Source organism: Triticum urartu, chromosome 1A, assembly GCF_056163025.1.
Source record: "Triticum urartu cultivar PI428250 chromosome 1A, HENAU_Tu73, whole genome shotgun sequence".
Classification (NCBI taxonomy): domain Eukaryota; kingdom Viridiplantae; phylum Streptophyta; class Magnoliopsida; order Poales; family Poaceae; genus Triticum; species Triticum urartu.
This window is the reverse complement of record NC_141873.1, coordinates 244,586,541-244,658,629: the sequence shown is the minus strand read 5'-3', so window position 1 is coordinate 244,658,629 and position 72,089 is coordinate 244,586,541. Positions and strand designations below refer to the sequence as shown.

Sequence of the window (72,089 nt, the reverse complement as noted above, 5' to 3'; positions counted from 1 at the left end):
CCCTCAACATGCAACAAAGAGTCACTCCAAAGTCACTAATAGCGAAGAACAAACGAAGAGATTATGGTAGGGTACAAAATCACCTCAAAGTTATTCGTTCCAATCAATCCGTTGGGCTATTCCTATAAGTGTCACAAACAGCCCTAGAGTTTGTAATAGAATAACACCTTAAGACACAAATCAACCAAAACCCTAATGTCACCTAGATACTCCAATGTCACCTCAAGTATTAGTGGGTATGATTATACGATATGCATCACACAATCTCAGATTCATCTAATCAACCAACACATAGAACCTCACAGAGTGCCCCAAAGTTTCTACCGGAGAGTCAAGACGAAAACGTGTGCCAACCCCTATGCATAGGTTCATGGGCGGAACCCGCAAGTTGATTACCAAAACATACATCAAGTGGATCAATAGAATACCCCATTGTCACCACGGGTATCCCACGCAAGACATACATCAAGTGTTCTCAAATCCTTAACGACTCAATCCGATAAGATAACTTCAAATGGAAAACTCAATCCATTACAAGAGAGTAGAGGGGGAGAAACATCATAGGATCCAAATATAATAGCAAAACTCGCGATACATCAAGATCGTACCACCTCAAGAACACGAGAGAGAGAGAGAGATGAAACACATAGCTACTGGTGCATACCCTCATCCCCGAGGGAGAACTACTCCCTCCTCGTCATGGAGAGCACCGGGATGATGAAGATGGCCACCGGAGAGGGATTCCCCCTCCGCCAGGGTGCCAGACCGGGTCTAGATTGGTTTTCGGTGGCTACGGAGGCTTATGGCGGCGGAACTCCCGATCTATTGTGCTCCCCGAAGTTTTTAGGGTATATGGGTATATATGGGAGGAAGAAGTACGTCGGTGGACCTCTGGGCTATCCACGAGGCGGGGGGCGCGCACAGGGTGGGGGGGGGGGGTGGACGCCCCCACCCTCGTGAGCAGCCCGAGACTCTCCTGGTCCAACTCCGATACTCCGTGGGCTTCTTCTGGTCCAAAAATAAGTTCCGCGAAGTTTCAGGTCAATTGGATTCTGTTTGATTTTCCTTTTCTGCGATACTCTAAAACAAGGAAAAAACAAAAACTGGCACTGGGCTCTAGGTTAATAGGTTAGTCCCAAAAATCATATAAAATAGCATATAAATGCATATAAAACATCCAAGGTTGATAATATAATAGCATGGAACAATAAAAAATTATATATACATTGGAGACGTATCAGCATCCCCAAGCTTAATTCCTACTCGTCCTCAAGTAGGTAAATGATAAAAAAACAGAATTTATGATGTGAAATGCTACCTAACATATTTATCCATGTAATTCTTTATTGTGGCAAGAATATTCAGATCCATAAGATTCAAGACAAAAGTTTAATATTGACATAAAAATAATAATACTTCAAGCATACTAACAAAGCAATCATGTCTTCCCAAAATAACATGGCTAAAGAAAGCTATCCCTACAAAATCATATAGTCTGGCTATGCTCTATCTTCACCACACAAAATATTTAAATCATGCACAACCCCAATGACAAGCCAAGCAATTGTTTCATACTTTTGATGTTCTCAAACTTTTTCAATCTTCACGCAATACATGAGTGTGAGCCATGGACATAGCACTATAGGTGTAATAGAATGGTGGTTGTGGAGAAGACAAAAAGGAGAAGATAGTCTCACATCAACTAGGCGTATCAACGGGCTATGGAGATGCCCATCAATAGATATCAATGTGAGTGAGTAGGGATTGCCATGCAACGGATGCACTAGAGCTATAAATGTATGAAAGCTTGATACGTCCATTTTGCATCATGCTTTTATATTGATATTTATTGCATTATGGGCTGTCATTACACATTATGTCACAATACTTATGCCATTCTCTCTTATTTTACAAGGTTTACATAAAGAGGGAGAATGCCGGTAGCTGGGATTCTGGGCTAGAAAAGGAGCAAATATTAGAGACCTATTCTGCACAGCTCCAAAAGTCCTGAAACTTCACGGAAGACGTTTTCAGAATATATAAAAAATACTCAGTGGAAGAAATTCACCAGGGGGCCACACCCTGCCCATGAGGGTAGGGGGCGCGCCCCCCTACCTCGTGGGCCCCCCGGTGGCCCTCTGGTGGCCATCTTCTGCTATATGAAGTCTTTCGATGGGAAAAAAATCATAAGCCATCTTCTCGGACGAAACTCTGCCGCCACGAGGTGGAACCTTGGCAGAACCAATCTAGGGCTCTGGCGGAGCTGTTCTGCCGGGGAAACTTCCCTTCCGGAGGGGTAAATCATCGCTATCGTCATCACCAACGCTCCTCTCATCGGGAGAGGGCAATCTCCATCAACATCTTCATCAGCACCATCTCCTCTCAAAACCCTAGTTCATCTCTTGTATCCAATTCTTGTCTCCAAGTCCGGGATTGGTGCTAGTAGGTTGCTAGTAGTGTTAATTACTCCTTGTAGTTGATGCTAGTTGGTTTATTTGGTGGAAGATCATATGTTCAGATCCTATATGCATATTAATACCCCTCTGATTATGAAAATGTCTGCTTTGAAATTCCTTTGGGTATGATAGAAAAACTGCTAGCTAATCCCTTTTTAGGAGATGGAACAAAGCATCCTGATGAGCCTCTAATATATGTGGATGAAGTTTGTGTATTATTTAAGCTTGCAAGTGTACTCGGAGGTGTTGTTAAGAAGAAGGTCTTCCCTTTATCTTTGAAGGGAGACGCATCGACATGGTATAGGCTATGTGATGATATGGGGTCTTGGAATTACAAACGACTGAAATTGGAATTTCATCAGAAGTTTTATCCTATGCATCTTGTTCATCGTGATCGCAATTATATATATAATTTTTGGCCTCGCGAAGGAGAAAGCATTGCTCAAGCTTGGGGGAGGCTTAAATCAATGTTATATTCATGCCCCAATCATGAGCTCTCAAGAGAAATGATTATTCAAAATTTTTATGCTCGACTTTTTGATAGCAATCGTACCATGCTTGATACTTCTTGTGCTGGCTCTTTTATGATGAAGACTATTGAATTCAAATGGGATTTATTGGAAAGAATTAAACAAAACTCTGAAGATTGGGACCTCGACAAAGGTAAGGAGCCAGGTATGACACCTAGTTTTGATTGTGTTAAATCTTTTATGGATACCGATGTTTTCCGTAAATTTAGCACTAAATATGGACTTGACTCTGAGATAGTAGCTTCTTTCTGTGAATCTTTTGCTACTTATGTTGATCTCCCTAAGGAGAAGTGGTTTAAATATCATCCTCCCATAGAAGTAAAAGTAGTTGCACATATTAAAGTTGAAGAAAAGATTGTCACTTATAATGATCATATTGTTCCTACTGCATATGTTGAAAAACCACCTTTCCCTGTTAGGATAAAGGATCATGCTAAAGCTTCAACTGTAGTTCGTAAAAGCAATATTAAAACATATACACATCCTGAGCAACTTAAAGTTGAACCTAATATTACTATTGTTAAAGATCTCTTGTCTGATAATATTGATGGGCATGTTATTTATTTCTGTGATGAAACTGCTAGAATTGCTAAACCTTGTGCTAAAGATAAACCTAGACCTATGGTAGGCATGCCTGTTATTTCTGTTAAAATAGGAGATCATTGTTATCATGGTTATGTGATATGGGTGCCAGTGCTAGCGCAATACCTCATTCCTTATACAAAGAAATTATGCATGAGATTGCACCTGCGGAAATAGAAGATATTGATGTCACAATTAAACTTGCCAATAGAGATACTATTTCACCGATGTGAATTGTTAGAGATGTTGAAGTCCTGTGTGGGAAAACTAAATATCCTGCTGATTTTCTTGTTCTTGGTTGCACACAAGATAGCTTTTGTCCCATTATATTTGGTAGACCCTTCTTAAACATTGTTAATGCTACCATAGATTGAAAAAGGGATGTTGTTACTATCGGTTTAGATGATATGACTCATGAATTTAATTTCTCTAAATTTAGTAGACAACACCGTGAAGAAGAATTACCTAGTAAGGATGAAATTATTGGCCTTGCTTCTATTGCCGTACCTCCTAGTGATCCCTTAGAACATTATTTGCTAGACCATGAAAATGATATGTTTATGAATGAAAGAAGAGAAATAGATGAAGTATTCTTTAAACAGGAACCTATTCTGAAAAACAATTTACATGTTAAAATCCTAGGGGATCCTCCTCCACCCAAGGGTGATCCCGTGTTTGAGCTTAAACCGTTACCTGATACTCTTAAATATGCTTATCTTGATGAGAAAAAGATATATCCTGTTATTATTAGTGCTAACCTTTCAGAGCATGAGGAAGAGAGATTATTGAAAACTCTGAAGAAGCACCGTGATGCTATTGGGTATACTCTTGATGATCTTAAAGGCATTAGTCCCACTCTATGTCAACATAAAATAAATTTGGAAGAAGATGCTAAACCAGTTCGTGATCATCAACGACGGCTGAATCCTAAGATGAAAGAAGTGGTAACAAAGGAAATACTAAAGCTCCTTGAGACAGGTATAATCTATCCCGTTGCTGATAGTCAGTGGGTAAGTCCTGTCCATTGTGTCCCTAAGAAGGGAGGTATTACTGTCGTTCCTAATGATAAAGATGAATTGATTCCTCAAAGAATTATTACAGGTTATAGGATGGTAATTGATTTCCGTAAATTAAATAAGGCAACTAAAAAGGATCATTACCCCTTACCTTTTATTGATCAAATGCTAGAAAGATTATCCAAACAAACACATGTCTGCTTTCTAGATGGATATTCTGGTTTCTCCCAAATACCCATGTCAGCCAAAGATCAATCCAAGACTACTTTTACTTGCCCTTTTGGTACTTTTGCTTATAGACGTATGCCTTTTGGTCTATGTAATGCACCTGCTACCTTTCAAAGATGCATGATGGCTATATTCTCTGACTTTTGTGAAAAGATTTGTGAGGTTTTCATGGACGATTTCTCCATCTATGGATCTTCTTTTGATGATTGCTTGAGCAACCTTGATCGAGTTTTGCAGAGATGTGAAGAAACTAATCTTGTCTTGAATTGGGAAAAGTGCCACTTTATGGTTAATGAAGGTATTGTCTTGGGGCACAAAGTTTCTGAAAGAGGTATTGAAGTTGATAAAGCCAAGGTTGATGCTATTGAAAAGATGCCATGTCCCAAGGACATCAAAGGTATAAGAAGTTTCCTTGGTCATGCCGGATTTTATAGGAGGTTCATTAAGGACTTCTCAAAAATTTCTCGGCCTCTGACTAATTTATTACAAAAAGATATACCATTTGTTTTTGATGATGATTGTGTAGAAGCATTTGAAATACTTAAGAAAGCATTGATCTCTGCACCTATTGTTCAGCCACCTGATTGGAATTTACCCTTTGAAATTATGTGTGATGCTAGTGATTATGCTGTAGGTGCTGTTCTAGGACAAAGAGTTGATAAAAAATTAAACGTTATTCAATATGCTAGTAAAACCCTAGACAATGCTCACAGAAATTATGCTACTACTGAAAAAGAATTCTTAGTAGTTGTATTTGCTTGTGATAAGTTCAGAGCTTATATTGTTGATTCTAAAGTAACTATTCACACTGATCATGCTGCCATTAAATATCTTATGGAAAAGAAAGATGCTAAACCTAGACTTATTGGATGGGTTCTCTTGCTACAAGAATTTGATTTGCATATTGTTGTTAGAAAGGGAGCTGAGAACCCTGTTGCAGACAACTTTCCTAGGTTAGAAAATGTGCTTGATGACCCACTTCCTATTGATGATAGCTTTCCTGATGATCAATTAAATGTCATAAATGCTTCTCATACTGCTCCATGGTATGCTGATTATGCTAATTACATTGTTGCTAAGTTTATACCACCTAGTTTCACATACCAACAAAAGAAAAAAGTTCTTCTATGATTTGAGACATTACTTTTGGGATGAACCACATCTTTATAAAGAAGGAGTAGATGGTGTTATTAGACGTTGTGTACCTAAGCATGAACAGGAACAGATCCTACGCAAGTTTCACTCCGAAGCTTATGGAGGACACCATGCTGGAGATAGAACTGCACATAAGGTATTGCAATCTGGTTTTTATTGGCCTACCCTCTTGAAGGATGCCCGTAAGTTTGTCTTATCTTGTGATGAATGTCAAAGAATTGGTAATATTAGTAGACGTCAAGAAACGCCTATGAACTATTCACTCGTTATTGAACCATTTGATGTTTGGGGCTTTGACTATATGGGACCCTTTCCTTCCTCTAATGGATATACACATATTTTAGTTGCTGTTGATTACGTTACTAAGTGGGCAGAAGCTATTCCAACTAGTAGTGCTGATCATAACACTTCTATTAAAATGCTTAAAGAAGTTATTTTTCCAAGATTTGGAGTCCCTAGATATTTAATGACTGATGGTGGTTCACATTTTATTCATGGTGCTTTCCGTAAAATGCTAGCTAAACATGATGTTAATCATAGAGTTGCATCTCCTTATCATCCTCAGTCTAGTGGTCTAGTAGTATTGAGTAATAGAGAGCTCAAATTAATTTTGCAAAAGACTGTTAATTGATCTAGAAAAAATTGGTCCAAGAATTTTGATGATGCATTATGGGCCTATAGAACTGCATATAAAAATCCTATGGGTATGTCTCCGTATAAAATGATTTATGGAAAAGCATGTCACTTACCTCACGAACTTGAACACAAAGCATATTGGGCTATTAAAGAACTCAATTATGATTTCAAACTTGCCTATGAGAAGAGGTTATTTGATATTAGCTTACTTGATGAATGGAGAACCCAAGCCTATGAAAATGCGAAGTTGTTTAAAGAAAAAGTTAAAAGATGGCATGAAAAAAGAATGCAAAAGCGTGAGTTTAATGTAGGTGATCATGTATTGCTATACAACTCTCGTTTAAGATTTTTTGGAGGAAAACTTCTCTCTAAATGGGAAGGTCCTTACGTTATCGAGGAGGTCTATCGTTCCGGTGCCATAAAAATCAACAAATTCGAAGGCACAAATCCGATGGTGGTGAACGGTCAAAGAATCAAACATTATATCTCAGGTAATCCCATGAATGTTGAAACCAATATTATTGAAACAGTAACCCCGGAGGAATACATAAGGGACACTTTCCGGAACGTTTCAGACTCCGAAAAGGAATAGGTATGTGGTACGGTAAGTAAACCGACTCCAAAATAGTTTTTAAGGCAATATTTCTCCATTTTGGAATATTTAGAAAAATTGAAAAATAAGTAGTAGTTCGGGAAGGACATGAGGGCTCCATGAGGGTGGAGGGCGCGCCCTACCCTCCTGGGCGCGCCCCTACCTCGTGGGCACCTTGTGTGCTCTCCGAACTCTGTTTTCGTACACGACACATATTTTGGTCAGTAAAAATTCATTATATAATCTCCCGGAGTTTTTGACTCCCGTATCATGCAAAAATCCTCTGTTTTGTGTTTCGAGCTATTGCTGCAGATTAGAGCAAGAGTCAGTCGGGGAGAGCCGGGTGTCTCACCCGGCACCGAGATCAATGACAAACAACCACGTTGACCTCTTTGCGGCAGCAACGGAGGAAGAGATGGAGGCCGAATTGAAGAGGATAGATGCCATGGAAGAGGATCAAGAAGTCACTTCCCGCCTCCAAGCTGGATTCACAATAGGAGAACTATAGAGCTCGGCTATTCCAAACTCGGTTATCCCTTCCAATGTTAGATTTCTTTCTTACGAGAATATGAAAAAGAGTATCACTGGTTCTCCCGCAGCTATGCAGCACCCTTGGGTGCAGGGAGCTTTGGATGTTACAGGAAAACTCCGAAAGGAAATAATGGACCTCAAGCAGTAAGTCAATAAGCTCGAGGAGGAGAATCGTATCCCGAGGGGCATCATCGCCAAGAACATCACATCACCACCCACGAAAAGAGAGACATAATCACATGGGTATGGGCACTCCCCTTGGCAATTGCCAAGCTTGGGGGAGTGCCGCGATATCGTATCACCATCACTTTTATCTTTTCCGTTTTTCTTAGTTCGATCCTTTTGGTAATATCTTGATCTAGTAGAATAAAAGTTCTTAGTATGATCTAGTCGTGAGTTTTGCTTTATAATTCTTATATGTAATTGAGTCTGTGAGCTATATAATAAAGATTAGTGTTGAGTCAAGGGCTTGATTATTTCGCCATGATCTTAAGTGAATAAAAGAAAAGAGAAAGAAATAAAAGAAACAAAGAGATCATGTGAGTCTTATGGAGAGTAATGAGCTCACATAGCAAAAGTATGATGAATAAAAGTTGTTGAGGGTTGACAAACATAGTTTTGGTCATCACTGCAATTAATAGGAAGTAATAAAGAAAGAGAGGTCTTCACATATAGATATACTATCTTGGACATATTTTATGATTGTGAGCACTCATTAAAGTATGACATGTTAAAAGAGTTGACGTTGGACAAGGAAGACAACATAATGGATTATGTTTTCTTATATCTGAGATAAATTATATTGTCATGGATTGTGACGCCCCCGATTTAATCGTACACTAATCGTAACGCAAACGTGTACGATCAAGATCAGGGACTCACGGGAAGATATCACAACACAACTCTACAAATAAAATAAGTCATACAAGCATCATATTACAAGCCAGGGGCCTCGAAGGCTCGAATACAAGAGCTCGATCAAAGACGACTCAGCGGAAGCAAAAAAATCTGAGTACAGACCTAAGTTAAACAAGATTGCCTTAAGAAGGCTAGCACAAACTGGGATACAGATCGAAAGAGGCGCAGGCCTCCTGCCTGGGATCCTCCTAACTACTCCTGGTCGTCGTCAGCGGGCATCACGTAGTAGTAGGCACCTCCGGTGTAGTAGGGGTCGTCGTCGATGGTGGCGTCTGGCTCCTGGGCTCCAACATCTGGTTGCGACAACCAGGTAGAAGGGATAGAGGGAAAGAAGGAGAAAGCAACCGTGAGTACTCATCCAAAGTACTCGCAAGCAAGGAGCTACACTACATATGCATGGGTAAATGTGTAAAGGGCCATATCGGTGGACTGAACTGCAGAAAGCCAGAATAAGAGGGGGGATAGCTAATCCTTTCGAAGACTACGCTTCTGGCAGCCTCCGTCTTGCAGCATGTAGAAGAGAGTAGACTGAAGACCTCCAAGTAGCATCGCATAGCATAACCCTAACTGATGATCCTCCCCTCGTCGCCCTGTAAGAGAGAGACCACCGGTTGTATCTGGCACTTGGAAGGGTGTGTTTTATTAAGTATCCGGTTCTAGTTGTCATAAGGTCAAGGTACAACTCCAAGTCGTCCTGTTACCGAAGATCACGACTATTCGAATAGATTAACTTCCCTGCAGGGGTGCACCACATACCCCAACACGCTCGATCCCATTTGGCCGGACACACTTTTCAGGGTCATGCCCGGCCTCGGAAGATCAACACGTCGCAGCCCCACCTAGGCACAACAGAGAGGTCAGCACGCCGGTCTAAACCTATGCGCACAGGGGTCTGGGCCCATCGCCCTTAGCACACCTGCACGTTGCGTACGCGGCCGAAAGCAGACCTAGCCTAGTGGCGTTCCAGTCCAATCCGGCGCGCGCCACTCAGTCGCTGACGTCAAGAAGGCTTCGGCTGATACCACGACGCCGGGATACCCATAACTACTCCCGCGTAGATGGTTAGTGCGTATAGACCAAATGGCCAGACTCAGATTAAATATCCAGATCTCGTTAAGCGTGTTAAGTATCCGCGAACGTTGACCAGGGCCAGGCCCACCTCTTTCCTAGGTGGTCGGAACCTGCCTTGTCGCTCCGCCTCAAAGATCCACTCGCGGGTGCTCCTCAAGCCGACCCGTCTTTAGTCACCACATGTATCATGTATAAAGTATATAGTATATACCCGTGATCAACTCCCGAGTGATCACGGCCCGATAGTATAGCATGGCAGACGGACAAGGATGTAGCGCCACTGATGATGAACTAGCATCCTATACTAAGCATTAGGATTGCAGGTAAAGGTAACAACAGTAGTAGCAAGGACAGGCTATGCATCAGTATAGGATTAACGAGAAGCAGTAACATGCTATCCTACTCTAATGCAAGCAGTATAGAGAAGAGTAGGCGATATCTGGTGATCAAAGGGGGGGCTTGCCTGGTTGCTCTGGCAAGAGAGAGGGATCGTCAACTCCGTAGTCGTACTGGGTAGCAGCGGCGTCGGTCTTGGTGTCTATCGAGAGAAGAGGGGGGAGAAACAATAAATATATAAGCAAGCATATGCATAGTGATGCATGACATGACAAGTAACGACGTTAGAGGTGCCCTAACGCGGTATTAGGTGATACCGGTGAAGGGGGATATCATCCGGGAAAGTATCCCCGGTGTTTCGCGTTTTCGGACAGATGAACCGGAGGTGAAATATTGCAGGTTCACTATGCTAGGGACGCGTGGCGGGCGAACGGGCTGCGTATCCGGATTCATCTCGTCGTTCTGAGCAACTTTCATGTACAAAGTTTTTCCATCCGGGTTACGGTTTATTTTATATTGATTTTCTAAAGTTCAAATCATTTTAGAATTTATTTAATTAATTTAATTCAACATTATCCAAACAGTGTTTGCTGACGTCATCATGACGTCAGCATGACATCAGCAGTCAACAGAGGTGTTGACTGGGTCGCTGACGTGTGGGTCCCACTGGTCATTGACTGATTAGGCTAATCAGGGTTTAATTAAGTTAACTAGTAATTAGATTAATCTAATCAGGATTAATTAATTTAATTAATTCTTTAATTAATTAATTATCATTTTAATCAATTTTAATTATTATTTATTAATTCCTTTTTTAAATTAATTTAATTAGTATTATTATTAATATTATTATTTTGTTTTCGTTCACAGGGGGTGGGCCCCGTTTGTCTGTGGCACAGAGGCCATACAGGGCGCGGGCGACGGTTAACGGGCGCGCCCCGTTCCGGCGCATGCCCAGGGGCATGCGGGCGTGGGCGGCGGACCTGGCAGGTCGCCAGGCCGGCGTGGGCGAGGCCAGCACGGGCCGGCCGGTGAGCGAGCGGCGGCGAGCACGGCCCCGTGTGGGCGGGCACGCATGAGCGCGCGGCAGGGCTGCGGCAGGGGGGGGCATGAGGCGCGGTGCAGGCGGCGCAAGGCGCGGCGCCAAGGGCGGGCGAGCGGCGCGGAACAGCCTGCAGCGAGCGGCGGAGTAGAGGCCGTGGGCGAGAGGCGGGGCTCACGGCGACGGGCGCGGCAGACGCGAGCCCGTCCGGAGCTCGGGCGCGGGGCGTACGGGGAAAGGGGGGGCGCGTGGCGCGAGCGCCCGCGGGGTGCGGCCAAGGAGGCGGGGCCAAACACCGGCAAGAGGGGACGGGGTGCAGGAGGACCGGGGTCCTCACCGGGGTGCGTAGGGAACGGGCAGCGTGCTCGATGGAGGTCGGGGAGGACCGTGGTGGAGGGGGACGGGGACGGCGTCGACGGGGAGGAGACGAGGCCGAGGCGGCAGCGGGCGTCGACGGCGTTGGCGACGAGGAGACGAGGACGACGGGGCGGCACCGTGGCGCTGGGGAGGCGGTTAGGCGACGGAGAGGAGGGGCGAGGAGTACAGGGCGGTGACGGGAGTTTGCCGGCGCCGGGGCCGAGCTGCGGGGATCGATCCCGATCCAGATCGGATCGGATCAGGAGAGGGGGAGTGGGAGCGAGTGGGGGGGGCGAGTGGGGCTTAGGGTTTCGGTCGGGGTGGGGTGGCCTATAGGCCACGGGGTGAAGGGGCCGCGTGGGCCGGCCTGGTGGGCGGCCTGGTCGGCCAGCTGGGCCGTTTGGCCCGGGAGGGGGGGCTCTTTCTTTTTATTAGTTTTCTGTATTTTGTTTTTTTCTTTTTATTTATCTTTTTCTGTTTTCTTTTAGCTCCTAATTATTTTAGTTTCTTTAAAATACCAAGTTAGCACCTAAATTAGTATCATCAAAATAGGCCACTGCCAAACCTAGTTTGGACCCAAAATAAATTAGTTTAATATATTTTTATTTTTTAAAAGCAATTAAATTATTATTTTAGCCACTGTTTTTAAACAGTTTAGGGCATTTAAACACTTTGTGAAAGGTTGGTTCCACCACCAAAACTAGTTGGGGATTAATTGCCACATGATGAACATTTTAGTTTTGATATTTGAAAACTTTTATTGTTTGCTTGATTTTGACTTTGAATTTGAATCGGTTTCGAACTAACGCGGGATTAGCGACAATAATCGAAGTGACGTGGCATCATTAGCAGAGGTTACTGTAGCTTAATTATCCGGGCGTCACAATTCTCCTCCACTACAAGAAATCTCGTCCCGAGATTTAAGAGGTGGAATAAGGGGGAAAGGTCTGGTTACGAAATCCTAACGAATCTTCTCGGTCTTGGTTGTTCTTCTCGAGGTGGTCGATCCATAGCGCTGACGTCTTCATTCCTTTGCTTCGGGTCATCACGATGAACTTGCCGTCCTTCCTTCAGGATCTCCACCGTACTTACGAAAGGGTGAGAAGGGAAACCCTATAGGATGGATTCTAATAAGATCGAGCATCAGACGGTCAACTCAGGGGGAGAAGCATAAGTATCTCTCGAATTGAAACTTAAGAAGATGTCGAGAGCAAAGCAAGAAGGTACTATGAGAAGTTTCAAACGGATAGGCAAGCGTTCGATGCCTAATCAGAAGGTGAGAGGGGTTCAGAGCAACGAGAATAAGAATTGCGTCTGATACCCGAATAGATCACTTGGGACGGTGGCCCGTGAATTACATACGAGGCCACGCGCGAGGAATAACTTTGGAAACCGGGGGTGTATAGGAGAGTCAGGTTTCGATCCTGTGGAACTGTGGGTTATGGGCCCACCATGTGGTTAAAAGTAGGAAGGCCGTTGGCATCTTACTCGGTCATGATAGCAAGACATGTCAGAGGGTAGCCTGTCAGTTAAGTTGGCAACAACGTTGGTACCAAGGGCGAGGGACGAAGAGAACCATTTTCCTGCTCGTTGCCACGAGGCGGACCAATAGGTAAGGTTCTCGCCCATCGGTGGTGACCGGAATGCTATCGACAATTTCAACAGGGTCTTACTGACACGGTTGTACACCAAGGTGTTTACATAAGCAAAAGAATATTACTGCTTAGATCCTATGGATCACAAGGAAGGTTAAACAAATCAATGGAAAATAAAATGTGATCATCAGATCAGACAGAACAATGGAAAGGAAAATGTGTTTGACACATATACCAGGGGTATACCCTTCCCAAGGACAAACAGAGCATGATATCCATGTCAGGATATAATGTAGAAAACTCTTTAGGTAGGGGAGAGAAATTTCATGATATTACCCATACAACGGTGTTTGGATAATGGATAAAGAAAACTTAGCATTGCGCTTTCAATGCTCTTATTGAAATTCGGAGTACCACAGACATGCTTTGAGATAGTATTGACATGGTCTTCAAGCAAAGGTTGGACTTGGATATACAAAGGATTCATCAGGAACAACTTATATAAGTCTTACAATTTCCTCATGGAAGAATGGATAACCTTGCTGAAAAAGGAATCTATAACAATAGGGCCTCCGGCCAGGTGTGCTAGGCACGACATCACCTTACCGGGTCACATAAAGACCAATGTTATAACTCTTGGAAATAAGTTACAACCATCATATCTGACCGAGATTCAGATCAGATTGGCAAGATACCTTTCGGGATGCCTGAGAAGAAAAGGTGCAACACAATTGACGAGTTGACATGGTAAGATTCTCGGGAAATGAACTATGAAGGCAAGTCCCGAATCATGAGTTCACCATTTAATCAAGGAGAGGATGAAGGGGTGGCTAATGAAATCAGCGACAATTCATTGAGATTTCCAAAAGATGGATCTCCACAATTATGTGAACAAGGAGGTAACATTAGCTAGATCAAATGACTTAATGATGTATGCTCGAGGAAAACATACACAGTTAAACATTGGTTGAAATGTGTACCCGAAATATGGGCTGGGTAGCACGATCAATGTTCGAACGATGATTCAATAAGCCATAGACATAGAATGAAACTATAGACCAATAACTTCAAGCAATAGGGTTGCTAGAAGTTTAGAATTTACACATCACAGACCATTTGTCGGTATTCCGGTTAGAAACAACACGGGGACCAAGAAAAGAATGGTGATGTTAATAAGTATCACTTGTATCAAGAATTCTTAAGGGTGGTGAATTTCCCATGACATTCTTGACCTAAAAGATAGCAATACTCCAAGGTAGAACATAACATAAGTTGGATAGCAAGGATCTCAAGGTACAACACAAAACAGGAACAAGTTTGTGTTGAAGGGAAAGCAAGAATGTTGCCGATGATAACCCAAATCATCGAGGGCAAAGGATTCTATTTCTCATCAAGAATTCGATAGATATCTTGGAAGACCTCATAAGTTTGATGATGTTCACGACACATTTGTCGAGAGATTTCAAGATGGAAACAATCAGCAACGACATCGAGTCAAAGAAATGATGAAGCGGAAGGTCATTGGAACCATGGGTAGGACACAAACTTTAAATCAAGCTTGTTGTTCAAGGTGATCTGATATGACGAGGAAGATCGACGTAAGCTTAGCTCATCATTCAAAGTTTTGCTCCGGGATTAAGGACCAGGTAGCACAGTTAAAATTTAGCATGATAATGATATAGCCGATCAGGCTAGGAATGACTTGAAGGATTATTAAACTCGTAAGCAACAAGAATTACTTAGAGTTATTGAATCAGAGTGCGGAATCGATTCACTTATCGGTGTTCTCGAGTGACTAATAACTCAGAACCTGGGGGGATCCGAGATTGGTGAGAAACAATACTAGATGAAGACTCGCAGGAAGTAACACAGTACTCGAGATACCAGAGGTTAATACTCGAGGAAGATCAAAAATAGAGGTTGCAGAGATGTATCGATCAACAAAAGACAAGTGCTTTAACTTGTTTGAGAAATGGAATCAAGGAGAACAATCATGGTCGGAACCACGTCCACGGATACAAGATGAACTTATAACAAGGGGATAATTATTTTAAGAGAAGCTTCTATGATAAGGTATACATCGTGTCCATGGGCATGAACACAGGGTTCAAGGTCGACTCCCACTTGTTCAACACATAACCTTTCACTCACCTCTCGTATTTCGAAAATGACATTAGTTGTGGAAAGTTTTTACCTGGTGTAATACCAGATAAGTATGACCCGTGTAATATTTCGGGTTCACGCGGATTAGGGAAGGCGTAGGTTCAACCCGTCAGGGTATCGTGGAAACATATAACACAAGCTTCAATAGTAAATACGACCAGCTCGAAAGCAGAGCATGGTTGGCCAAGCAGATGATACCATTTACCAAGGGCATTATGTATCAGGTAAAGAACTCACAAGAATTTTGGTTGTGAAGGACATTGTCAGATAATAACCCGGCAATGGGTATGGCGATCCACAACGGGGCTGATGTGAGTATTGGTACTCAACCAAAGGAAGAAGGAATGCCATGGCATCGGGTTATAGGAACAACTGACTAATTCAAAGCTTAATGCAAAGAAACTTTATGATCTCCAAATCAAGGGATCAGAAGCAATCGTTCTGATCAAAAATGAATAAGTTCAGCAGACTTGGAAGCACAAACGATCAAGGCATTGATTGGTCAAGAACCAGCTCACGTTTTAAATGACATCAGCGCTGGAAGGATGAATTCTATGATCTGAGTGAGGATTGCGAGAATTCGCAACATATTGAGTCAATGGACTCAAAATGATATTGACAAAGGTTGCCAATAAGATTACTATACTTATGGGATTAACCATAATGCAAGCAAGCAAGAATTTCAGGAGCATTAGGTTGCTCAGGATTTTCGGAAGACCGAATGGTATTTCGAAGAATTTTGTGAACTGCATGAATATCTGGGGATGAGCGGATACTCGATAAATGCGAGTAATTATCCGTAGTGGTATGCATGTGGCAAAGAACTGCAAGGCAGTAGGCACAAAGTATTCTCGGGGTATCTTATAATAACAAGATCGACTGGGAATAAAAGTAAGCACGACAGGTGTAAGTATTTATCCATACGGATATTTCGGTGGAAGGGAATTGCAAAAGCAACGGGCACAAGGTCTCGAGAGAATATCGGAGAGTATCTCTGAAATTTTCTGGTGCAACCGGCGATCATCTGGACTGAAGGGGCTCTCCGGGAGAAAGCATTTTCGAGAACCTAAAGTTAGATTTTAGTAAAAATCGTTTAACCCGAATAGAAGAGAGTTCAGAATCCCGGAGTAAAGATCGAGGAGTAAAAGATCCTAATACCACCCAATGGCGACGTGGGCCCATAGGCCACACAGCCATGTTAGTAAAGGTTTTTCAACGACTAGACTCAACTTTGGCCAAGGAGTTGGAAAGAGGATTCCTACAGGCAGTTGGCTCTGATACCAACTTGTGACGCCCCCGATTTAATCGTACACTAATCATAACGCAAACGTGTACGATCAAGATCAGGGACTCACGGGAAGATATCACAACACAACTCTACAAATAAAATAAGTCATACAAGCATCATATTACAAGCCAGGGGCCTCGAAGGCTCGAATACAAGAGCTCGATCAAAGACGAGTCAGCGGAAGCAACAAAATCTGAGTACAGACCTAAGTTAAACAAGATTGCCTTAAGAAGGCTAGCACAAACTGGGATACAGATCGAAAGAGGCGCAGGCCTCCTGCCTGGGATCCTCCTAACTACTCCTAGTCGTCGTCAGCGGGCATCACGTAGTAGTAGGCACCTCCGGTGTAGTAGGGGTCGTCGTCGACGGTGGCGTCTGGCTCCTGGGCTCCAACATGTGGTTGCGACAACCAGGTAGAAGGGATAGAGGGAAAGAAGGAGAAAGCAACCGTGAGTACTCATCCAAAGTACTCGCAAGCAAGGAGCTACACTACATATGCATGGGTAAATGTGTAAAGGGCCATATCGGTGGACTGAACTGCAGAAAGCCAGAATAAGAGGGGGGGATAGCTAATCCTTTCGAAGACTACGCTTCTGGCAGCCTCCGTCTTGCAGCATGTAGAAGAGAGTAGACTGAAGACCTCCAAGTAGCATCGCATAGCATAACCCTAACCGATGATCCTCCCCTCGTCGCCCTGTGAGAGAGCGACCACCGGTTGTATCTGGCACTTGGAAGGGTGTGTTTTATTAAGTATCCGGTTCTAGTTGTCATAAGGTCAAGGTACAACTCCAAGTCGTCCTGTTACCGAAGATCACGGCTATTCGAATAGATTAACTTCCCTGCAGGGGTGCACCACATACCCCAACACGCTCGATCCCATTATGCATCAGTATAGGATTAACGGGAAGCAGTAACATGCTACCCTACTCTAATGCAAGCAGTATAGAGAAGAGTAGGCGATATCTGGTGATCAAAGGGGGGGCTTGCCTGGTTGCTCTGGCAAGAGAGAGGGATCGTCAACTCCGTAGTCGTACTGGGTAGCAGCGGCGTCGGTCTCGGTGTCTATCGAGAGAAGAGGGGGGAGAAACAATAAATATATAAGCAAGCATATGCATAGTGATGCATGACATGACAAGTAACGACGTTAGAGGTGCCCTAACGCGGTATTAGGTGATACCGGTGAAGGGGGATATCATCCGGGAAAGTATCCCCGGTGTTTCGCGTTTTCGGACAGATGAACCGGAGGTGAAATGTTGCAGGTTCACTATTCTAGGGACGCGTGGCGGGCGAACGGGCTGCGTATCCGAATTTGTCTCGTCGTTCTGAGCAACTTTCATGTACAAAGTTTTTTCATCCGGGCTACGGTTTATTTTATATTGATTTTCTAAAGTTTAAATCATTTTAGAATTTATTTAATTAATTTAATTCAACATTATCCAAACAGTGTTTGCTGACGTCATCATGACATCAGCATGACATCAGCAGTCAACAGAGGTGTTGACTGGGTCGCTGACGTGTGGGTCCCACTGGTCATTGACTGATTAGGCTAATCAGGGGTTAATTAAGTTAACTAGTAATTAGATTAATCTAATCAGGATTAATTAATTTAATTAATTCTTTAATTAATTAATTAATTATCATTTTAATCAATTTTAACTATTATTTATTAATTCCTTTTTCTAAATTAATTTAATTAGTATTATTATTAATATTATTATTTTGTTTTCGTTCACAGGGGGTGGGCCCCGTTTGTCTGTGGCACAGAGGCCATACAGGGCGCGGGCGACGGTTAACGGGCGCGCCCCGTTCGGGCGCATGCCCAGGGGCATGCGGGTGTGGGCGAGGCCAGCACGGGCCGGCCGGTGAGCGAGCGGCGGCGAGCACGGCCCCGTGTGGGCGGGCGCGCATGAGCGCGCGGCAGGGCTGCAGCAGGGGGGGCACGAGGCGCGGTGCAGGCGGCGCAAGGCGCGGCGCCAAGGGCGGGCGAGCGGCGCGGAACAGCGTGCAGCGAGCGGCGGAGTAGAGGCCGTGGGCGAGAGGCGGGGCTCACGGCGACAGGCGCGGCAAACGCGAGCCCGTCCGGAGCTCGGGCGCGGGGCGTACGGGGAAAGGGGGGGCGCGCGGCGCGAGCGCCCGCGGGGTGCGGCCAAGGAGGCGGGGCCAAACACCGGCGAGAGGGGACGGGGTGCAGGAGGACCGGGGTCCTCACCGGGGTGCGTAGGGAACGGGCAGTGTGCTCGATGGAGGTCGGGGAGGACCGTGGTGGAGGGGGACGGGGACGGCGTCGACGGGGAGGAGACGAGGCCGAGGCGGCGGCGGGCGTCGACGACGTTGGCGACGAGGAGACGAGGACGACGGGGCGGCACCGTGGCGCTGGGGAGGCGGTTAGGCGACGGAGAGGAGGGGCGAGGAGTACAGGGCGGTGACGGGAGTTTGCCGGCGCCGGGGCCGAGCTGCGGGGATCGATCCCGATCCAGATCGGATCGGGTGAGGGGGAGTGGGAGCGAGTGGGGGGCGAGTGGGGCTTAGGGTTTCGGTCGGGGTGGGGTGGGGTGGCCTATAGGCCACGGGGTGAAGGGGCCGCGTGGGCCGGCCTGGTGGGCGGCCTGGTCGGCCAGCTGGGCCGTTTGGCCCGGGAGGGGGGGCTTTCTTTTTATTAGTTTTCTGTATTTTGTTTTTTTCTTTTTATTTATCTTTTTCTGTTTTATTTTAGCTCCTAATTATTTTAGTTTCTTTAAAATACCAAGTTAGCACCTAAATTAGTATCATCAAAATAGGCCACTGCCAAACCTAGTTTGGACCCAAAATAAATTAGTTTAATATATTTTTATTTTTCAAAAGCAATTAAATTATTATTTTAGCCACTGTTTTTAAACAGTTTAGGGCATTTAAACACTTTGTGAAAGGTTGGTTCCACCACCAAAACTAGTTGGGGATTAATTGCCACATGATGAACATTTTAGTTTTGATATTTGAAAACTTTTATTGTTTGCTTGATTTTGACTTTGAATTTGAATCGGTTTCGAACTAATGCAGGATTAGCGACAATAATCGAAGTGACGTGGCATCATTAGCAGAGGTTACTGTAGCTTAATTATCCGGGCGTCACATGGATCATCCAACATGGTTGAGATTGCCTTTCCCCCTCGTGCTAGCCAAATTCATCGCACCAAGTAGAGATACTACTTGTGCTTCCAAATACCCTTAAACCAGTTTTGCCATCAGAGTCCACTATACCTACCTTTGGATTGAGTAAGATCCTCTAAGTAAGTTGTCATCGGTGCAAGCAATAAAAATTTCTCTCTAAATATGTATGACTTATTAGTGTGGGAGAAATAAGCTTTATACGATCGTGTGATATGGAAGAAATAAAAGCGACAAACTGCATAATAAAGGTCCATATTACAAGTGGCAATATAAAGTGACGTTCTTTCGCATTAAGATTTTGTGCATCCAACTATAAAAGCGCATGACAACCTCTGCTTCCCTCTGTGAAGGGCTTATCTTTTACTTTTGTCTTCTACATTGCATAAGAGTCATGGTGATCTTCACCCTTCCTTTTTACATTTTATCCTTTGGCAAGCACAGTATGTTGGAAAGATCCTGGTATATATGGCTAATTGGATGTGAGTTTTCATGAACTATTACTATTGACATTACCCTTGAGGTAAAACGTTGGCAGGCAAAACTATAAGCCCCTATCTTTCTCTGTGTTCGATTAAAACTCCATACCATAAGTATTGCATGAGTGTCAGCAATTGTGAAAGATTATATGATAGTTGAGTATGTGGACTTGCTGAAAAGCTCTTATATATTGACTCTTTCCTATGTTATGATAAATTGCAATTGCTCCAATGACTGAGATTATAGTTTGTTAGTTTTCTATGAAGTTTACGACTCATACTTGAAATTGTGATTGAATTATTACTCTAGCATAAGAAATCATATGACAAGAATTATATAAGTTGTTGTTCTAAGAATGATCATGATGCCCTCATGTCCGTATTTTATTTTTATCGACACCTCTATCTCTAAACATGTGGGCATATTTTTCGATTTCGGCTTTTCGCTTGAGGACAAGCGACGTCTAAGCTTGGGGGAGTTGATACGTCCATTTTGCATCATGCTTTTTTATCGATATTTATTGCATTATGGTATGTTATTACACATTATGCCACAATACTTATGCCACTCTCTCTTATTTTACAAGGTTTACATAAAGAGGGAGAATGCCGGCAGCTGGGATTCTGGGCTGGAAAAGGAGCAAATATTAGAGACCTATTCTGAACAGCTCCAAAAGTCCTGAAACTTCACGGAAGATGTTTTCAGAATATATAAAAAATACTCAGCGGAAGAAATTCGCCAGGGGGGCCACACCCTGCCCACGAGGGTGGGGGCGCGCCCTACCCCCTGGGTGCGCCCCCTACCTCGTGGGCCCCCTAGTGGCCCTCCGGTGGCCATCTTCTGCTATATGAAGTCTTTCGATGGAAAAAAATCATAAGCCATCTTCTCGAACGAAACTCCGCCGCCACGAGGCGGAACCTTGGTGGAACCAATCTAGGGCTCTGGTGGAGCTGTTCTGCCGGGGAAACTTCCCTCCCGGAGGGGGAAATCATCGCTATCGTCATCACCCATGCTCCTCTCATCGGGAGTGGGCAATCTCCATCAACATCTTCATCAGCACCATCTCCTCTCAAAACCCTAGTTCATCTCTTGTATCTAATTCTTGTCTCTAAGTCCGGGATTGGTGCTAGTAGGTTGCTAGTAGTGTTAATTACTCCTTGTAGTTGATGCTAGTTGGTTTATTTGGTGGAAGATCATATGTTCAGATCCTCTATGCATATTAATACCCCTCTAATTATGAACATGTTTATGCTTTGTGAGTAGTTACTTCTATTCCTGAGGACATGGGAGAAGTCTTGCTATTAGTAGTCATGTGAATTTGGTATTCGTTTGATATTTTGATGAGATGTATGTTGTCTCTCCTCTAGTGGTGTTATGTGAACATCGACTACATGACACTTCACCATTGTTTGGGCCTAGAGGAAGGCATTGGGGAGTAATAAGTAGATGATGGGTTGCTAGAGTGACAAAAGCTTAAACCCTAGTTTATGCGTTGCTTCGTAAGGGGCTGATTTGGATCCATATGTTTCATGCTATGTTTAGGTTTACCTTAATACTTTTGTTGTAGTTGCGGATGCTTGAAATAGAGGTTAATCATAAGTGGGATGCTTATCCAAGTAAGGGCAGTACCCAATCACCGGTCCACCCACATACCAAATTATCAAAGTACCGAACGCGAATCATATGAGCGTGATGAAAACTAGCTTGACGATATTCCCATGTGTCCTCGGGAGCGCTTTTGTCTATATAAGAGTTTGTTCAGGCTTGTCCTTTTCTACAAAAAGGATTGGGCCACCTTACTGCACTTTATTTACTTTTTTTACTTGTTGCTCGTTACAAATTATCCTATCACAAAACTATCTGTTACCACTTATTTCTGTACTTGCAGAGAATACCTTGCTGGAAACCGCTTATCATTTCCTTCTGCTCCTCATTGGGTTCGACACTCTTACTTATCAAAAGGACTACGATAGATCCCCTATACTTGTGGGTCATCAAAGCTCAACAAAATAAACTAGTGGGTGTGCATCCAACTCGCTTGCTCACGAAGACCTAGGGCATTTTGAGGAAGCCCATCATTGGAATATACAAGCCAAGTTCTATAATGAAAGATTCCCACTAGTATATGAAAGTGACAACATAGGAGACTCTCTATCATGAAGATCATGGTGCTACTTTGAAGCACAAGTGTGGTAAAAGGATAGTAGCATTGCCCCTTCTCTCTTTTTCTCTCATTTTTTATTTGGGCCTTCTCCTTTTTTATGGCCTCTTTTCTCTTTTTTTATTTGGGCTTCTTTGGCCCCTTTTATTTATTTATTTTTGTCTGGAGTCTCATCCCGACTTGTGGGGGAATCATAGTCTCCATCATCCTTTCCTCACTGGGACAATGCTCTAATAATGATGATCATCACACTTTTATTTACTTACAAGTCAAGAATTACAACTCGATTCTTAGAACAAAATATGACTCTATATGAATGCCTCCGGCGGTGTACTGGGATGTGCAATGACTCATGAGTGACATGTATGAAAGAATTATGAACGGTGGCTTTGCCACAAATACAATGTCAACTACATGATCATGCAAAGCAATATGACAATGATGGAGCGTGTCATAGTAAACGGAATGGTGGAAAGTTGCATGGCAATATATCTCGGAATGGCTATGGAAATGCCATGTTAGGTAGGTATGGTGGTTGTTTTGAGGAAGGTATATGGTGGGTGTATGATACCAGCGAAAGGTGCGCGGTATTAGAGAGGCTAGCAATGGTGCAAGGGTGAGAGTGCGTATAATCCATGGACTCAACATTAGTCATAAAGAACTCATATACTTATTGGAAAAATCTATTAGTTATCGAAACAAAGTACTAAGCTCATGCTCCTAGGGGGATAGATTGGTAGGAAAAGACCATCGCTCGTCCCCGACCGCCACTCATAAGGAGGACAATCAATAAACAAATCATGCTTCGACTTCGTCACATAATGGTTCACCATACGTGCATGCTACATGAATCACAAACTTCAACACAAGTATTTCTTAAATTCACAACTACTCAACTAGCATGACTCTAATATCACCATCTCCATATCTCAAAACAATTATCAAGTATCAAACTTCTCATAGTATTCAATGCACTTTATATGATAGTTTTTATTTTATCCCTCTTGGATGCCCATCATATTAGGACTAAATTCATAACCAAAGCAAATTACCATGCTGTTTAGAGACTCTCAAAATGATATAAGTGAAGCATGAGAGTTCATCTATTTCTTCAAAATAAAACCACCGCCGTGCTCTAAAAAGATATAAGTGAAGCACTAGAGCAACAACAAACTACTCCGAAAGATATAAGCGAAGATCCATGAGTAGTCGAATAATTATGCAACTATATGAAGACTCTCTAACATTAAAGAATTTCAGATCTTGGTATTTTATTCAAACTGGAAGCAAATCCTAACAAAATAAATTGACGCTCCAAGCAAAACACATATCATGTGGTAAATAAAAATATAGCTCCAAGTAAAGTTACCGATGAACGAAGACGAAAGAGGGGATGCCTTCCGGGGCATCCCCAAGCTTAGGCTCTTGGTTGTCCTTGAATACCTTGGGGTGCCATGGGAATCCCCAAGCTTAGGCTCTTGCCACTCCTTATTCCATAGTCCATTGAATCTTTACCCAAAACTTGAAAACTTCACAACACAAAACTTAACAGAAAACTCGTGAGCTCCGTTAGCGAAAGAAAGCAAAACACCACTTCAATGTATTGTAATGAACTCATTATTTATTTATATTGGTGTTAAACCTACTGTATTCCAACTTCTCTATGGTTTATAAACTCTTTTACTAGCCATAGACTCATCAAAATAAGTAAACAACACATGAAAAACAGAATCTGTCAAAAACAGAACAGTCTGTAGTAATCTGTAACTAACGCAAACTTATGGAACCCCCAAAATTGTAAAATAAATTGCTGGACGTGAGGAATTTATCTATTAATCATCTTCAAAAATAATTAACTAAATATCACTCTCCAATGAAGAATGGCAGCAATTCTTGTGAGCGCTAAAGTTTCTGTTTTTTATAGCAAGATTAAAAAGACTTTCCCCAAGTCTTCCCAACGGTTCTACTTGGCACAAACACTAATTAAACACAAAAAACACAACCAAAAGAGAGGCTAGATGAATTATTTATTACTAAACAGGAGCAAAAAGAAAGGTACAAAAATAAAATTGGGTTGCCTCCCAACAAGCGCTATCGTTTAACGCCCCTAGATAGGCATGATGATTTCAACAATGCTCACATAAAAGATAAGAATTGAAACATAAAGAGAGCATCTTGAAGAATATGAATAGAAAATTTAAGCCTAACCCACTTCGTATGCATAGGGATTTTGTGAGCAAACAACTTATGGGAACAAGAATCAACTTGCATAGGAAGGCAAAATAGGCATAACTTTAAAACTTTAAGCACATAGAGAGGAAACTTAGTATTATTGCAATTCCTACAAGCATATGTTCCTCCCTCATAATAATTTACAGTAGAATCATGAATGAATTCAACAATATAACCATCATATAAAGCATTGTTTTCATGATCTACAAGTATAGAAAATTTACTACTCTCCACATAAGCAAGATTCTTCTCATAAATATTAGTGGGAGCAAACTCAACAAAATAATTATCATGTGAGGCATAATCCAATTGAAAACTAAAATCATGATGACAAGTTTCATGGATATCATTATTCTTTATATCATAAAAGTCATCACAATAATCATCATAGATAGCAACTTTGTTCTCATAATCAATTGGAACCTCTTCCGGAATAGTGGATTCATCATAAAATAAAGTCATGACCTCTCCAAATCCACTTTCATCAATATAATCATCATAAATAGGAGGGATGATTTCATCATAATAAATTTGCTCATCAAAATTTGGGGGACAAAAAATATCATCTTCATCAAACATAGCTTCCCCAAGCTTGTGGCTTTGCATATCATTAGCATCATGGATATTCAAGGAATCCATACTAACAACATTGCAGTCATGCTCATCATTCAAATATTTAGTGCCAAACATTTTAATGCATTCTTCTTCTAACACTTTGTCACAATTTTCCTTTCCATCATACTCACAAAAGATATTAAAAAGATGAAGCATATGAAGCAAACTTAATTCCATTTTTTGTAATTTTCTTTTATAAACTAAACTAGTGATAAAACAAGCAACTAAAAGACTTAATTGCAAGATCTAAAGATATACCTTCAAGCACTCACCTCCCCAGCAACGGCGCCAGAAAAGAGCTTAGTTGACGGGGTGTTAGTGCCGCTTTCCTCGCCTCCCCGACAACGGCGCCAGAAAAGAGCTTGATGTCTACTGCACAACCTTCTTCTTGTAGACGTTGTTGGGCCTCCAAGTGCAGAGGTTTGTAGGACAGTAGCAAATTTCCCTCAAGTGGATGACCTAAGGTTTATCAATCCGTAGGAGGCGTAGGATGAAGATGGTCTCTCTCAAGCAACCCTGCAACCAAATAACAAAGAATCTCTTGTGTCCCCAACACACCCAATACAATGGTAAATTGTATAGGTGCACTAGTTCGGCGAAGAGATGGTGATACAAGTGCAATATGGATAGTAGATAATGGTTTTTGTAATAGGAAAATATAAAAACAGCAAGGTAACTAATGATAAAAGTGAGCACAAACGGTATTGCAATGCGTTGAAACAAGGCCTTGGGTTCATACTTTCGCTAGTGCAAGTTCCCTCAACAATAATAACATAATTGGATCACATAACTATCCCTCAACATGCAACAAAGAGTCACTCCAAAGTCACTAATAGCGGAGAACAAACGAAGATATTATGGTAGGGTACGAAATCACCTCAAAGTTATTCTTTCCAATCAATCCGTTGGGTTATTCCTATAAGTGTCACAAACAGCCCTAGAATTCGTACTAGAATAACACCTTAAGACACAAATCAACCAAAACCCTAATGTCACCTAGATACTCCAATGTCACCTCAAGTATCCGTGGGTATGATTATACGATATGCATCACACAATCTTAGATTCATTTATTCAACCAACACATAGAACCTCAAAGAGTGCCCCAAAGTTTCTACCGGAGAGTCAAGACGAAAACGTGTGCCAACCCCTATGCATAGGTTCATGGGCGGAACCCGCAAGTTGATCACCAAAACATACATCAAGTGATCAATAGAATACCCCATTGTCACCACGGGTATCCCACGCAAGACATACATCAAGTGTTCTCAAATCCTTAAAGACTCAATCCGATAAGATAACTTCAAAGGGAAAACTCAATCCATTACAAGAGAGTAGAGGGGGAGAAACATCATAGGATCCAAATATAATAGCAAAGCTCGCGATACATCAAGATCGTACCACCTCAAGAACACGAGAGAGAGAGATGAAACACATAGCTACCGGTACATACCCTCAGCCCCGAGGGAGAACTACTCCCTCCTCGTCATGGAGAGCACCGGGATGATGAAGATGGCCACCGGAGAAGGATTCCCCCTCCGGCAGGGTGCCGAAATGGGTCTAGATTGGTTTTCGGTGGCTACGGAGGCTTCTGGCATCGGAACTCCCGATCTATTGTGCTCCCCGAAGTTTTTAGGGTATATGGGTATATATGGGAGGAAGAAGTACGTCGGTGGACCTCTGGGCTGTCCACGAGGTAGGGGGGCGCGCCCAGGGTGGGGGGGGGGGGTGGGCGTGCCCCCCACCCTCGTGGGCAGCCCGGGACTCTCCTGGTCCAACTCCGATACTCCGTGGGCTTCTTCTGGTCCAAAAATAAGTTCCGTGAAGTTTCAGGTCAATTGGACTCCGTTTGATTTTCCTTTTCTGCGATACTCTAAAACAAGGAAAAAACAGAAACTGGCACTGGGCTCTAGGTTAATAGGTTAGTCCCAAAAATCATATAAAATAGCATATAAATGCGTCTAAAACATCCAAGGTTGATAATATAATAGCATGGAACAATCAAAAATTATAGATATGTTGGAGACGTATTAGTGCACAAGTGACGTTGCCGGCAATACTCAAAGGCTAGTCTCGATGGATGAGATACGTAAAATTGGGCTATGGTGGCTATCAATGTAATGGCAAGAATGATGTATCACAATACCAAGATGAGGTTACCGATTCTTGCTTACGGTATGGTGGCAAAATGGTGAAGTGGTTGTTGTAGATGACGAATCCGTGTCGAAGATGAGCAACGGTGATGTGTCGAACCGCACCTAAATAGCTGAAACACAATAGGACACGAAACCGCAACTCAAATTCTTAGGGCAAAACGTATCAAAATTGTTGGAATTGGTAATGGGTAAGCGATGGTGGTGTATGTGAGAAATGGTGGTTCTATGCGGAAGTGGTGGTGTTATGCGGAAGTGAATGTGGGCACCGGAACAAAATTTGACGAGATTTGGATAGAAAACGGGGCGGTGGATGGAAGTGATGCTGTGAGGGGCCGGATGTCCGGGGTGGCCGGATGTCCGGGGTGGTCGGATGTCCGGGGGTTCGGGCTGGATGTCCGGGCTCTGGATCCGTGGACGGACTCGAGCAACTCCGCGTGGAAGAGGCAAAATCGGGCAAAATTCGGGAGATTTTGTGGATGGATATTGGGGAAAAGATGGGAGAAAGCTAGATCTACCTACAACACATGAAATCCGCGGATCAAATCCAACAAAACTTCATCACACCAACAAATCACAAAAAAATTTGGGGGCTATTTTTGTGGGGAATTTTCGAATTTGGGACAAAATCAACAAAACAAGGCTAGAAAACACAACGGGGAGGCTCCAAAATCATGATTAATGTGGATCTAGATACCAAGATGATGTAGGGTGGAAGCCTAGATGGCCGATCTATCACGAAAGGAGTGGATCCCGCAAAGAACACGAGGAACATGAGGGTAAAACACAAAGGGAAACACAAGAGAAACACTCAAACCAACTAGATCCGGTCACACAGGTGCTAGGTTCTCGAAACACAAAGGAAGATGCATGATCCAAAGACAAGAAGGGATGATACGAATGGTAACCGGTTCTTCTCCAAAAGGAGGTCTTGATGGGGCCACCCGAGAGGGGGTGTTGAATCCAACGTGGATCTTCTCCGAAGAGGGGCCGCGATCTCTCTCAAGGAGTAGATCCGTATGGATGAGCGAGGCTCTATCTCACAAATGAGCTATCACAACACTAACCCTAGAAAGAGGGAGGAGGAGGAGTATATATATTCTAGGTGGGTGAGGGGGTACACGGGCCTCGAGGCCTTACACTGTGCGCAGACAGGGGAGGCCGGATGTCCGGGCGTCGGGCCGGATGTCCAGGCTTTCATGAGGGGCCGGATGTCTGGGCTGGAGGGGCTGGCCTTGACACTCTCTGGATGGAGGGTGCCGGATTTCCGGGCTTTGGGCCGGATGTCCAGGCTGGGGCCGGATGTCCGGGGCCTGTAGGTGCTTGGTGGCTGGCCGGCTGCTGTGAATGATGCTCCAGGGGCCGGATGTCCGAGGCCTGGAAGCTGCTCTTGACTACTTCCATTAGTTCTCTTCGTCCGTGAACTTGGGGACTTGTCCGTCTTCACATGCATCTTCAGGAGGGTGCTCTTGGTACCTAATCATGCACAACATTCCGGACTTAGGTAGTAGCCATGTCTCGAGTGGATCATATGTGATATCACTAAGGAAGGAAGTCACCTCGGTCTCGAGAGCTCTAGCTCTACCTCGTGTCATAGGTCCTCTTGGCACTTGGTGAGACGATGGTAGGTCCATGGGGATGACCATAGGATGCTCCGCATCATCTTGTGTCTCATTTATCTCGTTTTTTTCTAACAAGTGGTATACAGAGCCAAGTTTGCAGATACGGGATTTGAGACGAGAGATTAGGGTTCAGTTCGCCACCGCACGCATCTCCGATCTGAAGCCAAATCGATTCCCGCATCGCCGCTGCACGAAGCCGAGACCGACATGTGTACGCCGTACCATGCGCCTCACGAGCCGTCTAATCCCTAAAGACCACTGCCGTTCCGCTGAGTTGTTGTTGTTGTCCGTTCAGTCTCAAGGCTCCAAAGCAAAGCTCAAGTCACCAGGTCACCGCGTTCATGTTGTTGCTGCTCCCCGTGAAGGTTCAAGTCCCGAGGAGATTTGATCCATCGTTGCTGCCACAACTACTACTCAGGCGAAGCAACTTTCGGTCAAGTACTACTAGTTGACTGCTTGCTCACGGCTACAGGTGTACTAGTACTAGTTGGCTGATCTAGTACTAGTTGCCGTGAATTGCTACACTCACATCCAACGACCACCAGGTGCTATCCAAGGTAATGTTTTGAATCATATTTCTGAATTTAAGGAGATAATATCCAATCTAGCTATAATGTAGGTTAAATATGAAGAGGAAGATACTGCTTTAATGTTACTTTGTTCACTGCCAAGTTCTTATACCAATTTTAGAGACACCATATTATACAGTCGTGATATTCTCATGCTTAATGAAGTTTATGAAGCTTTGAAATCTAAGGAGAAGATGAAATTAATGATGCCTCATGATGGTTCAAGTTCATCCCAAGCAGGGGGATTATATGTTCGTGGCAGGACAAAGGAGAAGAACTCACATAATGGAAATAGAGGCAAAAGTAAAACTGGCTACAAGGGCTGGTCACAATCCAGAGACAAGAAATATTGCAGATATTGCAGGAGAGACGGGCATGGCATCTCAGAATGTTTCAAGTTGCAGAACAAAGAAACAAGGAAAGGTAACAAACAAGGTGAAAATTCTACTAACATTGCTCGTGATGATAGTTCCGATGATGCTCTTGTCGTTATTACTAGATGTGCTGAAACCAATGATGAGTGGGTACTTGACACAGCGTGTACTTTTCATATGTGCCCGCATAGAGATTGGTTTACTACTTTTGATTCTACTACAGTTGCTGGTTCTGTTTTGGGTTTTGATAATTCACCATGCAAGATTGAAGGCATAGGTTTCGTTCGAATCAAGATGTTTGATGGCACAATCAGAACTTTGACAGATGTTCAGTATATTCCAAAGATGAAGAGAAATCTTATCTCTATTAGTGCCCTTGATGCAAAGGGGTACATGTATTCGGGTGGAGATAGCGTTTTGAAAGTCACCAAAGGTTCCCTTATTGTGATGAAAGGTGACTTAAGTTCGACCGATGGTCTTTATTACCTTTGAGGTTCTGCCGTTTCAGGTAACGCTACTCTAGTTATTTCAAAGAATTCTGATTGTGATGCTGCTAACCTTTGGCATATGCGTCTTGGACATATGAGTGAACTTGGTTTAGCAGAGTTAAATAAGAGAGGTCTTCTTAATGGATATGAACCTGGTAAATTGAAATTTTGTGAGCATTGTATCTTCAGCAAGCACAAGAGGGTGAAGTTCAACACTTCGACTCATACAACTGAAGGTATTCTTGATTATGTTAATTCTGATTTATTGGGACCATCTCGCAGAAAGTCACTAGGTGGTGCTAGTTACATGCTGACTATGATTGATGATTATTCGAGAAACGTTTGTCCTTCTTTCTTGAAGCATTCTCAGCATTTAAGGAGTGGATTATTATGATTGAGAGACAAACTAAAAATAAGGTAAAAATACTTTGCACTGATAATGGTATGGAATTCTGTTCTAAGCAATTTAAGAATTATTGCAATTCTGAAGGCATTGTCAAACACTACACCATTCCTTATACTCCTCAACAAAATGGTGTTGCCGAGCGTATGAACAGGAGCATTATTTCTAGAGCCCGTTGCATGTTGTCCAATGCAGGTTTGCATAGGCATTTTTGGGCTGAGGCCGCTTCCACTCACTACAGGAATCAAGCACTTTGCCGTCTGCCATGGTGACAACAAAGGCATGCCTGGCGGACGGCAAAGGTCTTTGCCGTCCGCCAACAGATGGCAACAGGTCCGGCTGAATAGGCTACGGCGAAGGGCTCTTTGCCGTCTGCTGGCGGACGGCAAAGATGAAATGGTCGTTAGGGGGTTAATGGTGTGCTTTGCCGTCTGCTGGCTGACGACAAAGACCATTTCATCTTTGCCGTCAGCGAGCGGACGAGAAAGTAACCAAATAGGACAGCCCCTAGGTTGCACAGGTAGCTACCACGTGGCAGCTTTGCCGTCCGCTGGCTTATGGCAAAGCTCTTTTCCATCTGCTAGCGGACGGCAAAGAGCCTGTATAGCCCCTATTTTTCTGTTTTTTTAAAATTCATTCAATTTCAACACACAAGTTAGAACACACAAATTTCAGCACACAAATTTCACAGCAGACATATCCAACACACAATTTTCATCATATATACATACATAACCAACACATAGTTCCATCCATACATATTACAATAGTTTCACAGTGTTCATCCGACACCTATCCATCCATCCATATAACAAGTTCCACATTGTTCATGATACAAAATAAAAGCAGAAAGGGAAAAGAAGCACTCCATCCATGCAAGCTTCCGTGAACTAAATGAAATATGCAAAATGGGAAACAAGAAAGTTAGAAGAAGAAGACTAGAAGAAGAAAATGAAGAAGAAGAAGACTAGAAGAAGAAGAAGTAAGCACACTTAGGTAAAATGGAGCTGTCACACGCACAATGCGGCTATATCTCCCACGTGTCGGGGCATGACTTAGAGGCATAGCTACATGGTAGGCTTGTCGCAAGAGGGATAATCTTCACACATCCCATGTACTGAATAAGAAAGGGATAAAGAGTTGGCTTACAATCGCCACTTCACACAATACATAAATAATTCATACATCATCCAAAATACAATCAAAGGTCCGACTACGGAACCAAAATAAAGGAAGACAACCCCAAATGCTAGATCCTCGATCGTCCCAACTGGGCTCCACTACTGATCATCTGGAAAAGAAACATAGCAACGGCTCGAATCCTCGTCAAACTCCCACTTGAGTTCGGTAGCATCACTTGCATTGGTATCCTCGGCACCTGCAACTGTTTGGAAGTATCCGTGAGTCACAAGGACTCAGCAATCTCACACCCACGAGATCAAGACTATTTAAGCTTATGGGTAGGAAAGGGTAGTGAGGTGGAGCTGCTGCAAGCACTAAGCATATATGGTGGCTAACATACGCAAATAAGAGCGAGAAGAGAAGCAACGCACTGTCGAGAAGCTAGAAGTGATCAAGAAGTGATCCTGAAGCTACTTACGTTCAAGCATAACACAAGGCCATGTTCACTTCCGGGACTCCGCCGAAAAGGGACCATCACGGCTACACACGCAGTTGATTCATTTTAATTAAGTTAAGTGTCAAGTTCTCTACAACCGGATATTAAAAAAATTCCCATCTGCCACATAACTGCGGGCATGGCTCTCGAAAGTTTATATCCTGCAGGGGTGTCCCAACTTAGCCCATCACAAGCTCTCGCGGTCAACGAAGGATATTCCTTCTCCCGGGAAGACCTAATCAGTCTCGGAATCCCGTTTACAAGACATTTCGACAATGGTAAAATAAGACCAGCAAAGCCGCCCGATGTGCCGACAAATCCCGATAGGAGTCGCACGTATCACGTTCTCAGGGCACACCGGATAGGTCAAGCTACGAGTAAAACCAACCCTCAAGTTGCCCCGAGGTGGCCCCGCAGGCTGCCCGTTTCGGACCAACACTCAGAGGAGCACTGGCCCGGGGGAGGGGGGTTAAAATAAAGATGACCCTTGAGACTGCAGAACCCAAGGGAAAGGTATATGGTGATAGGTAGGAAAATGGTAAAACCAAGGTTGGGACTTGCTGGAGGAGTTTTATTCAAGGCGAACTGTCAAGGGGTTCCCATTACACCCAACCGCGCAAGGAACACAAAATCAAGGAACATAACACCGGTATGACGGAAACTAAGGCGGCAAGAGTGGAACAAAACACCAGGCATAAGGCCCAGCCTTCCACCCTTTACCAAGTATCACTACTAGGGAAAAGCCTAGCAGTGGCGCTGGTTTTTGGCCTATCAGTAGCGCAGGTAAGCGCGCTACTGATAAGGCACTACAGCTAATGCTTAGCAGTAGCGCATACTGGCACTCGCTACTGCTATATCTACTTAGTAATAGCGCTTTCCAAGTCAATCGCTACTGCTAATTATTAGCAGCGCTTTTGAAAACAACCGCTACTACTATTATTCCCTATTCCATTTCTTTTGAATTTTAGGTCGTATTCATATACCTGTATACAATTTTTCATACAGTAGCAATTTAGAGATTGTTTTTACATCGTAATGAGTTATTAAATCACTAGGTGAAAGAACCTTGGATTAGTTTCAAGTGCATGGATCCAAAGTAACCAATGGTCACTTTGGATCCATCCATTTGAAACTAATCGGCGGTTCTTTCACCCAATGACATAATAACTTCTCATCATCATCATAATATCATTAACAACTTATCATCATAATATATCATTGTCATATAACTCCTCATAATCATCATTTTCGTCCATGATGGGACATCATATAACAATTTCATCACTAGTTATAATAACAACTCGTCCTCATCATCATCATAGTACTCATAGTCACTACTCCTACTCAGCATCACCATCAAGTCTAAGACATTGTAGTCATATATAATCAACACTAACTAATTGTTCTTAATAGTTAGGACCTACTCCTCTCTCCTAGCTAAAATACCATAAAACAGATAACCCGATCCTTCACCATAATGAAGAATGGACATAAACCTATCTCCAACTTGTGGCTTGCGGACATTCATTTTGTCTCCAATTATTTGCGTGTGCGCATTCATCACTTTGCTCCATTCTTTGATTTTGAGCCTTCCATCGTTTGAAGAAATCGAGTATGCAGTATGGTAAGCCTCCGAAGGAGTTGGTCGTAAGCTAACCATATGCATATCACCTTCGGTAAATAGCATGTCAGGCACAACCTGCTTCGGGAGCCTCTGTTCAAAAACGAAATAGTAACATATATAGTTAGCAATGGTTTACTTAAGAATAATGTATGCAATGAAGTTACCACCATTAACAAAATCTGACCAAGTTTTTAGCAATGAAGTTATCATCAAGCAATGTATGGACTAGTGGCACGTATCTAGTATAATTTTGGCTGATAGAGTGACTGGTTTTGAAGGCCTCAACATCTTCTATGAATGAGACAAGATAACCTTTCTCCTCACAATTAAGCTTGGAGTCATAGCTGTAGTATGTGTTGTCTACTATCTTCCGAGTATTTCTTGAAGATAAGAAATAAGCTGAAAATTATAAATAAATAAGATTAGTATGGACGAACACCAAATATTTTTAAATTAACAACATAAATTACTGAACTTAACAAATTACTTTGACAAACTCACACCTAGGCAAAACTGGAGGCATATCCACATCCACCCAGATGTCGATATTATCATCATCATCATAATCTTCGGGACGAATATCAAATCTTATTCGCATTCCCTCCTCAAATCCATATGCCTTGCAGAGAGCTTCCCATTTAGAGCAACCGAAATGGGAGCGATCGACCGCATTGTAGAACTTAACCAGAAACTCGTAACCATGTTTAGTTCTTAAGTGAGCCCTCCTCGTCTCCACATTCTCAAAGTCATCTAAACCAAAACCAAGCTTCTCCAATACATATGGTCTAGCATGGCACGGAATGTACTAATCGAATTGAAAAAAATCCATAAATTACACGTTGAACAAAAGAAGCACAAGTGATGATATTAATTACGATGAAATGCTTGTCGTTGCGTACTGTACAAACATCAAAGGTCTCTTCTAGCTTCACGGTGAAAAACCTATCATTTTGCAGGTGAGGAAACATGTCGCACACACCCCGGTCATCATAGCAGTACCCGCACTCCAGGATCCCATCGTCATCAGACATCTCCTGTGTTCAAAATTCAGAGATTATAACTCGACAGCAAAATCCAAAAAATCTGGCATGACCTTTGCTAAACAAGGACACATCGAGCGCCTGAAATTTGCCGGAACAGAAATTAATCAACACTCCAGCAAAACATAGGCCACTTATCGATGGTCATTGCATTTCAATGATTCAAAATACGAAAAAAAAACATTCAAAAATATCTTATATAAAATCCTAACACTAATTAAACTAGTTTTATTAACTACTTACTAAATAAACTAGTTTTATTAACTACTTACTAAATAAACTAGCTCTATTAAGCACTTACTAAATAAACTAGGTCCACTAAGCACTTAATATAAATAAGCTAGTTATATTAATCACTTGCTAAATAAACTAGTTACCTACGATTTGCAAAAACAGAGACAAGGGAGGGAGGGAGGAGAGAGGAGGGGTAGGGGGCGGCCGAAGGAGGAGGCGGAGGGGCTGGCCGGAGGAGGAGGAGGGAGGGGCGGTGGGAGGAGGAGGAGGAAGGAGGGGCTGTGGGAGGAGGGCTGCCGGAGGAGGAGGGAGGAGGGGGCGGCCGCAGGCGGAGGGAGGAGGGCACGGTGGGAGGAGGAGGGATGGAAGGAGGGAGTACCTCGGTGGCGCACGGACGACGGCGGCGGAGGCGACGAACGACAATGGTTATCGGCGCGGGCGAGAGTGACCGAGAGGGAGAGTGAGAGAGAGAGGGTCAGCCGCATGGGGATAAGGTAGGGTTAGTAGTAGCGCGGGTATGAAAAGGCGCTGCAGGTAAGGAGAATAGCAGTAGCACGGTACGGTGTAAGGCGCTACTGCTATAACTAGCTAGACGGCGAGGTCATGGCAATAAGACCAGTAGCGCGGTTTAGAGATGACGCGCTACTACTATTTTTCTTTCAGCAACGCGTTTTTCCGGCACGCGCTGCTGCTAAATAGCAGTAGCGTCGTATTTTGAAGAGCGCTGCTGGTAATATTCTGTGTATAAGGTTTTCCCAAGTACTGTATATAGATGCATTAAAGTAAATAAGATATAATAATGATATCCCAACAAATCCATGTTCCAACATGGAACAAACTTCAACTTCACCTGCAACTAGCAACGCTATAAGAGGGGCTGAGCAAAAGCGGTAACATAGGCAAACAATGGTTTGCTAGGAAGGGTGGGTTAGAGGCTTGACATGGAAATATGGGAGGCATGATATAGCAAGTGGTTGTTAGCGCGACATAGCGATAGAATGAACAACTAGCAAGCAAAGATAGAAGTGATTTCGAGGGTATGGTCATCTTGCCTGAAAAATTCTCTGAGTTATCGAAAGCTTGATCCTCGATAGCATACTCAACAGGTTCCTCGTTCACGTACTCGTCTCCCGGCTCTACCCAAGGCAAGAACACAAGCAAATGGAACAACAATCAATCACGGTGCAATGCACAAGCAACATGATGCAATACATGGCATGATATGCAAGACATGATATGCAATGCATATGCGTGCTCCGGAAGGGAAAGAATAATCAAGGCATCAACTTGGCAAACCAAGTATGCCGCTGGAAAGATGAGACGATTTCGGTTGAAAACGATATAAAGATCACCGGAAACGGATGCACGGTTTGCAAATGGCAAGCATCACAAGAATGACGCAAAACTGCGACTAACAGCACGATGCCACTTAGAATGCAACAAGAAACTAAGCTACTGCGCTCCAACATAATAAAAAAGCATACGGCGGTGATGTACAAGAGATGCTTGACAAAACATGAACACTGAGCTACAGCTAAATCACACTAGAACAGGTTCAAACAAGCATGGCAAAAGTGCAAAATATATCAGCATCACAGACTTAGTAAAAAAATACTAACATGTCAAAAACAACATTAGGAAGCAATATTTAGAGCAACATCACGCTACAGGAACAAATCATAGCAAGCCAAGGCATGGCATGATTCTACTAAACGCATAGATCAAAAGTCCCTTGGTGAACATGAGCCAAAAAGGCACAGAAGATATGATGGCACCCATGTAAACCTACCAAGTTCTATTAAGAGTGGGTCGGATCCGGCCGGGACGAAGTGGATCCCGACGGCGGCGAGGTCCCACGGAGGCGGCGAGGCGCGGGACGCGCTAGGCGGCGTCTGACGTCGGCTGGCGGCGTGGTGGAGGAGCTCCACTGGCCGGCGCTACAGACCGGGGTCGCTGGCGAGTGGCGGCGAAGGCGCACCGGTGGGGAGCGGGCGGCGGATGGGCGGCGCTAGGCCACGGGGGTGGCCGGGTGGCGCGTGGGCGAACGGGCCGTCGGGGGCCCGCACTGGGCCGTGCGGGCTGGCGCAGCGGAAGGCCATGTGGCGCGCTGCGGTTGGCGCGGGTGCGGTGACGGGTTTTTGTCCGGTGTGGATCGGACGTGTCCGGCGGCGGAGGGAAGCGGGGCTAGGGTTTGGACTGCGCGAAAATTCGGAGGGGATCACATATTTATAGGTAGAGGGAGTTTGGAGTGTCCAAATGAGGTGTAGTTTTCGCCCACACGATGGTGATTCGATGACGGAGGACATGGAGATGGTTTAGATGGGTTATTGGGCCGTTTTGGAGGGGTGTTGGGCTGCAACACACAAGAGGCTCTTGCGGTTACCCGGTTAACCGTTGGGGGCATCAAACAGCCTCCAAATGGAACGAAATTTGACAGGCGGTCTACTGGTGGTGTACCAAGGCCACTTGGCAAATCTCGGTCCATTCCGAGAACGTTTAACACCCGCTCATGAAAAGAGACAAGAGGGGTGCGCCGGTGCATGTAGGAGGGTCGGATTGCGAAACGGACAACAGGGGAAAAGCTCAGATGCATGAGACGAACACGAATGCAAACGCGATGCACATGATGACATGATATGAAATGCATGACATGAACAAAATGCAAAACGAAGACAAAACCCAACCACGAAGGGAATCTCATAACTTAAAGCCAAAAATGGCAAGAGTCGAAGTTACAAATATGGCAAGTTACATCCGGGGTGTTACAACACTCCACCACTAAGAGAGGATCTCGTCCCGAGATCTAGGATTGAAAGAACTCCGGATATTCAGAACGGAGGTGATCCTCGCGCTCCCAGGTGGCTTCTCGGTCAGAATGGTGTGACCACTTCACTTTCAGGAATTTGATTGAGTTGTTGCGAGTCCTGCGCTCGGTTTCTTCAAGAATAGCAACGGGATGCTCATGATAAGACAGGTCTTCTTGGACATCAATCTCTTAGAAGTTGATGGTGGAAACATCCGGGAAAGTATTCCCGGTGTTTCGTGTTTTCGGACAAATGAACCGGAGGGGGAAAGTTGCGTGTTCGCTATGCTAGAGATGTGTGGCGGACGAATAGACTGCGTATTTGGATTCGTCTCGTCGTTCTGAGCAACTTTCATGTACAAAGTTTTTCCATCTGAGCTACGGTTTATTTTATATAAATTTTAAAAGATTTAAAACATTTTTAGGATTTAATTAATTAATTAATTCAACATTATCCAGAACAGTGCATGCTGACGTCAGCAGTCAATAGAGGTGTTGACTGGGTCAAACTGACGTGCGGTACCCACGTGTCATAGGCTGAAGACTAATTATTATGTTAACATTTAATTAGCAGGTTTAATTAGAGTTAATTAGTGATTAGATTAGTTAAACATGATAAATTAACTTAATTAATTTATTATTTATTATTTTTTATATCCTTTTTTATACGTTCTGGGCGTGGGCCCATATGTCATAGGCGCAGGGGGCCTTAACAGGCGTGGGCGACGGGCACAGCCCGAACGGGCGTAGCGGGCGACGGGTGCCGTGTGCGGGGGGTGCGAGCGCATGCCCGAGGGCGCAGGGTGCGCGCGGCGCACGCCGGCACCGGCGGCCAGGCCAAGGGAGGCGGTGGAGGGACGACTGCGGTGGCGGGCGCCGGCCGTGGGGCAAGCGACGGTTCTAGGGGAGGTAGCGGCTGGTGGGGCATCATCGGAGGGGAAAGCGGGCGCGGCGGCATCAGCAGTGCGATGGCGATGGCGAGCGCGGGCCGCGGAGACGTGGCCCTGGGCAGCTGAGGCCCAGGCGGGCGCGTGGCTCGGGAGGTCAGTGCGTGCCCCGGACGAGCAAGCGTCGGGAGCAGAGCAGGCGCGCCGCAGCGGGGAAGCGGCATGGGAGGCGAGCGGCGTGCGGACGGTGTCAACAGCGAAGCGAGGCTGGCATGCGGGCGATGCGCGGGTGCGGCGGGTGCGCGCATGCTCATCGCGAGCATGAGCACCGGGTGGCGCATGCACGACCGCGGGACGGCGCGAGGAGCAGAGGAAGAGAGGCCGGTGGCCTCACCGCGGAGTCGTAGGGTCAAGGGCAGCAGAGCGTGGGAAGGATGACGGTGATGAGGCGACGACGGAGAGGACGGCGTTGGAGTCCGGCGAGGAGTCGAGGAGAATGACGGCGAGGTCCGGCGATGGCCAGTACCAGCGGCAGGGCGCAGGGGAGGGGGACGATGCGGGCACCGAGGAGGAGGGCAAGGGCCGGCGAGGCGGCCAGAGGGGGGTGGCCGACGCGGCGATGGGAACGGGTGCGGGGATCTCCTCTCCCAGGCACGATGCGTGCTTGTGTGTGCGTCCGGCGCGAGGTGGAGGGGAACGAGGGGAGAGATGGGGGGTCGTGGGGGAGTGGGGGTCGCTCGTTTTAGGTCACGGGAGTGGGAGGGGATAAGGAGGCAACGAGGTGGGCCGGCCTGTGGGGGTGGCCGACTGGGCTGGCAGGGTTGAGGCCCGGTGGGGAAAAGGGGGGTTTCCTTTTCTCTCTCTCCCCCTTTTCTTTTCCTCTTTTTATAAACAGAGATGGGTAAGAAATAATGGGCATGCTATTTACTTAGGAAAAATATGGGAAGTGCCCCTTTTATTCCCTGGTGATCTTAAGACAGTGCCACAAATAATTTGGAGACCAAGAGAATTCATTTGATATTTTTCATAAATAGGATAGCATTTTAAAATGCTGAATTGGTGCTGTTATAATTGCTAAAGCCCATCTTTAGACAAAAGTGATGTTGTGTTCCTTAACAAATAATTGTTATGGAATTTTTGACAAATGATGAACATTTTTTCAGCAACTTTTGGGCAACTTCAAACTTCGCTTGAATTTGACTAGCAAAAATGCCCATGCGTTCCAACGGGAGAAAAAAGTGCACATTCCTATCCTAATAAGTATGTCTAAATACCTCTCAAAGGTCATCATCCTCTTTTTCAACACGGCGTCCCACTTGTTTCACAACCTATTCTTCTCCCTGCCATCATTGATAGTGGCCGCAATGTCCGAGACAACGCCCGTGCTTCGCTATGGAGCAAAGTAGAAGTTGCTAGAAATGAGTAGCATGTGTTCCTCTATATAATTTCATACAATTAATAATGAATATCGCAAAGGTAATTTATATTACATACCATCAAATCTTGCGACATTTTTAATGTAGCACTTAGGCATAGAAATAACATAACTTGCAGTGCATCACCTCAAAAATGCATGGATAAAAAAATGGTAAAACTATAGAAAGGGGTAGCTACTCACAAAAATATGAATGCAATAGTAATGTAACATGATGGAATAACACAACGCTCTAATATTGATACGTAAAGACGATGCTGGGCCAAAACGAAGTAATAATCATCTGCTCTCACCATACCTTGGCTTCTCAAGTTCCAAGGTGCCGGGGTTTCTGATCCACGGGCACCTATGGGACCGGCGGTCCGGGTCCCTTTTGGTTCGGCGGGGGGCGGAGGTTGCGCAAAGAGCAGATCGAGGCGAAGCAAGCGGGCGGTTGGTCGTGCGAGGAGTAAATCGAGGCGAAGCACGCGAGCGATTTACCCAGGTTCGGGCCGCACGGATGCGTAAAACCCTACTCCTGCTTTGTGGATTGGTATTGATTTCTTGCTCGGGAGCGAGCGTGAGTGCGTGGAATTGCTGAACCTCGCGAGAGCTCTCGAGATGGCCGACCGACCCTACGTTGCACACGGGCCTCCTTTTATACTCAAGGGTTACCGACATAGAGCAACGGGGGCCAAGGGCAAAAATGGAAAGGGTGCCGTGGGTAGGCACAGCTAGGTGCTGTAGTAGGCACAGCTAGCTGCTACAGTGCTATCATACCTAACCCTGGCGGCAGGGGACAAGGGCATTAAATGCCCGTCTGTGTCGCCTAGACAGCACCGAGAGGGACCGCTAGGGACGCCATCGTCTTGCCACGATGGTTGTCTTGTCAGCGCCTGCGTGCCACCGCACGCCCCTAGCTGCACAGCCTCCTGCCACGTGCGCTTGGGAGGGGCCCCGGAGCGACACGTGGGTGGATGCGCTGGAGCGCGGGCGTGGAGTGGGGGCTTGCCGCGGCAAGCGCCTTGCCGCGGCCGCCGACTCGTCGCTCCCGGGAGCTTGTTGCTCACCGGGCCTTGCCGGGGCGCGTAGCGCGCCGCGGCAAGTTCCTTGGAATGCCTTGGATGGCCTTCCCGGCAAGCGCCTCTTGTCGGGGCCTTGGGACGCTTCTGATGGCCTTCCCGGCAAGCTCCTCTTGCCGGGGTCTTGACTTCTTCCCGGCAAGCTCCTCTTGCCGGGGTCTTGTCTTGAGTACTTTGTTCTTGAATGGTCTTCAAAGGGACCACGGAGGTTCTTGGCGGTGACCCGGCAGGCCTTTCCGCGGGATGCTGCGACTGCCCGTGCACAAGTTCGGGGTACTAAGGGTACCCCTACTTTAGTACACCGACAGGAGCCCCCGGGCCTGGGCCAGACACGGTGCCGAGCGCTGTTGGGCCAGGCCCAAAACAGTGCACGGGCACGCGTGGCCTAGGTCACGCCGAATCTTCCTCCGCTTCCCCCGCGCCCTCCCCCGAACGGCACGCGTTGAATGCGGCGTCGTGGGGGAGGTCGTGGGGGTTCCTTCTCTCGAAATGCGGAACGTCCGCCCCTTCTCCCTTTAAGAGCAGGGGAAGCGGGGGCAGTTGGCCCATTCGCCCGTTGCCGTTCCCAATCTCGGAAATCTCTGCCGCCCTCTCGCCTCCCCAAAGCAGAAAGAGAGAGCAGTGCTCCGCCCTCCACCGCCGCCAGCACCACCAACGCCGTCGACCCCCTCCACTGCTTCCGCCATGGCTCCGAAAGCCGACAAGGGGAAGACCGTGAAGACGACCGAGGCGCATCGGCTCGCGGCGCTGCGAAAGACGCGGGCTGTTTTCCCCCCCAGGCTCGGCGCGAAAGAGCTGAAGGTGGACTATTCTCTGTTCTGGTCGGCGGAGACGCGCGCGCATCCGCGCACAAGAGTTCTCCCCGCCGCCGCCTGTAAGACTGCCCCAAATGGGTACGCCTTCTTCGCGTTGTTCTTCTATTGCGGGCTCTGCCCGCCTTTCTCTGATTTCTTCTGCGACGTCATGAACACCTATGGGTTCCACCTCCTCGACTTCACCCCCAACGCCGTTCTGACGATGGCAGTTTTTGCGCATCTCTGCGAAAACTTTGTCGGAGTTCTTCCCAACGTAGCCCTCTTCCGCCATTTCTTCACTTCTCGAGTAGAGAGAGGAGAGCCTCTATCCGGCGGGATCGCCTGGATCTCAAGGCCCGGCAAGAAGGAGACCTATCTGGAGGGAGAGTTCCGCGGCAAGTGGGAGGAGTGGAGGGCTGACTGGTGCTGGATTGTCGAGGAGAGTCCGCAGCCCTTCACCGCCCGGCGCCAAACCCCGGTGGCACGCGGTGACGACTGGAGCGACCTGGCCCCGGAGGACGACAGGCTGGGGATCGCCGTCACCAGGATCCTGCGCCTCCGGAATGCCGGGTTCACTGTCGGCGCGGTTGGCGCAGACTTCCTCCGTCGCCGCATCGCCCCCCTGCAAGAGCGGTGGAGGCCGACTTGGAAGTTCAAGAACGCGACAGACATTATGAGGCTGCGGCCGGGCCTCAACTATAACTTCACAGTTCTGGAACTCCATGCGATGCTGCAGGAGCTGTTCAGGTACGACCCCCAGCATCCCGAGGTGTTCAGGTTGCTGGGGGGCGTCGTGCCTTTGTGCAATAACTCCGCGCTCGACCGCATCCGTGCAATGATGCCGGAATGCGACTCGCACGGGATTGTGCCAACTTGGCAGGAGCCTGCCGACGAGGTCGTGCAGCACTTCTTCGACAACTTGGTGGAAGTGGTCGTCCGCCCCGACGAGAAAGACGGCCTCACCCGCGACACCACTGACGCGGAGATGGCGCGCATCGCCACCAGGCTGGAGGAGGCGGCGGCAGCCGCAGCCGCGGACGAGTTTGGGTTCACCACCGCGGAAGCAGAAGTGGCGAGCTGTGGCGAGCAAGGGGAGTCTGCCGGCAAGGAGGGGCTTGCCGGGCAAGATGCTGAGCCGAGCGAGCCTACCAAAGATACAGGCAGCTCGCGGCAAGCCGACTCCTCTTCCTCCTTGCCTCCGGACAGCCCACCAGAATCAGAGGCCCCAACGCCGCCCAGGAGGCGTCTCCGCAAAGCTGGTGATGAGGCGGAGCGGCAAGCGGGTCAACAGTCGCCACGTCACGTGACGCGCTCGACCACGGCAAACACCGTTGCCGCGGGAGCGCCTCATGCTACGACGGCGACTGGAGCGGGGTCTAGCCGGACCACCGCTTCGGTCCCTGCCGCTTCCCGTGCCGTGCCGACAGCCGGAGCGAGGTCTTCTCAGACCGCCACCACTGCTCCCGCTAAGCGGCCAAGGGAAGCTTCTCCTCCGCCTCCTCGCTCTGGGAGCGCGCCGGGCTTCGACTTCTCCGCGCTGAGCTCCGACGAGGAGGATGAAGAAGAGTAAGCTTCTCTTGCTGCACTCGCATTTCTTCGGTTTTTGTTGTTGTTCTTGCTTCTCAATTGCTTTTCCCTGAGCCTGCTCCTTTTTAGGACTCTAGCCCAGAGAGCGGCAAAGAGAGCTAAGGCCCCGGTGGTCATCGTCGAGGACGTGCCCACTGCGACAACAGGTGGCGCGCCCGAGACAACCTTGCCGGACCTGGCGACTTTCCTCCATGGCAGCCCCCAGCGTAAGTGTGTGAACTTTTTGCCGCGGTGAGGCGCGCATGGGTACTTGTCTTTGCTGATGTCCGCTTGTCGCCTTGTGTAGGAGCAGAGCAGCCTCACCAGGAGCGTCCGGAGACAGCCCCCGACATGCCATCTGCTTCAACTACGCCGCCCAAGGAAAATTCTCCGGCAAGAGATTCTCCGGCAGGGGGTGGCTCTCCGCCAAGGGACGGCACCAGCATCCCCCCAGCGGCAGAGACCATGGCCACCGAGCCCAGCGTAGGTAATCTCCTTGCCTCAAATCTTCCCTTGGGTTCTTCTTCTTCTGGTCTCTTTGATTTTTTGGCTGGATCTTGTTTGACTCTTCCCCCCTTTGTCGGCCATCAGACCCATCCGCTGCGGAGCGGATGGAGATCGAGGTCGCCGCTGAGGACGCAGCCGGGGGTGGCGACGCCGCCAGCGCCGAGGCCGCCAAGGCTGGCGCCGCGGCGGCTGGCGCGGGATCTGGCGATCGTACTGACGGCCCAGAGGCCGCAGGAGCGCTAGGCGCTGCACCGACCGCCGACCCGTCCGCCGAAGTCGCAGCGCCAAGCATCGAGGAGCCCCAGCCGGGCGTTTACTTGAAAGCCGGCGAAGGCGTCTTCATCAACCTCCCCTGGGCATCAAGCTCCAGGGCGCCGGTCGAGGGGGAGGTCTTCGATGGGGAAGTGCTTGCCTCCGCGGGTCTGAAGCTGGTCGATGCGCCGAGCAGCAGTAGCAATGAGCCCGAAGAGGAGCGGCTGCTGCGCAGGTTGATGTCGCTCTACCGCGCGCGACAAGTCAAGCTGGAGTCCCGCGAGGCGCTTGTCGCGAAGGCGGGAGCGGACATTGAGAAGCGCGCAGACGAGCTCGCGGGTTTCCACCGGGAAGCCGTCCGATCCTTGGCAGAGGAGCGGGAGCAGCTTGCTGAGGCGAAGAAGGCCTTTCTCCTCGAGAAGGCCGAAGCCGAAGAGCTGCAGCGACTTGCCGCCGTGAAGCTAGCCGCGGAAGTGGGCGAGCAGGCGCAGCGGAACCTCGACGCTCACGAGGAGGAGCTTGCCGCGCGCGAGGAGAAACTGGGCGGAGCCCTCAAGCAAGCGGAGGACGCTGCCGCCGCTGCCGAGGCCGCCAAAAAGGTGCTGGAGATGAAGGTGGTGCAGTTGGAGGCTGACCGCAAAGCATACGGCGAAGAGCTCAGCGCCGCCAAGGACTCCAACGCCGCCCTCGAGTCGAGGCTGGTCGCTTTGACCAAGGCGCTGGACGGCGCCAAGGAGCGGGAGGCGGCCTTGAAGAAGGAGATCGATGCCGACAAGGCGTTGCTGGAGAGTGCTGCCACCACCCAAAACGCCTTTAGGGATACGGTGGAGCACTGGACAGAGAGCCTCGTGAACGCCGCCGGGGACATCGACAAGGAGCTGGCGCAGCTGGGGGTGGAGGACTTCGGGTACTCCTCCGACGAGAACCTCCAACCTAGCGCCAAGCTCACTATGTTCTTCCAAGGCATGGCGACGGCGCTCCAGCGGCTCCGGGATGAGATCCCGAAGCGGCTGGCCGACGAGTCGCGCGAGATCTGTACGGGAGCCCTTCAGAAAGTGTTGATGAAGGTGGCCTTCCGCAATCCAGGCCTCCGCCTCCACAACGTCCTCAGATCCTTGCCGCCTGATATCGATCAGGAAGAGCTCAAGGCCCTTGTCGCACCCATTGTGGACAAGGTGAGCGGACAAGGTGAGCGGGATCAAGAGGGTCGAGGGCGACCGCGTCAACTAGGCCGCCGGCTTCCTTCTTTCCTTGTCGCTGTTAGCTATGTCATAGAAAACATTTATTAGAGCTGCGACAAGCTATTTTGTAATATAACTTTCTTCTGGACAGCCATTGCAATGTTATTCCCTTTACTTGACTCCTCCCTTTGTATGTTTTTGCCCTACGCTTTTAGGGAACTTGCCGGTGCAGGCATCCGGTCCGCGAGCGCTGAGCGCGGAACAGGCGGTGCCGCTACCGACAAGAAACCTTGTCGCAGCCAGCTGCAGCTCACTTAAGTTGCTGAGCGGGGCTCGAAGCAAAGTAAGGGCGCGGCTAGTGTAGCAACTAGCCGCAGCTAACTTACGTTGTTGAGCAGGCTCAAAACGATGCGAGGGTGCGGCTAGTGTAGCAACTAGCCGCGGCTCACCTAATGTTGTTGAGCGAGCTCGAAACAACGCAAGGGCGCAGCCAGCTACGAGTTGGCTCCTCCGCGCACAGGTTTCCCATACAAAGTGAAGTCGTTCAAGGGAGATAACTTGGAATTTAAAAGATTTGGCTGCTCAAACTTTGGCAACTTAGCTTTTCTGTCGTTTGCTTCCCGGCAAGACGAAATTCTTGAACGACGCCTGGTCCATACCCTTCTCTTCTCCCTTCCCCCCCGGCAAACTTGTGGGCGAGGGATCCTTTCTTTCCTTGGAAGAAGGAAGAAAAGAAAGAAGAGAAAATAAAGATATAGAGCCTAGCAGCTCGTCAACGCTTGCCATGGGGTTGGTGCTGCACAAATGTCAGATCATATATGCCAGAAAATAGAAAGCATAGAATCGACAAAATGTGCGGGGCACGCGAGCTCTGCTGCGCACGGGATCTGCGCCCGGCCTTGTACAAAGGATTACATGCAACAGCGGCAAGACTTTGTACAGGAGGTGGTTGCCGGAACGGGTTCCGACAACCGCGCCTCACGGGTAAAACTTACGAAGATGCTCGATGCTCCAGGAATTACTCACTGGGATGCTATCTTCGGTCTCAGGGCGGCCGGCACCAGGCCTAGTGACTCGTTTCACCCGGTAAGGGCCTTCCCATTTCGGCGTCAACTTTGTATGTTTTTACCCCACGCTTTTAGGAAACTTGCCGGCGCAGGCACCAGGGCCGTGAGCGCTGAGTGCGGAACATCAGCAGGCTGTTGGCGGTGCCGCTACCGGCAAGAAACCTTGTCGCAGCTAGCTGCAGCTCACTTAAGTTGCTGAGCGGGGCTCGAAGCAAAGTAAGGGCGCGGCTAGTGTAGCAACTAGCCACAGCTAACTTACATTGTTGAGCAGGCTCGAAACAATGCAAGGGCGCGGCCAGTGTAGCAACTGGCCGCGGCTCACCTAATGTTGTTGAGCGAGCTCGAAACAACGCAAGTGCGCAGCCAGCTACGAGTTGGCTCCTCCGCGCACAGGCTTCTCATACAAAGTGAGCCGATCCAGGGGAGATAACTCAAAAATTAGAGATCTAGTTGCTCAGGCTTTGGCAACTTATCTGTTCTGGGTGTGTTGAAGTGCATGGTGACCTTGGGCGCTCCGAGATCCACCAGCTCGATCTTGATCCAGCGAGCGCATGGTACCGTGAGTACCATGACGCTGCCGGTCCCGCGCCTCCTGAGATGGGCGCGGTGCATGCACGGACGCCGAGGTCTTGGAGTGCGCCCGGTCGTTGTGGGAGCCGGCCACACCGCCGATGGGCAGCGCAGCCTTGCCCTGGGACCTGGCAGCACCAAGAGTTCCCTCGTCGATGCGTGCCCTTCCGCCGGCGCCTGCCCCACCATCCGTTTGCTCCGGCGGTGGGTGGCTCGGCACGGACGGGGCAGCTGCCTCCAAAACCTTCTTCTTCGGTGGCATGTTGATGAAGAAGATGAAGATCTACGAAGAAGATGAAGATCTAGCCCGCAAGAACGCCGGATCTGATTCACACAACTTCGACGCCCCCTACCTGGCGCGCCAGAGATGCCGGGGTTTCTGATCCACGGGCACCTATGAGACCGGCGGTCCGGGTCCCTTTTGGTTCGGCGGGGGGAGAAGGTTGCGCAAAGAGCAGATCGAGGCGAAGCAAGCGGGCGGTTGGTCGTGCGAGGAGTAAATCGAGGCAAAGCACGCGAGCGATTTACCCAGGTTCAGGCCGCACGATGCGTAAAACCCTACTCCTGCTTTGTGGATTGGTATTGATTTCTTGCTCGGGAGCGAGCGTGAGTGCGTGGAATTGCTGAACCTCGCGAGAGCTCTCGAGATGGCCGACCGACCCTACGTTGCACACAGGCCTCCTTTTATACTCAAGGGGTTACCGACATAGAGCAACGGGGGCCAAGGGCAAAAATGGAAAGGGTGCCGTGGGTAGGCACAGCTAGGTGCTGTAGTAGGCACAGCTAGCTGCTACAGTGCTATCATACCTAACCCTGGCGGCAGGGGACAAGGGCATTAAACGCCCGTCTATGTCGCCTAGACAGCACCAAGAGGGACCGCTAGGGACGCCACCGTCTTGCCACGATGGTTGTCTTGTCAGCGCCTGCGTGCCACCGCACGCCCCTAGCTGCACAGCCTCCTGCCACGTGCGCTCGGGAGGGGCCCCGGAGCGACACGTGGGTGGATGTGCTGGAGCGCGGGCATGGAGTGGGGGCTTGCCGCGGCAAGCGCCTTGCCGCGGCCGCCGACTCGTCGCTCCCGGGAGCTTGTTTCTCACCGGACCTTGCCGGGGCGCGTAGCGCGCCGCGGCAAGTTCCTTGGAATGCCTTGGATGGCCTTCCCGGCAAGCGCCTCTTGCCGGGGCCTTGGGACGCTTCTGATGGCCTTCCCGGCAAGCTCCTCTTGCCGGGGTCTTGACTTCTTCCCGGCAAGCTCCTCTTGCCGGGGTCTTGTCTTGAGTACTTTGTTCTTAAATGGTCTTTAAAGGGACCATGGAGGTTCTTGGCGGTGACCCGGCAGGCCTTTCCGCGGGACGCTGCGACTGCCCGTGCACAAGTTCGGGGTACTAAGGGTACCCCTACTTTAGTACACCGACACAAGGATTTCTCTGTAATGAAGCATATAAAGGTTAAGAACATCAGACAAAGGTAGAATGTAGGAAGAATATAAAGGTTAAGAACATCAGACAAAGGTAGAATGTAGGAAGAATATAAAGGTTAAGAACATCAGACAAAGGTAGAATCTAAGATAATTGGGCTGTAGCAATCGTATGCTGCTTGTTTCGAAAGACTGTTTCCACTGCAAAAAGGCACATTAACAAATAATCAATGGTACAGCTGCAAAATAATATTGAAAAAGTTCGTATATTTCACACTAATTCGGCATGACTACAGATGAAGAACTCAATTGCTTATGGTTTTGCTCAAAGAGTCGTGCACTGCAATTGGAGTAACTTTAATGCACATGTTCTATGGCAATCTGGACAGCCAGTGCGCCGATCATGTCGGTGCTTTGGGTACCAAATTTATCAACTATAAATCACCTTGACCTAGATCACTGAACTTCTCCTGAGTCAGCAGCACAACCCAGACGTACATATATCTCTCATATACATACTCAGGGGATCAATTTTTTTGTTTATTTCCTTTCTGTTTTCCTCATAACATCGCTTTTCTTATTGTGCTTTTGCTCTCTTTGTTTCTCTCCTCCCAGTGCACCACTAAAATCAATCACGGAGTCACGGCTGAAGTAGATTGGGTCAAATCGAGTAGCATAGCATGTCCAGCAGCGCATGCGGATCTCCAGTTGCAACGAGGTTTTTGGCACACGGGATTTTTGGCACATGGGATTTCTGCAGTTGGTTGTGAGTAGTGCTACTCCATTGTTGCTCGATGGAAAGATAATAATCAAGTTATCTGTACTGAGAGAATCAGGTTATCTGTAGTTCTGTACTAAGAGAATCAGGTTGAGCTATGGGCGTACTTTACCTCAAGTCCTGAAGCCTTTACTTTAATCACTGATGTTGCGCATGCAAGCTCATGCTGGAATACCTTTAGCTGCATATTACATCCACAAATAGTTCCCCTGCTGCAAAAATTATAAGAACAGATCACTTCCAAGGTTCAAAACCGTTCTTTGAACTCCATCTTATAGAACAATGTCTATGACCTTAATGTAAACAACATGTCTTAAAATAGTAAATGCATGGGCTGCAAAAAATTTGAAGAACCGAACCCTTCCAAGGTTCAAATAGTTTTTTGAACTGTCTATCATAGATATGAAGATTTGGATCCCAGAAAAATAGGGCAGGATTAAGACGCAGAGTTTTCAGTGACTCATTATGCTGTAGTTTGTATCCCTGTTCGAAACGAAATATATGTACACTGAAATCCTATTTACCCGATGCGATAAGTCAAAATAATAATCAACCCAATTGTATTTCCTGAGCACGAGAACTTATTCTTTTAATATGTCAGAAAGGAGATCAGACACAATCAACAATAGGTTATTTAGAAAATAAATGACATGTCAATTGGCATACAAATCTTCAAAAAACGTTTAACATGATGATTTGGCTGTTGCAAATGGCAAATGAGTTACAGCTAAGAAAGAAAACATCAAGTAGCTAGAAAAAATTGGATCTGAAAGAACTACCTGACAGTAAACAGGAAAGAAGATAGTTGAGGCGTGCATGCACATACAATGGCACCGGTAGGAAAGAAACCCATCTTCATTGATCAAATTGTTCTCATGTTGTGCAGATACGACGAGAGAGCTACCCGTAGATAGTGAGGTACACGTATGACCTAGTTAGTCCTGACACGCCATTGATTCATCCATTGACCAAAAAGACAAGGTTCCAACCAAGCATGCATGAGCACATCCCAGGAGCTCGTAGCATAATCCTGAAGCTGCAACACGCCCTGCGACGCCCGTATAGTGGCCTGGCAGCGACAACACACGCCCGCCCAGTTAGACCCCGGCCCAGCGCGCCAGGGTCATGACCGCACGCCTCCCTCCTACCAGCAACGGTCAGGCCAGTCCATGGGATGGAGTAGCAGTATAATTGGTTGTGGAATAACAACAGCTACTGCCGGACAAATTAGCCTCGTCGCCGGTGGCCTAGCTCCTGCCGCTACTGCCAGATTGGGGTGGAGGGAAAGGAGGCTTGTGCTCCAGACCTGGGAAGGGAAGAGTCAGGAGGTGGCACGCAGGCCTCGCCGGATTGGTCGGGAGCGGCGCGCCATAGGAGGAAACAACAGCGACTTGCGGGAGGTTGGCATCAGCGGCGGTGGCGAGCGGTGCGGCGGCCGCCATCAATTTCGATTGGGCCAAAAAAGGGATTGGGGCGTGGGGACGGGCGAGCAGGTAGGCAGGCGTCCGACTCATGTTTTTTTTGATGTACCCATGAAACGTTGTTTACTTTTTCTTTTGATGAGGGTGCATGGCTTAGAGTCCTGTTCGGATTGGTTGGTTTTGGTGGGCGCTTGGGCCGGGCAGGGCGCGATGCGACGGGCAAAGGAACGAATCGTTTTTACGCGACAGACGGACGAAAATCACCGTATTGACGAAAAGATGAACAGTATCATCTCGGATGTAGAAAATAATATAGATGAAAAAAACTGAAAGTGTAAATTCATGGAAAGAAGTGTATTATGACGGTGAACCCAGAGACTCAATCCGTACTTTATTATTAGGGATATATATATATATATATATAGTCAATAAAGAACACCAGTTGAAAAGTTGAAGAAATTGCAAACTTGAGGAATTTGAATAATTTGCAAAATGATGAAAAATCAAATTTGAAGATTTTCAACTTTGGTTGGCGGCGTGACCCACCATATAAGAATGATAATTTCAGACACCGCGTACAATTGTTCTAGGGTTCTGAGAATCAAATGTTTCATTAATTTCTTCACACTTAGAGGGTTAGTCTTCATTGATTGAAGAAAAACGTTTCATCAATTTTGCACAAGTGTTAGGATGTGTGTCCTTTCAAAGAACACTCAAAGATTCTAAGATATTTAGCTCACACCGCAATTTGCGAAATCTCTTTTCATCCAAGGGCTTTGTGAAGATATCCGCTAGCTGTTCTTCATTCTTTGTAAGAGCATCTAGTGCCCCTTAGTGATTTTGGTGTATTGAAGACTTATAGGTCAATGGACTAATGTGTTTGTCAGTGTACACAGGGTCTATTAGTCTATGATGAGTTTGATATTTACGATGAAAGTTGACCCCTAAAAATGAATGTCTTCAGTTGCAGACTTCGGTTTTCTTGAAGACTTTAAAAATAAGGAAATTGGTGTGACCTTGAAGAATTTGATATTCATGTGAGGATTATGAAGTGTGAAGACTTTTGTTTTCGTAGTTTCATTTTCTCTTTCTTGAGTCATAGGAAACACTATACTGTTAAAGGGGGTCGAGGTAAAACTAAGGAAAAGTTTCCAAGTGATGCTCATCTCAAAATCCTACACCTACCCAATCCTTTCAAGTGAAGCCATTGGAAATCTCATATAGTTCGGTCAATTTATTCAGTGATAGAGACGAAGATCTTCTGTTCTCTGAGGAATTTGTTCTGACTGAAGAGTTAGGAATTCCCCAGTGCGGATTGCCTACAAGTGAGCAACATGATAGCCCTGGCAAATTTGAGAGCTCAAATTTCCGCCCGTTGTTGTGCTACGCGCCAGCTGTCCCAAAATATCTACCCACCTAACGGTCATATCATTAAAAGGCATTTATGTCTTATCATGCCGGACTGCTCCCTAAGCTATAAATAGCCGCCCCCTACAACCACCAGTTGGTTGGCTGCTCCAAGAGAAAGTGACACTTGTCATTGAGAGCATCCCATCCTCCGAGGACTTTGAGCAAAAATCATCAAGTGAGGAAAAACCCAAACCCAAACACCTACAAACACAAAGTGATTGAGCATCACTGAAGAGATTGTTCATGTGTGGAACCGATGCTTGTTACCTTTGAGGACTGTGCATCCTCCAGACGGTTAGGCGTCATGGTCTAGAGCATCTAAGAGGAATTGTGGATCGCCGAGTGACTGAATCTGTGAAGGTTTGGAAGTCACCTTAAGAAAATTACGGAGCTGCTTGACATTCCGAGGAGGTACCCAATTCACAATTGAAGACACCTTCTCGGGATTAACAACGATGCCTTTGGCTGAGATAATATGACCAAGGTAAAGAACTTCGTCAAGCCAGAACTCACACTTAGAAAACTTCGCATAGAATTGATGCTCTCTGAGTTTGTCAAGCACCAATCTCAAATTCTTGGCATGATCCTCCTTATTCTTGGAAAAGACCAAGATATCATCGAGATACACCAAGAAGAAATCATTTGTGTAAGGGTTGAAGATGAAGTTTATCATGCGAGAGAACGTTGGAGGAGCATTGACAAGGCCGAAAGACATGGCAGTATATTCATAAGAACCATAGCTTGTTCTGAATGCTGTCTTGGGGATATCTTGTTCACGAATGCGAATCTGATGATAACTCATACGGAGGTCAAGCTTGGAGAAAACTTTAGCACCTTTAAGTTCCTCGAAAAGCTCATTGATGTTGGGAAGTGTATACTTGTTCTTTATTGTCTTCTTGTTCAATGGACGGTAGTCAACGCAGAGTCGTTCCGTTCCATCCTTCTTCTTGACAAAAAGGACACCACAACCCCATGGAGATGAACTCGGTCTGATCAGACCCATACGCCCTTGTTCATCGAGTTGTTTCTTCAGCTCCTTCAACTCCTCTGGTCCAAGCTTGTAAGGACGCTTTCAAACATGTTCCGTGCCAGGCTCAAGATCGATAATGAATTCAACTGGCCGGTGAGGAGGCATTCCCGAAAGCTCTTATGAAAAGACGTCTTGATATTCACAAACGACTGGAATCTGAGAGATGGCATTCAACTCGCCCTTCTCATTGAGAGAAAACAGACGAATAGTACCATCCCGAGCGGCATAGATGATCACATCCTCAGAAGGTTGTGTCAATTGAATCTGCCTGGCAGCGCAATCAAGCTGAGCCTTGTGCTTAGAAAGCCAGTCCATGCCGAGAATTAGATCAATATCCGAGTCGGCAAGAACCATTGGAGAAGACAGAAATTTGTATTTTCCCATCTTGATGGAAACATCCGGAGCCACCAAACTAGCACTTAACCGTTGACCCGGAGAAACGATATCCATGGGTTTACCCAAATGAGAAGAAGTGAATTCATGCTAGGCAAAAAACAGTCTTGACATGAAACAATGCGATGAAACAGTGTCAAAAAGAACTTTTACAGGAATATAGTTAACTGGAAGGTTACCCATGATCACATCTGAAGAATCCTCTGCCTGAGCTGCATTCATCATGTTCACCTTAGCATGCTTGGGATTATGCTTGACCACTACATTGCTTGAATATCTCACAAGAGGAGGAGGCGGAAGGCGCCTTTGGTTGAAGCATTTGTTTGCATAGTTCCCCTTCTGCTGACACTTGTTGCAAGTAACCTCTGAGAGCAGATGGTGATAAGGAGCACTTGACCTTGGAGGTTGAGACCGAGCTTTGTTCTGATAGACTAGGTTGGGTGGATGGGAAGATCCATTGCCACCTTTGCTCTTCTGCTGGTAGGGCTGGTGAAACGGAGGAGGCAACCAGAACTTCTGTTGCTTAGCTGCCAGTTGTGATGAAGAAGAAGATTCAACTGCATCCCTGACTCTCTTCTTAGATGCGTCACACTTGAACTGAGCAGCTTCTTGCTTTAGTGCCATGTTATAGAATTGATCGAACTAAGACGGCAAAATCAAGGAACATAGCACCTTCTCAACGAACTAACACCCAACCGCGTAAGGAATGCAAAATCAAGGAACATAACACCGGTATGACGGAAACTAAGACGGCAAGAGTGGAACAAAACACCAGGCATAAGGCCGAGCATTCCACCCTTACCAAGTATATAGATGCATTAAAGTAAATAAGATATAATAATGATATCCCAACAAATCCATGTTCCAACATGGAGCAAACTTCAACTTCACCTGCAACTAGCAACGCTATAAGAGGGGGTGAGCAAAAGCGGCAATATAGCCAAACAACGGTTTGCTAGGAAAGGTGGGTTAGATGCTTGACATGGAAATACGAGAGGCATGATATAGCAAGGGGCAGGTAGCGCGACATAGCGATAGAACGAACAACTAGCAAGCAAAGATAGAAGTGATTTCGAGGGTATGGTCATCTTGCCTGCAAAATTCTCTAAGTTGTCGAAAGCTTGATCCTCGATAGCATACTCAACAGGTTCCTCGTTCACGTACTCGTCTCCCGGCTCTACCCAAGGCAAGACCACAAGAAAATGGAACAACAATCAATCACGCTGCAATGCACAAGCAACATGATGCACTACATGACATGATATGCAATGCATATGCGTGCTCCGAAAGGGAAAGAATGATCAAGGCATCAATTTGGCAAACCAAGTATGCTGCTACAAAGATGAGATGATTCGGGCTAAAAACGATATAAAGATCACCAAAAACGGATGCACGGTTTTCAAATGGCAAGCATCACAAGAATGACGCAAAACTGCGATTAACAGCACGATGCCACTTAGAATGCAACAAGAAACTAAGCTACTGCAATCCAACATAACAACAAAGCATATGGCAGTGATGTAAAAGAGATGCTTGACAAAACATGAACACTGAGCTACGGCTAAATCACACTGGAACAAGTTCAAACAAGCATGGAAAAAGTGCAAAAGATATCAACATCACAGACTTAGTAAAAAAATACTAACATATCAAAAACAACTTCAGGAAGCAATGTTTAGAGCAAGCAAACATCATGCTACAGGAACAAAACATAGCAAACCAAGGCATGGCATGATTCTACTAAAAGCATAGATCAAAGTCCCTTACTGAACATGAGCCAAAAAGGCACAGAAGATATGACAGCACCCATGTAAACATAGCAAGTTTTATTAACACTTTCAGACTTGGCAGAAAAACAGAGCATGGCATAAACAGATTTATGAAGGCAACTTTGCGAGCTCATGCCACCCACCACAAAGCATTTCATGACAATATAAGCACACCAATAGCAAGATGACATGTTTATGAAGCTAACCATGACAAGAGCAAGTTAATAGGATGCATGCATCACTAGCAACAACCATGGCAATATTGATTAACATGTTAACATTCTGTCAGGAACATTTTATAGCAAAAGTAGAGCAAGCAAATGACATGCTTGACAACTCCATAATTGCAAACATGGGCATAGATGGATAGAGCATAACCACATGATCGAAACATCCTTACTTAGGTAACCCAAAATAAGCATGGATCTCACTAAAGCATCAAGTTTACATGGCACCAAAATAACAGCAGGAAAAGACTTAGCAAAATCCTAAGTCCCTGAAAACAACAACATCACAAAGCCTAGTTTGCATGCTTGTGCTAGTCACCACATAGATCAAAAAAATACAAGACAAGCACCTTTGTAAATATGGCATGATGTAGTTCAAAACACATGTAGACCTCAAGCTCATACAATGCACACATCAAACGCAACAAAAATGACAAAACCTAATGATCTGCTAAGTACCAGCAGTTAACATTTTATAGCAATCTTGCATCAATGCAAAAGGCATCATAATTAACAGTAACATGCATGTAAATGCTTCCAGCATGGAGAGCTCAACGAGGCGAACAATTCAACACATCATATGCATGAATCGGAGTCACGTCACCGAGATATGATGCGATGAAGGAGGCATAAAAATATTAGGGGAATGGGGACTTAGGCGAAATATACCCTCTCGGTCCAGATCTAGCGTTTGGGCTGCACGGTTCCCGAGACAGCAGGATCTCGAGCTCGCCGGAGACGAGGCGACGGCAGACGGAGTGGGTCGGATCCGGCCGGGATGAAGTGGATCCCGACAGCGGCGAGGTCCCACGGAGGCAGTGTCGTGGAATGGTCATGGCAGATGTCCTAGCGAAAGGACTTAGTCATGGAGCCATCGCAACTAGGAAGCTTAAAGGGGTTAATCGGGACAAAGGACACGAGAGATTTTATACTGGTTCGGCCCCTTGCGGTGAAGGTAAAGCCTAATGTGGTATTGCTAGGTATCAAAGACCAAGGAGCGAAATACGCTAGCTTGGCTCTTGATTTGTTGTTTCTTTCCCTAAGCCGCCACCGGGTCATCCCCTTATATACACGGGTTGATGCCCTGCGGCCTACAGAGTCCCAGCCGGCTCATACAATGTGTCCGGCTCGGTGACAACTCTTACATGCCTTATCTTACAAGTCTTATTCATACATGGCGGTTTACACTTACGGGCCTTAAGCCGCCTCTGGGCTTGGGCCTACTACAAGCTTTATCATAAACCGTCACCTTGTATACTCTTTGGGCTTCCTTTTAAGTAACCCGCCATTAGGATTGGCCCGGCCCCTCCTGGGAGGGTAATACCTGGTAGTCATATCCCCAACATTAGGCCCTAGGTTGATTTGAACTTTGTTCTTGTCAATCTCCAACACTTAGAAAAAATCCATCTATTACTGCTGCGAAAGCCTTGTAACCCGCCATGACGCCATCTCCGGATTTTTCGAAAAACCGCCACGACGTCATCTTTTAACGGATCCTTATCTTATATGTCTTACAAAAATCGAGGCGTCTGTTTTGTTGGATAATCATTATTTTGGCCTTCCTTGATTTCCGTGCCTGCCTGTTCACCTATCCCCTTATAAATAGGTACGACCGGCCTTCCTCGGTCTTCTCCTTCTTCCTCTTGCAACCCCTCTGTCGCTCGAGCTCCGCCGTCGCCGCAGCGCTCACTGTCGTCCTCAACCTCGGCCGCTGCATCACCCTGAGCTTGTCTAGAGAACGGCAGCGATCCTCCGCAGAATATCTGCGTTCGTAAGTCCTTGCTTTCCCATACCTTAGATCTGCATTTAGGGTTTGCGAGTTCCTTCTGTGTTCTTCGCCGTTCGTCACGGTTTCTTTGTAGTTTCTCCACCGCATCCTCCTTTGATCTAAAATAAGTATAGAACTCATGCGGTAGTTGTTTTGCATCCATTCCAGACGCTTGCAGATCCCTTTTTCTCGTACAAAGGTCTCCTTAGAACTGATGAACTCCTGTGTGCTGGTTTTTAGGTCTAGATTTATTTTTATTTTTTGAACCATCTTGATCCAAAATAATAGCAACAACTTGTGAAACTTGTTTATCTCAGTATTTAGCCAATTCTGTCTCAAGCAACCTTCGAATATCTTTAGTCATGGAAGCTTATCACGCCGGCTCATTTTTCCTTTATATATCATTAGCCCTTACTTAAGGCGCCATTACTCATCTGTACTATATCATTAACCTGTAACTCCACTAATTAATTTGAACCGGCAAATTACTTTCTTTTCAGCTTGTCCTTTTTCCCGTCAAAGACGCCAACAGTCTGCAACTGGGTCCCTTCCACAGTCACTGATGACACTTTGAAGGATTTTGTCACCATCGTATTTTGGCCAGAGAAAAAAAATATGTCTTATCGTGCCCCTGACCCGGACGAAGAACGACCTCAGCCCAAAGATGGTGAAGTCATTATCTTTACTGATCATATGAACCGGGGTTTTTCACCACCCGGCTCAAAATTCTTCAGAGATGTTCTACATTTTTTCAAGCTTCATCCTCAAGATCTTGGACCCAACTCCATATACAACATCTGCAATTTTAAAGTTCTCTGTGAGGTTTATCTTCCAGAAGAACCTATCGTTGAACTCTTTAGAGAATATTTCTATCTGAACCGCCAGAATGAATGCACCAATGGCCCTAGGTTGGAACTCGGTGGAATTTCGATTCAGTGACGGCAGGGTGCTATCTTTCCCTTAGTAGTCTTACCAAGCCATCTCAAGGATTGGAACCAAACTTGGTTTTATTGCAAAGACACATCGCCAGCTGATGAAAAACCACTGCCGGGTTATCGCGTGGAGCGTCTTGACTCTAAGTTTGTGCTCCCTGACAAGCTGACTGCCGTTGAACATAAGAAGCTCATACCATCCATCAAAAGGATTCAAGCCTTGTTGGGAAACGGCCTAACTGGAGTTGACCTGATCCGTTGTTGGATCGCATGGCGGGTCATCCCTCTGAGCTGCCGATCCAACTTGATGTATAAATATGGCGGAGGCCCAGATGACCCTCTGCGTCATAGTTCTGTACAACTGACTGAAGAGGCCATTGTTGAAATGTCAACCACCCTCGTAAACAGTAAATACGAGGACTACAGTAAAGTTGGATTGAATCCTTTCTGCAAGCTTAACCCGGCTCCAGAGGTAAGTCCCCTTGATTCCCTTTTTTCTTCAGTAGTTAAGTACTTGTCTGACTTTTAACCTGTTATCTGCCTATAGGCCAAATCTGACTTTTGGAAGGCCAAATATGATCATGAAGCTGCCAAGAAGGCTAGAGTCGCTGCCATAGCCACCAAGAAGACAACCCGGAAATCCAAGAAGAAAAGAACTGCTTCTGATATGTTCAAGCTGGATGATATTTTTGAGTCGGAGGTAGCCCTTGACTCTCTTGGCCTGCTTTTTAACAATATTATTGACACTGACTATTGCCAGGATGACACGGGGGCCAGCCAGGCAGTAGAAGAAGAGGTAACTATTTCCTCCGACTCAGCCCCTTTGCCAAGACAGAAACCTCGACTGGTAACCCGGAAAGTAAGGTTTTCACACCCTTTGGCTTATTTGGATCCTCATTTTCTTTTGAAAAAGCAGTAACATGAGAGCCGCTGTCAGGCCCGGACCAACGACGATAATGAACTGCCCACCAGCTTGCCAAAAACTCCTCGGAAACGCCAGAACGAGGTTTCTTTCACCTTTGACTTTTGCTTTTGTCAATGAATCTATTTCCTTACTCTCTTAACTATAATTTTACTATTGCAGGAAGTTTCTCGCTCTTCTGGCGATTCGTCACAAACTCAATTTCCGGCTTTTAAGACTGCCCCTGGGTAAAGAAAATCATCTTTCTTCTTCATCTTTAAGACTGCATCATTATACTAACTCATGAAATCCTTCTTAGCGGTCAAGCAAAGCCTAAGAAAGCCAAGGTGAGTAGGCCGGCAGAAGACCCGAAAGACCCTGCTCCCGAACCGGCAATACCAACCCCTGCTCCTGATCAAGCTGAAGCACCAGAAGACCCTGCTGTCAACATTCAACCCGACCTTCCTGAGACGTCAGCTGATGAAACCATTCTCAATCCATCCACCTTCGGGCCGTCCAGCTCAGCTAACCCGCGGGCGCCTTCTGACAATGACGTCCTAATCACTAGTAGCAGATTCATTGAGCCGGGCAATCCAACTGCACTGGCCAGGCACTCTGCCAAACAAGAGGCTTTGGAAAGGCAGAAAGTGCGGTTTGACGTCTCTCACTATGCTCACATGAATGTTAGTGACGTGCTTTCTGGATACCTCAGTCATGTGCATTCCAGCCGTGACTCTGAAATTGAGATGGTCAAATAGCTGCAATTGAAATGTGAGGTATGTTCTCCGGCTTTCATTAGTTTACATATGCTCTGCCAGCCCCCAAGTCTCCGGATTATGATGAACCTGAATGATCTGTAGACTTGTGATATAGGTTGATGCTCTGTCTTAGATTTTCCCTAAGTCCATTGGATTAGCATAAATTTCACCTATAGTCCCCAAGGGCCGGCTTAATTTATCATGAACGAGAGGTACTTGACTTCATAACTATCTTGAATTAGTCCAAACAAATAGTGTGATCCAGCTCAAGAGCCAAGCGTTGTTACTTGTAAAACACTTGGGACTTTAATCATAGAAGAGCCATTTTGCATTTAAAAAATTACTTTGGCACACATTAGCCCCCAAGTGCCGAGTGGTGTTGCGTTGCAAAGCACTTGGCACTTTAATCATGATTTCCTTTATTGAAATAAAATTTTAACACACCTGTGCATGTCTGTAGACCGCCATAACTGAATTGAGTTCTCAATTGACTGATGTAAAGACCCGGCTAGCGGATCAAGAGACTGAGACAAAGAATGTTGACTCCAAACTCCAATTGAGCCTCTCTGAAGCTGAAAAACTGAAGACCAGTTTTGACGCGGAGAAAAAATCCTGGGCCGATGAGAAAACCTTGCTGATACAGCGTGCTGAGACAGCCAAGGCGGCTCTCAAGGAGGTTACCATGGAGCTTACCTGCTTAAAAAACTATGTGTCTCAGATGGTCTTCGCAATCTTTGGTGAGTCATTTGTATTATTTACTTAAACTCTAGTTTTGCCAGAAATATAAGCCGCCCGCTTAATTCTTTAATATACTCATAGGTCCACGGAGTGGCAATCTGAGCCAAAACAGCGTGACAAAACTCAAGGCGATTTACACCCTGGTGGAGCAACTGTACACTAGGGCTCAACGGGCGCTTGCTATTATCTCCCCAGCCAACCAAGGACCAAACCTCTTGAGTGATGTTTTGAAGAAGTTATCTATTTTACCCGCCAGATTCCAAGAGATCAAGCGGTCTTGTGCAAGAGCCGGAGCCCTAACTGCTCTAAGCCGCTCCAAAGCCTGGGTGCCGAAACTAGACCCGGCGGATGTAGCCAAGGGGTATCCCCCCTTGAAGGAAGACGGGACTCCGTTTGATCAAGACGATTTTGTTGCTTGTGTGAGGGGAGTTCGTCCGCAGGCTACTATCCTTGGTGATGAGACCAATGTTGATAAGTGTCAGCCGGGTTTTGATGTTGAGAATAAAAAGATGGGGACGCCGTCGTATAAAGTGACAGATCTCATCCCACCGGTTCACCAACACACCTTTGCCCCAGTAATTGACATGTCTGGACTAATTGACAATGAAGCTGAGTTTGTTGCTCTTCATGGCTTTGATTGGTCCAAGCCCAGTTCCCAACTAGTGGAGGAAGATGAACCGGCGAGGGAGGAGTCGTAACCATCCAATTAATCCGGCTGGGACTTTAATGTACCGACTCATAGCATCTGCTTAGGAGATAGAACAGTTTTAACACTTTTGGGCTCCCAACGCCTTGTAATAGGCTAGCTTTAACACCTGCATGTTCTGCCTATGCCATCATGCATATCATACTGCGTACGACATTTTATCCGTCATGTCAATATATGATGTATATCCTTTATCATATCTGCAGTGTTTAAACCTGTTCCTGTATGTAAAAGATGAGAAACTGTCATGGCGGTTTATCGCTGGACGGGTCAAAACACCCAATACGTAACTATGAAATTACCATAGTGGAATAATCAGGACCAGATGTAAAGATAAACAAGGCTGAAAAAGCCTTTGATTAAAGAAAAACCCAGATAAGTCTGTTTATGAACGATAGTGTCATACCTGTGTTCTTTGACTCTGGACTGCCGGCTTATGTGACCCGGACAGTAAGGGTTTCAACTCAATAATTTTATAAGTCAATACTCCATATGCCTGACGACTGTTATACATTGGCAACTTATTGTCAAAGAACCAAGCCGGTTTAAATTCAAACCAACCTTATAGTTAGATTCGAGACAACAAAAAACCAATAAAACAAAAGAGTATCTTTCAAACAATGTAAATCAAGCATTAAGAAAAATTTGGAGGCTTATGATTCGAATACGATCAGTAAACCGTACCAAAGGGGTTAAGCTAGGATTCGGATACGATCATGTAGCCCCCGGTGGCCTTGGCGTTGCGCCGATCAAGAGGGTACTGACAGCTATGTTCTCTTTGGTTCAAATACGACCTATGTGTGAACAGGAAGCCCCCAAATGACCTTGAGAGGTTTTTAATGACCCTGATTCGAATACGATCCAAGTCGGACTCAAAAGGGGTTAAGCTATGATTCAGATACGATCAAGAAGCTCCCTAGTGAGTTTGGCTTTGCGCCGATCAAGAGGGTTACAACAGCTATGTTCTCTTTGGTTCGAATACGACCTATGTTCGAACAGGAAGCCCCCTGGTGACCATGAAGTTTTAACGACTAGATTCGAATACGATCATGAGCCGGACCGAGAGGGTTAAGCTAGATTCGAATACGATCAGCCCCCAATTGGTCGTTTAATAATTAAAATAATAAAGCTATGTGATCATTGAATATGAAAAGGACAAAGGTCCTGCTTTATTACTTATCATAATATATACAACGTCAAAGTATGCACATTATGAGAGCTGGTGGCTCAAGTGTAGTAAGGCCGAAGATGAGCAATATTCCAGGACCGGCGGGTCTCCTCCTCCGATTTACGTGAGTCTTTGTGCTCTCGAACATCGATAAGGTAATATGACCCGTTGTTTAAGTTCTTGCTGACCACAAAGGGTCCTTCCCAAGGTGGGGATAGCTTGTGCGCATCAGACTGAACCTGGATGAGCCGAAGCACTAAGTCACCTTCTTGAAAGGTTCTGGACTTAACCCGACGGCTGTAATAACGGCGTAGGTCCAGCTGGTAAATTGCTGATCGGGCCACTGCAAAATCTTGCTCCTCATCTAGTAAGTCAAGCGCATCCTGTCAAGCTTGCTCGTTATCAGCTTCAACGTAAGCCTCCACGCGGGGCGAGTCATGGAGGATGTCACTGGGCAGAACTGCCTCTGCTCCATAAACCCTGAAGAAAGGCATATAACCCGTATACCTGTTAGGGGTAGTATTGATACTCCATATCACAGAGGATAATTCTTCCACCCAACAACCTGGCGTCCGTTGTAAAGGGACCATAAGCCGGGGTTTTAGACTTTTCAGGATTTCTTGATTGGCTCTTTCAGCTTGACCATTGGATTGAGGGTGAGCTACTGATGAAACATCAAGCCGGATATGTTCCCATTGACAGAACTCTTCCATATCTCCTTGGGATAGGTTGGTGCCATTGTCAGTAATAATGCTATGTGGAAAGCCAAAACGAAAGATCACCATCTTCATAAATTGAACCGCCGTGGCCGCATCACACTTACTGACCGGCTCTGCCTCAACCCATTTTGTGAACTTGTCCACTGCCACTAAAAGGTGCGTCTTTTTATCTTTGGACCTTTTGAAAGGTCCAACCATGTCAAGCCCCCAGACTGCAAAGGGCCAAGTGATTTAAATCATTCGCAATTCTTGAGCCGGCACGTGCACTCGTCGTGCAAATTTTTGACACCCATCGCACCTACTGACCAGATCCTCCGAATCGTCGTGAGCCGTTAGCCAGTAAAAACCGTGACGAAAAGCTTTGGCCACAAGAGACTTTGAGCCGGCATGATGGCCACAGTCTCCTTCATGGATTTCACGAAGAATTTCTTGACCTTATTCAGGAGAGACACAACGTTGAAACGCTCCGGTGACACTGCGATGATACAACTCACCATTGTAAATTGTCATTGACTTTGACCGCCAGGTTATTTGTCAAGCCAAGGTCTCATCCTCCGGCAACTCACCACGGGTCATATAAGCCAAACAGGGCACTGTCCAATCTGGAATGACATGAAGAGCCGCCACCAATTGTGCTTCTGGGTCTGGAACAGCCAAGTCCTCCTCTATAGGCAACTTGACAGAAGGGTTATGCAGAACATCTAAAAAGGTGTTAGGCGGCACCGACTTATGCTGAGATCCCAACCGGCTTAAAGCTTCGACCGCTTCATTCTTTCGGCGGTCAATGTGCTCCACCTGATAACCCTTGAAGTGTCCAGCAACAGCGTCAACCTCACGGCGATAAGCCGCCATGAGAGGGTCCTTGGAATCCCACTTGCCTGATACTTGCCGAGCCACCAAATTTGAGTCGCCAAGGCACTGTCCACGTCTTAAACTCATCTCTCTAGCCATTTGAAGACAATGGAGTAAGGCCTCGTACTCAGCTGCGTTGTTAGTACAAGGAAACATCAATCGCAACACATAACAAAATTTTCACCTCGAGGAGAAGTTAAAACAACTCCAGCCCCCGATCCTTCCAATTGTCTGGACCCATCAAAATGAATCGTCCAATATGTGTTGTCTGGCTTCTCTTCAGGTATCTGCAATTCCGTCCAATCGTTAATGAAGTCCACCAGTGCTTGAGATTTGATGGCAGTACGTGGCACATACTTTAAACCATGAGACCCAAGATCAATGGCCCACTTGGCGACTCGTCCTGTGGCTTCTCTATTTTGAATAATATCTCCTAAAGGAGCAGAACTAACCACAGTGATAGGATGACCCTGAAAGTAATGCTTAAGCTTCCGGCTTGCCATGAACACCCCATAAACAAGCTTCTGCCAATGTGGATATCTCTGTTTGGACTCAATGAGCACCTCACTGGCGTAATAAACCGGCCGTTGAACCCGATGTTCCTTGCCAGCCTCCTTGCGCTTGACAACAATGGCCACACTGACAACACGTGTGTTTGCAGCCACATATAACAGCAGTGGCTCCTTCTCAATGGGAGCAGCAAGAACCGGCGGCTCGGCGAGCTGTTTTTTCAGATCTTCAGAGGTAGAATTAGCAGCATCACTCCAGACGAAACTATCCGTTTTCTTCATCATTTGATACAACGGCATAGCCTTCTCACCTAACCGACTTATGAACCGGCTTAAAGATGCGACGCGACCCGCCAGCCGTTGAACGTCATTGATGCACACCGGTTTAGCCAAAGATGTAATCGCCTTAATTTTCTCTGGGTTAGCCTCAATGCCTCTGTTAGACACCAAAAAACCCAAAAGTTTGCCAGCTGGGACTCCAAAAACGCACTTGGCCGGGTTAAGCATCATCTTGTAGACCCGGAGATTATCAAAGGTTTCCTTTAGATCTTCTACCAGAGTTTCCTTCTCTCTGGATTTCACCACTATATCATCCACATAAGCGTGAACATTATGCCCAATCTGATTATGAAGACAGTTCTGCATGCACCGCTGATAAGTTGCCTAGGCACTCTTAAGCCCAAAAGGCATAGACACATAGCAGAAGGCTCCAAACAGAGTAATGAAAGCCATCTTCTCATGGTCCTTAACTGCCATTTTGATCTGATGATAGCCGGAATAAGCATCCAAAAAACTGAAACACTCACAACCCGCCGTAGCATCAATGATTTGATCAATACGAGGGAGAGCAAAAGGATCAGGCGGACAAGCCTTGTTTAAATCGGTGTAATCCACACACATATGCCAAGTGCCGTTCTTTTTGAGCATAAGCACCGGGTTAGCCAACCACTCTAGGTGAAAAACTTCAACAATAAACCCGGCCGCCAAGAGCCGGGCCACCTCTTCTCCAATAGCCTTGCGCCTTTCCTCATTGAACCGCCGAAGAAACTGCATGACCGGCTTAAACTCGGGATCAATATTGAGAGTGTGCTCAGCGAGTTCTCTCAGTACACCCGTCATGTCAGAAGGCTTCCATGCAAAGATGTCCCGGTTCTCACGGATGAACTCGATGAGCGCGCTTTTCTATTTGGGATCCAAGTTAGCACTGATAATGAATTGTTTGGATGAGTCGCCAGGTACAAAATCAATCATCTTGGTATCGTCAGCTGACTTAAACTTCAGCACCGACTCATGCTCCGTGGTTGGCTTTTTCAAAGACGTCATGTCCACCGGGTCGACGTTATCCTTGTAAAACTTCAATTCCTCTGTCGCACAAATAGACTCGGCTTAAGCAGCATCACCTTCTTCACATTCCAAAGCTATCTTCCGACTTCCATGCACTGTGATGGTGCCCTTATGACCCGGCATCTTGAGTTGCAGATAAACATAACACGACCATGCCATGAATTTTGCATAAGCCGGCCGTCCAAATAGGACATGATATGGGCTTTTGATTTTGACCACTTCAAAGGTTAACTTCTCCTCCCTAGAATCATGCTCATCTCCAAAGGCTACTTCCAGCTCAATCTTACCAACTAGATATGCCGACTTGCCAGGCACTACTCCATGGAAAACGGTGTTGGATGTCTTAAGACTCTTGTCAGTCAACCCCATGCGACGGAACGTATCATAATAGAGGATGTTGATGCTACTGCCTCTGTCCATGATTACTTTAGTGAATTTATATCCACCAACCTGTGGGGCCACCACCAAGGCCAGGTGACCAGGATTATCAACCCGGGGAGGGTGATCTTCCCTACTCCACAAAATAGGCTGCTCAGACCATCTCAAATAACGTGGAACCACCGGCTCAACAGCGTTCACAGCTCTCTTATGAAGTTTCTGGTCCCTTTTGGATGAACTGGTGGTGAATACGTGATACTGCCCACTGCCCAGCTGCTTTGGGTTACCCTGATACCCGGATTGCTGCTGCTGCTGACTACCTTGGCCAGATTGCTGATTATAGCCGCCTTGATTGCCTTGAGGGCCCTAGCCATGAAAACCGCCACCTCCTGAGCCGCCGCCCGAGCCATGAAACCGCCACCGCCTGAGCCGTTGCCCGGTCCATGATAACCGCCACCGCCCAAGTCATTGCCAGGTCCATGATTACCGTCGAACATGTTAGAATTCTTGAAAGCCTTCATGATCGTACAGTCTTTCCATAGATGGGTGGCCGGCTTCTCCTGGGTGCCGTGTCTTGGACAGGGTTCATTTAGCAACTGCTCGAGGGTGGGACCTGACCCGCCTGACCGAGCAGGTGGCCTCCCCTTACGCCATTGATTGTTGCCCTGTGCGTTGGTGTTAGCCACAAACTCCAGACTACCGTCCGCCTTACGTTTATTATTACCTCCTTGATTTGCCGGGTTATGCTGATGACCTTTGCCGTTGCCGTTCTTCTTTCCCTTTACTGTCTTCTCTTCGTCAGACGCGCGATCCTTGGTACTATCAGAATCAGCGTATTTGACCAAAGCCGCCATCAGCTGGCCCATGTCATTGCAATCACGCTTGAGCCGCCCCAGCTTCTGTTTCAGAGGTTCAAAACGGCAATTTATCTCCAACATTAAGATCGCGGAGCCGGCATCCATCTTATCAGATGAATGTATTATCTCCTTCACCTGACGCACCAATGGGTCGTGGATTCACCTTCCTCTTGCTTGCAATTAGTCAAGTCCATAGTCGACATGGATTGCTTGCATGTATCTTTGAAGTTCTGAATAAACCGGGCCTTTAACTCTGCCCATGAGCCGATGGAATTGGGTGGCAACCCCTTCAACCAAGTGCGAGCTGTTCCATCCAACATTATGGTGAAGTACTTGGCCTTCGCTGCGTCACTGACCTCCAACAACTCCATGGCCATCTCGTTACTTTCAATCCATGCCCCGGGTTGTAAGTCAGCTGTGTAATTAGGCACCTTACGAGGCCCTTTAAAATCCTTTGACAAGCGCTCATTACGCAGAGCCGACACCAAGCAAGGGACACCTCCAGTCCTCATGGTCACACCTGCTTCAACAGAGGTCGTTTCATAAACCGGAAAAGCTTGCTGAACCGCCTGCTCAGCTGCCTGTTGAACCGCCCGCTCAGCCTCTTGGTGAATCCTCTCCTGGCCAGCCAAGTTAAGGGCTCCATCACCCGCCGGGTCATGCCTACACGGCTGGTTACGACGCTGGCCGTTTCTTGACACGGCCGCTGAATCCATATGCCTGCTATAGCTTGGGCTCCGGCTTGGGCGAGGGATTGAACGAATTCTATCTCGACTATAAGAGTATGACTCCTGCTGTGACAGAGCCGTCTGAAGAAGTTTTTTGACCCTTCGTGTTTTGATCGCCGTCGGAGAGTCACCTTCCACGGGGAGAGCCGCCAAACGCGCCATGCAGCGATCAGATTCTCCAGAGGGCTAGGAAAATGACCCGGTGGGGTCGGTGTATAACAAGGCGGAGCAGTGTTCACACGAGGGGGTTCCATAGCCCGCGGCTGACCCGGTGCCCCAGCCCCAAGTGTTGTAATCCGGTTTGCCTCCGGCGGGTTACTGGGACCGGCTCCGGGTGTGTGGAAGAGGTTCCTAGGATCGTAAGTCAGGGGCAGACATGATTGAGTCTTCTGGTGCCTTCTCCTCATGACCTCGTTTGATGCGTTCTGATTCATTGAGAGCTGAAAAGCCTCTGATTGAAGCTGCTGAGCCCGAGCGTCCAAAGCCGTCCGCTCTACAGCCATCCTGACGTCCTCCGCTGCCAAGTTTTCCTTGGCCCGAGCTACCTCCCAACGTAACCGTGCCATCTCCGCATCGTGCTGAGCCTTATCCGCCGGTTCAACCACGACAGTTAACATGGACGTCATCCTATCCATGAGATCCATCAGCACTTGAGCCGGTGGGCGCGCAGGGTCTCCTGACCCGGCCGCTGCCGTCTCGGTGGTTACTGTTGTAGCAGCCATAGAGTTTTGAGCAGTCTGCGTACCAGTCATGAAGATCCCCGCTCTGTTCGGTGGCTCAGAGGGTCCGGAATATTGCTGCCATCGGAACAGCCCCCAAGCCCGCCATCTTGTAGTTGATACAACGAATCCGTCTCGCCTGTGGATGACTCACCGTCAGAACAGATGGCCGTCTTACCGCCATCCACAGATCCTTCAGAGAACTCCCCTCCATGGATGCAACCCACGAAGGCACGCCTCACGGCGGGATGAGTCCGGGCGGGTCTCACACGCTGAGCCATCTCGATGAGGGCGGTGCAGATATTCGGCTCAGGGCCCGGCTCGCCGATCCGGCCGATGAAGATGTTGATTCCGCCGAAGGGGACCCGGTACCCGTACTCACATGAGTCGGCATCGGGGCCCCAGCCTGTGTCGTCGATGTAGAGCTTGCCGCGACGACTCTTGGTCATCCGGCCCATAGTGTAACCCTTGAGCCCTTCGAAGTTGCCCTGCAAGAACTCAAATCCACCGTGCGCTGGCCCCACGGTGGGCGCCAACTGTCGTGGAATTGCCACGGCACATGTCCTAGCAAAAGGACTTAGTCGTGTAGCCATCGAAACTAGGAAGCTTAAAGGGGTTAATCGGGAGAAAGGACACGAGAGGTTTTATACTGGTTCGGCCCCTTGCGGTGAAGGTGAAGCCTAGTCCAGTTGATGTGGTATTGCTAGGTATCGATGACCAAGGAGTGAAATACGCTAGCTTGGCTCTAGATTTGTTGTTTCTTGCCCTAAGCCGCCGCGGGGTCGTCCCCTTATATACACGGGTTGACGCCCTGCGGCCTACAGAGTCCCGGCCGGCTCATACAATGTGTCCGGCTCGGTGACAACTCTTACATACCTTATCTTACAAGTCTTATTCATACATGGCGGTTTACACTTACGGGCCTTAAGCCGCCTCTGGGCTTGGGCCTACTACAAGCTTTGTCATAAACCGTCACCTTGTATACTCTTTGGGCTTCCTTTTAAGTAACCCGCCATTGGGATTGGCCCGGCCCCTCTTGGGTGGGTAATACCTGGTAGTCATATCCCCAACATTAGGCCCTAGGTTGATTTCAACTTTGTTCTTGTCAATCTCCAACACTTAGAAAAAATATATCTATTACTGCCGCGAAAGCCTTGTAACCCGCCATGACGTCATCTCCGGATTTTTTGGAAAACCGCCATGATGTCATCTTTTAACGGATCCTTATCTTAAATGTCTTCCGAAAATCGAGGCGTCCGTTTAGTTGGATAATCATTATTTTGTCCTTCCTTGATTTTCGTGCCTGCCTGTTCACCTATCCCCTTATAATTAGGTATGACCGGCCTTCCTCAGTCATCTTCTTCTTCCTCTCGCAACCCCTCTGTCGCTCGAGCTCCACCGCCGCCGCAGCGCTCAATGTCATCCTCAACCTCGGCCGCTGCATCACCCTGAGCTTGTCTAGAGAACGGCGGCGATCCTCCGTAGTAGATCTGCGTTCGTAAGTCCTTGCTTTCCCATACCTTAGATCTGCATTTAGGGTTTGTGAGTTCCTTCTGTGTTCTTCGCCGTTCGTCGTGGTTTCTTTGTAGTTTCTCCACCACATCCTCCTTTGATCTAAAATAAGTATATAACTCATGCGGTAGTTGTTTTGCATCCATTCCAGATGCTAGCAGATCCCTTTTTCTCGTACAAAGGTCTCCTCAAAACTGATGAACTCCTCTGTGCTGGTTTTTAGGTCTAGATTTATTTTCCTTTTTTGAACCATCTTGATCCAAAATAAGAGCAACAACTTGTGAAACTTGTTTATCTCAGTATTTAGCCAATTCTGTCTCAAGCAACCTTCGAATATCTTTAGTCATGGCGGCTTATCATGCCTTCTCATTTTTCCTTTATATATCATTAGCCCTTACTTAAGGCGCCATTACTCATCTGTACTATATCATTAACCTGTAACTCCACTAATTAATTTGAACCGGCAAATTACTTTCTTTTCAGCTTGTCCTTTTTCCCGTCAAAGACGCCAACAGTCTGCAACTGGGTCCCTTCCACAGTCACTGATGACACTTTGAAGGATTTTGTCACCATCGTATTTTGGCCAGAGAAAAAAAATATGTCTTATCGTGCCCCTGACCCGGACGAAGAACGACCTCAGCCCAAAGATGGTGAAGTCATTATCTTTACTGATCATATGAACCGGGGGTTTTCACCACCCGGCTCAAAATTCTTCAGAGATGTTCTACATTTTTTCAAGCTTCATCCTCAAGATCTTGGACCCAACTCCATATCCAACATCTGCAATTTTAAAGTTCTCTGTGAGGTTTATCTTCCAGAAGAACCTATCGTTGAACTCTTTAGAGAATATTTCTATCTGAACCGCCAGAATGAATGCACCAATGGCCCTAGGTTGGAACTCGGTGGAATTTCGATTCAGTGACGGCAGGGTGCTGTCTTTCCCTTAGTAGTCTTACCAAGCCATCTCAAGGATTGGAACCAAACTTGGTTTTATTGCAAAGACACATCGCCAGCTGATGAAAAACCACTGCCGGGTTATCGCGTGGAGCGTCTTGACTCTAAGTTTGTGCTCCCTGACAAGCTGACTGCCGTTGAACATAAGAAGCTCATACCATCCATCAAAAGGATTCAAGCCTTGTTGGGAAACGGCCTAACTGGAGTTGACCTGATCCGTTGTTGGATCGCATGGCGGGTCATCCCTCTGAGCTGCCGATCCAACTTGATGTATAAATATGGCGGAGGCCCAGATGACCCTCTGCGTCGTAGTTCTGTACAACTGACTGAAGAGGCCATTGTTGAAATGTCAACCACCCTCGTAAACAGTAAATACAAGGACCGCAGTAAAGTTGGATTGAATCCTTTCTGCAAGCTTAACCCGGCTCCAGAGGTAAGTCCCCTTGATTCCCTTTTTTCTTCAGTAGTTAAGTACTTGTCTGAGTTTTAACCTGTTATCTGCCTACAGGCCAAATCTGACTTTTGGAAGGCCAAATATGATCATGAAGCTGCCAAGAAGGCTAGAGCCGCCGCCATAGCCACCAAGAAGACAACCCGGAAATCCAAGAAGGAAAGAACTGCTTCTGATATGTTCAAGCTGGATGATATTTTTGAGTCGGAGGTAGCCCTTGACTCTCTTGGCCTGCTTTTTAACAATCTTATTGACACTGACTATTGCCAGGATG

General features: G+C 46.6%; 1 long non-coding RNA gene across 2 annotated transcripts; it reads right to left on the bottom strand.

Annotated features, from left to right (window-relative positions):
• Positions 1–49,106: 49,106 nt before the first annotated feature.
• On the bottom strand, positions 49,107–51,127 carry LOC125552260 (uncharacterized). 2 transcript variants are annotated; one of them, XR_007303498.2, is made up of 3 exons: positions 50,351–51,107; positions 49,684–49,783; positions 49,107–49,611 (listed from the first exon to the last, which is right to left on the bottom strand). It is a non-coding gene; the product is annotated as an uncharacterized LOC125552260 (long non-coding RNA). The 2 variants fall into 2 exon arrangements; XR_007303497.1 differs by having other exon boundaries at positions 49,107–49,783; positions 50,351–51,127.
• Between the last annotated feature and the right edge of the window lie 20,962 nt (positions 51,128–72,089).